This window comes from Herpailurus yagouaroundi, unplaced genomic scaffold, assembly GCF_014898765.1.
Source record: "Herpailurus yagouaroundi ecotype Mexico unplaced genomic scaffold, PumYag 28, whole genome shotgun sequence".
Lineage (NCBI taxonomy): Eukaryota > Metazoa > Chordata > Mammalia > Carnivora > Felidae > Herpailurus > Herpailurus yagouaroundi.
Window position 1 is genome coordinate 47,322,036 of NW_024412376.1, and position 72,089 is coordinate 47,394,124.

Below are 72,089 nucleotides of genomic sequence, written 5' to 3' on the forward strand. Positions count from 1 at the left end.
AACCCTGGGCTATGTTATTCATTAAATTCATTCTCAACTTGATAGCCTCTGACCTGCACAGGTTGGAAATGACCGTGAAGATAGATGTGTGGGGCATGGTGTTGCTAAATGCATTCATATTTTAAAAGAAGACACAAATGAAGTGTAAAATTTTCAACCAATTGTCAGTTACCTAAAGTAATTTGGGGTAGAGGAAAGCAGTTTATCCCAATCCTTCTAACCCTATCCAGTAGGGATAACAAACTGAGTAGTCTTAGCACTTGGATCTTTAAAAAACAGTATTTTTGGCCAGAAACAGTGGCCATTCCACGAGCAATATTTTTTTTTAAAGATTAACTAATTGGTCATTTTCAAAGGATAACAGGAATCAACTATCTGTTCTGAAAACTAGAAAATGAAGGAAAAAAATCAAGCATTTATTATGCATTTCTTATATGAATGGTATCACTGGATAGCCCGTTGTAAAGGAGGGAAGTGTCTCTTTATGAAACTATTGCAGTAAATGAAAACAAACAAATAAATTAAAAAGAATTGCAATGTCTAATGAATTAATGGATATAGGCCCTGTGTATCAATGGCTGTTGACATGTCCAAAGGGAGGCAACCAAAAATAATATGTGTTTCCTGGTGACAGAACATAAAGCCACCTACAGTCTTGCCAAAGAGACCAAATAGGAGTCGGATCAAGCCTTTGGATCCAGCTTCCATTTTCAGGAAACATCAAAGACACAAAAATGCACAGAGCCTCACCGAGAATACCAAATCAGAAAAATCCAGAAAGTATGAAATTCTGCATGTCTCATGGCCTTAATTCTTCAACAGATAAGTGACCAGCAAATAAAAGGGATATTAGAGGAGCCTAGAGATGAAAAAAAATGGACAAAGCTAAAATACAGTCTCTAGGTATGCATATTGGGATAATAAAATTACTTATTTTAAAAAAGTGTATTTATTTTTGAGAGAGACAGAGCGTGAGTGGGGTAGGAGCAGAGAGAGAGGGAGACACAGAATCCAAAGCAGGCTACAGGTTCTGAGCTGTCAGCACAGAGCCCGACACGGGGCTCAAACTCACAAACCACGAGATCAGGACCTGAGCTGAAGTTGGACGCTTAACGACTGAGCCACCCAGGCTCCCGTTTCCCCAAATTTTCTATCATGAACATACTGTTTGTTTTTTAATTTTATTAAAAAAAATTTTTTTAATATTTATTTTTGAGAAAGAGAGAGAGAGCACACAAGTGGTGGAGGGGCAGAGAGAGAGGGAAATAGAGGATCCAAGGCAGGCTCCAGGCTCCGAGCTGTCAGCACACAGCCTGACGTGGGGCTCGAACTCACAAACTGTGAGATCATGACCTGAGCCAAAGTCTGACACTTAACGAACTAAGCCACCCAGCCACCCCTCAAATTCCTTTTAAAAGCATACCGTTGCTTTTAAAAGCATTACCTAAATGATTACCTTCTTTTGGGGATATGAATGTGTATGAATGATAAAGAAGGAAGAAGTCTCCCACCTTAGGTCCTTATGTTAAATGCTTTCAAGAAATACAACTTTTCCATCAGGATTTTGCAGACTACGTATTGCTTGTTCGAATGAGCGATTTAGACCCAACCTGACACCATGGCTGAAGATGAGCGTCTTGAACTGTCAAGTAGCAGAGATAATCCCTAGGAGTGGCTTGGGGACCAAACACAATCAATCTGAAAGATGGGCATCTTTTATTCACTTATTTATTTATTTATTTAATTCACCTATATTAAAAGTTTTTACAATGCTTCATTTTTTCTATGCATTTGAGACATAGAGATAAAAACTCCATGAATGTGAAGACATGCACAACAAAATCATGAGTTACAACACTGTAATTAATGCTAAAATATGTCCATGAAGCAGAGAAAAGTTGTAACTCATCCCAAATGAAGAATCAAGTCACGGAAGACACTGTACAGAAAGCGTTACTTGAGTTGAACTTTGAGAAAGGAGTATAACATTGTCCAGTGACTAAGGAAGAAGGGGAATTCTGGAAAGAAGGAACTTCTGGAGGAAAACCAAGATAGGAGACATCATAGCAGATTTGAGGAAGTGGACATAGGTCTATCTTTCTGAAGGCAGAGTGGTAGGGAGACTAGGGGAATAGAACTTAAGGATAAATAAGGTTTTGTAGATAGAAATAAGATAGAGATAATAGGTTTTATAGATAAGAGAGAGATAATATCCAGCAGTGAATAGGAGCTATCTCTTTGATGGATAGCAAATGGATGGAAAATAAATGGATGGATGAAAATGCCATGCTAAGAACTTTAAACTTAATACTGAAGGTTACCTACAACTATGAAAAAAAAAACTTAAGCAGAATATGAGCAGATTTGCATTTAAGAAAAATTTCTCTGACAAATGTGTGGCATACTAAGTGGGTCTGAATAGTTGTGGAGAAGAACAAGAGTCCAAGTGAGAAAAAAAAAAAAATCATGACCTGCGCTAAGGCAATGGCAGTGATAATGAGAAGGATAGAATGAATTTGAGATCAATGATAAAATCATGATGGGAGTTATGGGAAAGGTGGATGAAAAGTGATCTTGAGATTGCAGAAAGAGAGTGAGAAAAATATTTAAAATATATGCAGGATCCAATCAGATGACAAATATCTAAGAAGGCAAGGAAACAATCCAAGTTATTCAGAGAAGAAAATTAGCTACAAATCTTGTGAGGGTATTGCAAATTCATCGCATGTGAAGACCAGATAATGTGTAAGTAGAATCCAAGGAATTGACGTCAAGCCTGCCCCGTCTGGAGGGCACTAACATCACAGCTTGAAAGCTTGGACTGACATACGGTGGCATAAAAAAGAAAAGTTCACCTTGCACATCTGCAGTGTAAGACCTCACCTCCAGCCCAGACTGCTTATTGGCATGCAACCTCAGCCAACTGAGAAGTGAACCCTAAAAATTGCTTGGGGTGGTAACCTCAAAACCGTATGGCATTACATAATTCTATTCTCAACCCCAGGAAGACTTGGATTATGTATCAAAATTATGAATTAAATAAATCTGTAAATTGGTATTTTTGTGTGAAGGAAAAATATCTGTGCCTATTAGATTTTTGAGGTTTCAGGGAAGTTTTCTTCTTTAATTTTGTAATCCTTAACATAAAATGTGTAAATGATAGTTGACTTAGATTTTGGGTTTTATTTATTTTTAAATTTTTATCTGTTTATTTAGAGAGCACACACGCGTCCAAGCAGGGAAGGGGCAGAGGGAGAGGGGGAGGGAGAGAGAATCTTAAACAGGCTTGATGCCCAGCAAAGAGCCCAACACAGGGCTCAATCTCACAGCCATGAGATCATGACCTGAGTCTGAGATCATGACCTGAGCCAAAATCAAGAGTTGGATACTTAACCTACTGAGCCACCTAGGTGCCCAGATTTTGGGTTTTAAATGATAATTTTACTAGTTTCATAAACAATTCTGGAACACTTACAAGAATGTAAGATTTAGCATATATGTAAGTTTTATTTACTAGATTTACAAGAATTGATTAAGTACCTGGGAAGATTTTGTTAGTGAGTAAGATGAAGTACTTTTAAAAGAAATTTAATGTAGATATTTAAATATAGTGTAAGTAGTTAAAATAAACATAAGCAGTTAAAATTGCCATATTAATACATGTAATAATTGAATGTGTAGACTCGAGCAAACATAAAATACTAAAGCAAATGTAGCCTCTGAGTAACCTTTTCTGGGCCCCATAACCTATGAGGGTGCAAAAAAAATTGCATTGACAGATGATTGATGGTCTTTGTCACAAGGGCCACAGAAGAAAGCAATTAAGTAGTTAAATAATGAGGTGCTTATAGGATACATAACAGAGACTGTCAATAGACATCTTGAGACCTGGATTACATTCTGAATGATTATGCTTTTAAAAATGTGCACTGAGTGCCCAGCATATCCCATATGCCCTGGCAATGTGGTAGTGAACAAAATAAACATCATTTGCATGTATTATTAGAGAATAAACATGGTGACCATACAAAAGGTAAATATTGATAACCGCAATGGACAGAATTAAAATAGTGTGAAATGATAAAGAGTGACTAGGGTCTACTTTAGATGAGCAGGAGATATTTATCTAAGGAGGTAAACTTACATTGAAATTCTAATCCCAAAAGAATCAATTTTCCTACAATAAGAGGAAATGGTGCTCTGTTCAGAGAGATGAGCTAGGGCAAAGGTCCTGTGGCAGAAATCAGCTAAGTTTTAGGAAAATAAACGCTCTCCAGCTGGGTAAGGAAAGGGCTAGAAGATGAGGTCAGATAATCTGCAAAGGTCCTATTTTAGAAGATGAGGTAAGGACTTTGGATTTTATTTTATGTGTGGTAAAAATTTTTAGAGGATTTTGGGCAGAGGAGAAACATCTAATTTCAATTTTAACCAAACATTGCATGAAGAATGGATGATAAAGGGGCAAGGGGGAAGCAGCAAAGCCAGGATGTTGAAATCGTACTGCTCAGAGGTCATGGTGACTTGGATGGGTGATTTAGGATCTGTTCTACAGGCAGAGGCAACAGAACTTGGTGATGGGTAGGACGGGAGGGATGAAAAAGAGAAAGAGAGGAAGCAGAATAACTCATAAATATTTGGCCTGAGGATATGGATGAATGCGGTGCTTTTGTGCTGTCACGAAAATCCACAGGAAGGAGAGATTGAAGAGGTGGGTGCAAAATTCAATGGTTGGTTGGTATATAGTATGAATCCAAAAAACAAGGTTATGTATCTACTTTGATTTATAGAGTCATCGAGATAGCAACTACAAAGTTCAGTATAGCCCATTTTAGTGACTGAAAAGAATCCAGTCAGCTTCATGGCTAGAATGTATATAAACTCAATCAACTAGGATGGTAATTGTCTTCCTTAATGAGTATGCCTCTTTCACCACTGTATGTACATTTATAATTTATTTTAAATTGTTGAATATAACCAGTGTAATGCAAATTTATGTTAGTTTCAGTCTACATCTAGGAGAGGCCAGTTGTCTAAAGGAGAAATTTACATTTCAGGGATGCCTGGGTGGCTCGGTGGGTTAAGTGTCCAATTCTTGGTTGCAGCTCAGGTCATGGTCTCCCATCTTCATGGGTTCAAGCACCACACCAGGCTCTGTGCTGACAGTGCAGAGCCTGCTTAGGATTCTCTCTCTCTCCCTCTCTCTCTCTGGCCCTCCCCTACTCGTGCTGTCTTTGTCTCTCTCAAAATAATAAATAAACTTAAAACTGCATATTTAAAAAAAATAAAAAAAAATTTACATTTCAAATATGGTTATTCAGCATTTAATTGGAAAGTTCACGTTCTTTGGGTGGCTACTAAATGCACTTCAACTGTGTTTAGCCCTTAGCAATAGCAGAGGGTTTTGAGAATTCACGTAATGCATGTAAGAAATAGACCTCTCATTGGCAAAAATTAGTGATACTCAGGATATGTATAGAGCTGTTTAGAGTATTGTTTAGATTGTTTAGAATCTTATAGAGACATTCCCCCACATTTGGCTCACTGAAAATCCAGAGCCCTGTAACCTATACATTTAGATATAGCACCCTGGGCTGGATCTTGAAATTATCTTCTGTCCACATGCTGGTTCTGAATATTCTTGGTTGCCTGTCCCCAATAGATGATTAGCCAAATCTTGATACAAGAATATTAGTGAATTTGCTTAGGTAAGCCTTGCTATAAGAGGCTGTTGAAAAAGAACAGGAAGAATATGACTTCAAGAGACTTACAGAGCAGATACCATTACTGTGATGTGATTGCTCACTAAAAGACATTGGTGTGGCAGGTAGAATCTAGTCTGACGCTTATTTGCATTATATCCTGGTGACAAAAAGTGACAACAGACATTTACAAAAAATAACAAACTGGTTTCAGCCAGTTCATATGACCCAGATGAGAATGTATTTTAAATAACCTCAGGGGCGCCTGGGTGGCGCAGTCGGTTAAGCGTCCGACTTCAGCCAGGTCACGATCTCGCGGTCCGTGAGTTCGAGCCCCGCGTCAGGCTCTGGGCTGATGGCTCAGAGCCTGGAGCCTGTTTCCGATTCTGTGTCTCCCTCTCTCTCTGCCCCTCCCCTGTTCATGCTCTGTCTCTCTCTGTCCCAAAAATAAATAAACGTTGAAAAAAAAATTTTAAATAACCTCAGTAACCGTCTTCTTAAATAAACACTTATTTTTCAATCCCAGTAAGATATAAAATTAAGATTAAAAGGAGTAGAGAATCAAGACCAGAGTATTATTATTTTTGTTTTAAAAGGGAATCTGCATATATGGTGACATAATGTGGTTGTAATGATTAAGAAAATTTGACCTATTTGAGTGACAACTTAAAATCCATGACTGAGTAGTTTATATTTTAGGATTTGGAGTTTGCACTTTACTACATTATAATGTTAGAACATATTCGTTATATGTGTAAGTTTATTTTGTTAGATTTACACAATTTTTTTAGTACTTGGGAATGTTTATCTTTTAAAGCCAGGTAATTAAAGCAGTACAAAATGAAATTAAATATATTAAATTTATAAATGCTGTTTAAAACATCTGAAATGTTTTATTAACTAAGCTTATAAACAGAAACAAATATTTTTCAAAACATTTGCTATGTTTATAAATAGAACGTAGAGATTTAAAAGCTGAACTTTAGGGGAGCCTGGATGGCTCAGTCTGTTGAGTGCCTGACTCTTGATTTTGGCTCAGGTCATCCCAGGGTTGTGGTATCAAGCCCCACAACAGGCTCCACACTGAGTGCGGAGCCTCCTTGGGATTCTCTCTCTCTCTCTCTCCCCCTCTCCCTCTCCCTCCGCCTCTCCCTCCCTCTGCCTCCTCCCCCACTGAGACTCAATAAAATAAAATTAAATTAAATTAAAATAAAATAAAACAACAAAAAAAATAAAATGGCTGAACTTTAAAGAACAAAAGGCATTATGATAACTCAAAATATTAAATATTGCATTTTTAAACCAGAAATCAACACAGGGGCACCTGGGTGGCTCAGTCGTTTAAGCATCCGACTTCAGCTCAGTCATAATCTCGTAGTTTGTGGGTTTGAGCCCCTCATCAGGTTCTGTGCTGACAGCTCAGAACCTGGAGCCTGCTTTGGATTCTGTGTCTCCCTCTCTCTCTGCCCCTCCCCTGCTCATGCTCTATCTCAAAAATAAATAAACAGAAAAAAAAAAATCAACACAATTTCTGTATAAAAAGACAACAAACAAATCTCAAGGATACCAAAAAACTCAAATTAACAGATAACTCTATTCAAAAATCAAAGTAATATTTAGGGAAATTGATTTTATGTCCAGGCACAAAGGACTTCAGTTAATTCTAGTTTTAGATGCCAATGGAAGCCACTTTCCATAAAATGGAGGCCTAGAAATGAAATATCGATTTAAGTATTATAGAAGGTAGGATCTCACAATTCTAAGTGTTAATATCCTTATAAGCAAACCTATTGAAATTATTTAAAGAAATATAGTGATTACATTGTGGGGATCATGAATATGTATCTAAAAGACAAATGAAAAAATAGATGTCTTAACACTGTGCAGATAATGTTGTACAAATGTCCCTAATGGGATAACACTTCCAGTGATAATATCATGCAAAATTCCAAAAGGGCTAAATCTTAAATGGATGTATTCAGGAAAACTGTATTCAATGACTTGAAAGTGATTCTAACAGTAAGAGACTGATCTTAAGTCCACAAGTGAAGATTTTGCAGAGAATTATTTCATGAAATATGACATTGGAAAAATTAATCTCTCTACACTAATATGTTATTCTATTAATGTGTGATTGTTAATACGTGCAATCAGATTAACAAGCAAGCATATATTCGGCTAGTCTATCAATATTCCTGAAAGTATATATTTTTCACTTGCTAAAATACATTTTAAATACTTTTTCTTCTGATCTTCTCACTGGGGAGGAATGGCCAGGAATGGGGAATGGGGAACAGATGGTGAGTGAGGCAAGAGGAAAACTGGAAGAGTGTGATATGGCAGAAACCAAAGGAAAGATGTTTGAGGAAAATAATAGTAGCCACCAGTTGTAAAATACTGAAACTAGGCTAAGGAAGCAAGTAGGGAGCTGATCCTTGGATGTAGCACTGGTGATCACTGGTACAGCCATTGAAAGCAGTCTCCGAGAAGTGGGCAAAGCCAGATGGGCATTAAGAAGAATAGCTAAGAAAAAAAAAAAGAGGCGGGGCGGTTGGCGCCTGGTGGTTAAGCATCAGACTTCAGCTCAGGTCATAATCTCATGGTTTGTGAGTTCAAGCCCCTCGTCGGGTTCCACGCTGACAGTGGGGAGCCTGCTTGGGATTCTCTCTCTCTCTCTCTCTCTCTCTCTCTCTCTCTCTCTCTCTCTCTCCCCCTCTTTCTCTGCCCCTCCCCAACTCACTCACAAGTGCTCCCTCTCTCTCTCCCTCAAAAAAAAAAAAAAAAAAAAAAGAAAGAAAGAGAAAGAATGGATGGAGGGGTGACATCACAGACTCTAAAATTCTCTTTGAGGATTTGCTCCTCTACTACCAATAGCTGCATGTGTGGCTGCCACTCCACCAGCCATTTTTGCCACAGGCTTCAAGGTTCACCCAGCAACCCCCAAACTGGACCAGCGGAGCCCTGGGGGAATCCAGTTTTTCCTCCTCTTGTGGGTAGCAGGCCTTTCTGTCTGCCACAGTCATGTTGGTTTTCCTTATTTTGCCATAGCTGTTAAGAACAAAACTCTTTAGTTATCCTTAAAAATAGTGTCTCTGTGATGTGGTTTGCCAACATAGCAGTATGCTCTGATGTCTATTTCTAGACTCGGCTCATGGTTGAAACATAAATGGAGGTCACCAGCAGTGTTGCACTCTGCTATTAAAAGACATCAACGGGCTGAGGAGTCAGTAAGTGCTTTCTTAAAATGAAAAGTGAGTAAATGACAAATGCCAGGGAGAAGAAAAAAAAAAAAAAGAGTCTCTCATCTTATCAGCGAATGCCTTATTATTCAAGATGCAGTCTAAAATGTTATGCAAATGCATTTATTTGAACCAGACATGATTATATTCTTACTTATTAATGGCTATCTTAGCTACTAACACATTCTTTCTAATGGTGAGTTTGCAGCCTGAATAGGTTTTTTGCCAAGACAGAAAGAAAGCCGATGGACTAAGCTGTTTAATCTAAAATCAGAATAGTCACCCTTCTACTTTATTTCAACAGAAATTAAGGCAACATCAGATACCTCCTACTAAAAAGTTTATCTTACGTTGCAGAAGATCATTTAGAACAACAGCTGGGCTCTCCTTGTTATTCTAGGTAGACTCATGTGACAAATTTTAATAAATTATATTTCTTTCCTGTGTTGTTTTCTATCATGATCACTTGGTTCCCATTTTGCTTTTTCTTTACTCCTTATCCACACACCCTACTTTCATGAAAGAGAGACATTGGGCATTTCAGGACACTAGTGGTTAGGAAAGAATTTTCCATGGGGTTCAGCTTATAGGTCACTAGGGTTCTGCATAAAATTAAAGCAAAATCCCCACCTGATTAATAAAGTATAACTTTGCGTTTTTCTCTGTATATTTCCTTTCCTTTCATTCAAGGAGGGGTAGCTATTATAGGGCTATGTCTGGTAGGGTTTAGTCATTTGACCAAGTTACATCATTTGGCAACAAGTTAGATTTTCTGGTCCTAGTAAAAGAATAAATTTTTTGAATCCATGAGTTACTTTTAAGTTTCTTATGTTTCAACCATACAACTTGATCATACTGGCTGTGTCAGTTCATCTTTCAATGAACATTAATTATTGCCATGCAGAAGGACCTTAAGAATATTTGTTGAATGGAATGAAATGTTACCTTTGAGTGTTTTTATTTTTAAAAGACTCTAAGTGAAGAAGCTAAATCCAACAACTACTACTATCATTTCCAAACCACTATAGGAAGAATGAGAATTTTAATGAGCAATATTTTTGGAATGCCAACTGGTAGAGCAGGCGCTTAGGAGGACGTTCAAAGGTTAAACAAAAAAGACTCGTACCTTACCCCCAAGAGCTTTTCATTTCTAAAACACACTGACAAGCACACATAAAATGGGGATTTCAAAGAAGAAGGACATTTTGTCAAGTTGAAAGACAAAGAAGATCAAACGTTTTTTTAGACTCCAAGTTCAAAGCTGTGTTGAGAGGCCTGGGCGGCACACTAGACTGAAATTCTGAGACAAAAAAAATCTTTTCTTTAAACTCTTCTTTTATCCAACAGAAAGAGTTTCCAGGACAATAAAGCTTCAATAACACGATTTTTTAGTAATTGTCTAGTGGCATTAAGTACAACATTTCTTTAAAAACAGATCCCGTCAGCAAAGTAGGATAATTTGATGAGCTCATACAGTACATTATACACTCCTAGGTGTAGATAGCAGTTGGTACCACACACCTAAAGGTCAAAACCATACAGACTATCTGAACTCTGCTTTCAGTGTGTTTTTACAACATTTTTCTTCTCTTGGAGGTTAAGAAAAACTTATGATATCAAAGATTAGAATCAAGTTATGCTAACTTTGTAGAATAAGCAATATATAAATATGTAAAGATATTACACGGGTAACATGTAAATCTCAAATTTTAAAACAGCAATACACGTGTGTGTACCCTGTAGGTTTATAATTATGAGTCTACTATATGGTAGTCATTTCTGGCATCAACCATGTAAAACTTATTTTTTGTTGTATAGTTGCATGAGTTATTTAGAGAATATGTTGGTATTTTTACTGTCTTTTATACCTGTGTTTAGTTCATACGTTTTGCACAAAAAGAGCTCTGCCCTCCAGCTGGTAGATCCCATGGACCCGGGGGAGCCCACAATTGCATTCTCAGTCACGGCTGTGCAAGGTCTCAACTATGAAAACCAGTCACAGAGCATTTCTTCTCTCTCTGTACATTTTCTTACATTAACTCGAGTGTGATGCTCAACACTGTAGGCCAGGGAAATTCTTAAGTAATGAAATTGTACTTCTCCAATGTTTAGAATGAGTTTGAGATTTCATTAATGACTTCATCCTTAGTCTACAAAGCTCCCGGCCAGTATTGAATGAAGAACTCCAAAAACCAAATACAAGAGTCCTGATGACTGCCAGTATCAACAATTTAACATTTTTTCTTTTAATTATGGCTTGGTAACAGTATTCCAAAAAGAATAGAGTTTCATGAGTCAGTTTTAAGTTTCGTGAATATAAACACTTTCAGACAATGTGTTGATGTTGTAGAGGACTTCTCGTTTTCCACCCTCTACTTTTTCTTTCTGAAAAAAAGCTAGCTTATAGTTTAGCTTATTGTTACTTCACAGTAAACTCTCAGAGCATTTAAATTTTGTTTGGAAAAAGTAACTATTCTGTGTGAAAACATTTGATCCTGTCATCGCACGAAACAGGCCAAAGTGAGGTTTTGAGGATAACTCAGTCTGTTAGTTTCCGGTTGCTGTTGTAACAAATCACCACAAATTTAGTGGCTTAAAGCAATGCGAATTTATTATCTTGAAGTTCTGTAGGTTAGGAATCTGATGCAGGCCTTCCTGCAATGAAATCAATGTGTGGGGCCATGTTTCTTTCTGGAAGCTCCAGGGGAGAATCCATTTCCCTGACTTTCCTGTCTTCTAGAAGATGCCTGCATTCTTCAGCTCATGGTCTCGTTCCTCCTACTCAGAGCCAGCAAGGAAGACTTGAGTCCTTTTCACATCACAGCACTATGATCTTTTCTTCTGCTTCCTTCTTCCAACGTTAAGAACCTTTCTGATTGCATTAGGTCCATCCAGAGAATCCCAAATTCTCTCCCTATTTTAAAGTCAGCTGGTTAGCAAACTTAATTCCGTCTGCTACTTTAATGCCTCCTTGCAATGTAGCATAACATATGCAGTCTCCCGGGATAAAGACATTGACATCTTTGGGAAGCCGTTATTCTGCCTACCACACTAACACTTTTAATGCTGCCAAAAATCTAAGCTCTATCCATGAGTCAGGCACATATAAGTTAACAAACTTTATTCTATGTAGTATTCATTTCCTGTTAAGATACAGGCACAAAAAATAAATAGTAAAAACAAATGATAATAACAAGATAAAGTGGCAGGGGAAGCATGATCATGAAACCCTCAAGAACTCACAAGGGTTGGCTGTTGCTTTCCTTTGACAGAGAAGTCACATTTAGGAGGCACAGACCCAAGCCATGGGCAATTGTTTACCGGAGACCTGTGCTATCCGGGGTGGTGATTATTTATCATGAGAGGCAATAAAGCTTTTTTTCTAAAGAAAAAACAAAAAGATACAGGCAGAGCTATATGCAGTTCTAAAAAAGGAGGAGGTGGAGGAGAGAGCACAGTATTTAAATAGTTTAAATAAACTTGGCCATTATCTACAGAAGTCTCCTGAACAGGGTGAATAAATAAACTAGAGGGACTTAGGGCTCCTTCTAACATTGTAAACCTACTGAGGATCTACTAAGTCCTGTTCCTCAATTTATCCCTTCCTCTCACACACCACAGAGCCACAGAGCTTAAGGTTTTCAGGGTATAGAAATAAAAAAATGCTCCCCAAAAGATCCATCAAAACTACAGCATTCTCACCAAATTAGCCTTAGGACTTTTCTCCTGTAAATATGGAAATGTAACTTAAAAAAATTTTTTTTTTTGGCGGAGGGGTACCTGGGTAGCTCAGTCGGTTAAGCATCCCACTCGTGGTTTCGGCTCAGGTCATGATCTCATGGTTTCGTGGGCTCCAGCCCCACATCGGGTTCTGCACTGACAAGGCGGAACCTGCTTGGGATTGTCTCCCTCTCTCTCTGCCCCTTTCCCACTCATGCTGTCTCTGTCTCTCTCAAAAATAAATAAACTTTTAAAAAAAGTTGTTTTTTTTTTAAATAAAAAATCAGAACTGGAGGTCAAGGCCGCCTCCAGACACCCAACTGCTGTTTTCTCTAGCTCTGTGGATTTGGAAGAGTGGCAGCGACCTCAGCCTCCAGCTTCTCCAGCAAACTGTAGTGACTGCCGCAGGGCCGTGATAATGTTGCTGGGTTTACTGCAGGTGGGTGAGTCGGTGCTGGGGCAGGCTACGGAGAGGGTGACCAACTGGTGACAACTTCCTATCCACGCTAATTGCCTGCACTTCACCCTTGGCCTAGTCTACCTGTCCTGCCTTGCAGTAGGCCACCTGGCCCCCCTGCCTGCCAGGGCGAAAAGTCCCCCATATGTTTTCTCTACAATTCCATTCCTTGGACATGCCATAGCATTTGGGAGAATTCCAACTGAATTCCTAGAAAATGCATGAGAAGTATGGACCTGTATTTAGTTTTAACACAGTGGGCAAGACATTTACTTACCTTCTGGGGAATGGTGCTGCCGTACCGGTTTTTCATAGTAAAAATGAAACCCTGAATGCAAAGAGTATCTACAGATGTCTGACAAACCTGTGTTGGGGACGGGAGTTGCATGTGATGTGCCTAATCCTAACTCTTTTTTGGAGAAGAAAATGTTAAAAACTCGCCTTAACATAGCCGACTTTAGAAAGCACATTTCTATAACTGAAAGAGCGTGCGGGAAAGAGAGAATCCCAAGCAGGTTCCAGGATGTCAGCACAGAGCCAGATGCGAGACTTGAACCCATGGACTGTGAGATCATGCCCTGAGCCAAAATCAAGTGTTGGACACTCAATCAACTGAGCCACCGAAATGTCCCAGAATACTTTCAAAGTTGAGGAGAAAGTGAAGAGAAAAACTTGTTTGAAGCGCTTTCTGAGCTCATAATTTCAATAGCCAGCCATTGCTTACATGGAAAGAAAATCAGAAGTCAACTCAATGACACAGTGGCACAACTGTATGCAGATTTGGATGGAAGTTTTAGCCATGTAGCTTGGCTGCGGCCAGGTTGGCTCCCTTTGCCTAGTTTCAGACACAGGGACAGAGTTCATCAAGCGGTCAAGATTTTCTATAAAGCAATCCAAGAACACAGATAGTCAAAAGAATTCTCCAAACTTTAGTAGATTCTACTTACAAGGATGGACATCATCTGACAGATGAGGAAACGGCAGCCATGTTTCTTGGACTGCTCTTGGCAGGGCAGCATACATCCTCAATCACTATGCCTGGACGGGCTTCTTTGTGGCCACACGAAACCGTGTAAATTGGAACAGAAAACGGTCTGCGAAGATCTGACTCCTTTAATTTGTGACCAGCTGAAGGATCTAAATTTCCTTGATAACTGTGTAACAGAACCATCAAGACTTTGACCTCCTATAATGAACATGATGAGAATGGCCCAAACCCTCCAGCTACAGCAGGGTGTATCACTCCTCCAGGACATCAGGTGTGTGCTCCTCCCACTGCCAATCAAAGATTTACACACTTATGGGTAGAACATCTGGACTTTAATCCTGATTGCTACCTTTGGGGCAGTCCAGCATCAGGAAAGAAGTTTGCCTACGTGCCACTGGAGCAAAGCATCATCGCCACATAAAGGAGAATGTTGTTTATGTTCGTATCAAGACAATTTGGTCCACTAATACTTCATTTATGTGAACTTGATCTCAATGACAGGTATTTTTCCCACTACAGATTACACAACCACGATTCACATGCCTGAAAACCCAGTTATCTGATACAAAAGAAGATCAAAATGAAAAAGGCTGCAAGGAACCAATATGTGACACATCACTGTAAACCGCATAAATATTTGAAGAGAATGAAGTTTACAAAACAACTCCTGGTGTATTTCTCTTTTTTTGAGTGTAATTTTAAGTGACAGTTAGCTTGGGGCACCTGGGCGGCTCAGTCGATTAGGCATCTTGACTTTGGCTCAGGTCATGACCTCACAGTTCGTGAGTTCAAGCCCATTGGGCTCTCTGCTGTCAGCACAGAGCCTACATCAGATCCTCTGTCCCCCTCTCTGTATGCCCCTCCCCCACTTTAATGTTTGAATAAACATTAAAAAAATTTTTTTAAACAAAAAATAAATAAAATACAGCTACCTTATGTTTTTTATATTTTCTTAATTGAATGGTTCCATAAAATCTAATGGCATTTCAGATTATTTCCTAATAGTTTTATGATGGATATTTACTATATATGCTTTATTTAAGGAAATCAATCTCATTAGTAAGAAATTACTTAGGGTTTCTTAGTAATTGATAGATTCTTACCAACATACATAGCTCTTGGCAAGTAAGTTCAGGGTATTGAGGTATTGGACTAGATCTGCAAGTGTAAATGCCCACTGAGATACTTGGAAATCTTAGGTTATTTATTTACTGGGTAGTGTTTGTGTATGTAAGGAGGGATGGGTAGGAAATAAACTCACATTTAAAGCCTTGGATAAAAGAAAATCCCATCAATTGTTTTGGTATGAAGATACTCGGCAATGACGGAGCTATGTTGTAGAAAAATGCCCTTTGAAATTTTAACTGGAAGCATGGTTTCCAAGAAATCGAGAGAGCTCTGACAACGACTTAATAATGATGCTTCCTAAAAAATATATAATTATTAACACTAAAGACTGCCATGTAAATTGATCTAATTACTAAATATTATATGTTTATCTACCTCATAAATTTATATGTGGTTCCACATGGTCACATGTGTGTAAAAGCCCAAGATAAAGTCCTTAAGGGATAATTTTTGTTCTCTTTGGCTCTAGGTGGTTTCCTGCTTCCTCTCCAGAATCTAATTAGGGATGTTTCTGGTTTCAGTTGTCGGTCAAAACTTAATTTAGGTTAACAACCTTTTTTTCTTTCTTTCTTTTTTTTTTAAATACAGAATCAGAGATCGGGAACTCCAGCTTTAAGAGTAATATGAAGCAGGGTCCTTGGGAGTAGTATCATTGGTCACATTGTGTGAAGCCTGTGTTCAAGAATCAACTCAAATTATACCTGGGTATCTGACTATGTACCTGTAATTTAACTACATAATCTGTTTTTACCAGATGAAGCCAAAATATTTTCCCTTGGATATAAGGGAAAGATGCTGGAGGACCATAAACTATTTGTGAAGGCAAAATCTCTGTTGTCTGAGGAAAAAAAAAAAAAAAATCAAGGATCACTGGTGGCCACAATTTCTCCTGACAAGTAAAAACATGTACTTACATTATACCTGCAGTAAATATAATTTTTAAAACTTATTTATATCAACTAAATGTAAATTTGGTAGTAAGAATTATTCTTATTTTACAGATGGAAGACCACTGACTATATATATACATATACACACATTTAAAGCAAGATTACTAATATAACTAAGTTAACAGAGTTAGGAATAGATACACCTGCAACTAGATTTTTGTCATCCCTTTTTCCTTTGGTAGATTAAAAATACTAAAAGAATCCTTATGAGCATGGATGGAAAATAATAGGTCAAAGGAGGGTCAGCCCTACAGAAGGAGTTAACTGCACTTCAGCCTGGATGGAGTAGCAGAAACCAGATTTACTCTCTCACCTGAAAAACAAGGGGACAGGGAGGACGAAATACATGAAATAAGTTTTCAAGACACGGGACATCAAGTAATGAAGGGGATGGTGATCTCTAAAAGGGAAACAAACAGTTGCCCCTTAGTTCCTTAAGAGATTTTACACAACTCACAGCATAGTGAAGGGGATCCAGACGGAGCCCCACAGATGCCTTGCGCAGAGGTCAAAGAATTGAGTCTGGATAGACTTGTAGCTAGGTTTCTCAATGTAGTACAGGAATATTAGCATATTACAGTTAGCATATTGTTTTGCCTTACCACAAAAATTCTCTATCAGAAACACTCTGGCCCTTATACACATGGTTTTAAGTCTGATTCCTTATTAAAAACGCTTCAGTATGTCTAATTTATCATTGTACTATGTCTGATTCCACAAAATATGATTAAGGATTTAATATATTAAGTTTCATCCTTTGAATTGCTCCCATTAGGAAAATAAGTAATCAGGACCATCCTGAAAAGTACACGTATGCATGCTATATGGTCTATTCACGTTCCAAAATGGAGTAAAACATTCTACATGAGCAGAAGCTTGTCGGTGACTCATAAAGGTCGCCCTCACACACATCATTACAATATCCCAGCCAAGAGTTTGCCAAACCATGACCAAAATGAAAAGGAGAAAAATATATTTGCCCCACATTAAATGTCAGCTACTAGATTCTGTACAGAGGTATCAGCTTAATAGCTATTTGTCATAGTTGGGCCACACTGAGCCAAAATAGCCAACCAGTGACTCAGTCATCAGATGCATGCTTTGCCCTGGAGAGAGCTTGATGCAGCCAAGGCAGCTGTGCAGCTGAAGCAGACCCTAGGGCTGCCTAAATACCTCTACCTCTGTTGGTTTTAGTGGCTCAGCTGGTGGCCCAGCACAGACCCCCATCCCCCAGAGATGGTCACCATGCCCTTCATAGGCTGGGGTGGTTTACCATGTCCCTTTATGGCCACAGGTGGGCAAAGGAGCACCTAGAAAACGCAAGTGAATTATCTGGATTCCACTCATATTCCTGTCACCATCATGTAAAAACAGCCCTACCCGCCTCCTGATGAAGAGAGTCACTTATCTCTGCCCAGACTGATCTCTTCTCTCCTATTGGTCTCTGGACATAAAAAGCCAGAAATGGTACACTACCCAACCCACCACAAATGGATTATCTATGGGGAACACTAATGAAATAGAAATACCTTTGATTTAGGGGTGCCTGGAAGGCTCAGTCAGTTAAGTGTCCAACTTCCGCTCAGGTCATGATTTCATGGCTCGTGGGTTCGAGCCCCATGTCAGGTTTTGTGTTGACAGCTCAGAGCCTGGAACCTGCTTCGGATTCTGTGACTCCCCCTCTCTCTATCCCTTTCCCGCTCATGTTCTGTCTCTCTTTCAAAAATAAATAAATGTACTAAAAAAAAAATACCTTTGATTTAATGAGTATCAGCGACTTAAAGGATATCAAATCCTTGCAGAGTGTTGCCTCTGAGCTGCTGCCATCAGTGTGTCTTCAGCACACCATTACACGCTTCTAGAAGCCATCCTGGTAGTGAGTTCACACCACCTTCCAGGATCCCAACCAGGATGTTAAGTCCTATTAAGACAGCTCTTATCCTGCAACCCAAGGACCTAATGCGGGTGCTATTTAACTCTCCCCTAATTTATGTTCTGACTTGACCTTCATCCTGATGCCTGCCTCACGTACTCTTCCAGCTGGCCAATTCTTACAGCTCCTTTGGGGTAGGGTTTATTTTTCTCTGCAAGCCCAGTACCTCTCCAGCTGAGTGTTGCTTAGCCCTAATTCAAGGCCTAGTAACCTGGAGATAGGACAAGTCCTGAAGGGGGCACCTGTTATCGAGGGAGAGCTCGGCTTTGCCAGCCATCTTGGGGGTGGAGTGGGAGTGTCTGCCCTTACCAGAGAAGGGTGGGGCATGACTGTAGGCTCAGAAAGTTCAGTAGTCAGCGGAGTAAACATCTTTAGCAGCATCCATTCAGGTGCCTCCAACTCACTTGTCGGGGTCCTGGCTCTTCCCAAAAAGTGCCTTGACCTTGGCATAACGGACCTGCCTTGATTGGCGACTGTCTTTGAATTTTATCCAGACAGACTATTAAATCCTGGGCTTGGTCCTCAGTTTTCTCAGCCATCAGGCTGAGATGAAAAACTAGTTCCAGGGGCCTCTGGCTTTCACACCTGGCTTCCCACTGCCTGTTATTGCCCTCAGCTATTCATTACGTTTCTATAGAATAAGAATGGCCTAGCAATAGCCGTACAACGCTTTTATCCTCACAGTTACAATTTTCTCCATACTTCTCAAACGCCAGCCAGTGCACTAACGCATTCCTCCCTCCCACACCAGCCCAGTTCACTGCCAGTGCAAGGTGTACAACTTGAACTTGCGCCAGCCAAATGCCTGTTCTCCACTCACCACAGATACTGGGGGTCTGGCTGCGTAACTCTGCATCTACCACACCATTAATCTCTGGTACCTATTTCAGAGTACACAAAAAAATGAAGCAGTTTCTATATAAACATCGGAATGCTTTCCAAAATGATTAAAAAATGGAGAATGAGAAATATCAAAAGTATGTAAGTGAAATACTATATTTATTCAAAGAGAAATACATAAAACGTCTGTGTAGTAATACTATTTCTGTCCCTGTGTCTCTGAAAAGTGGCTATGTACTCACCTTGGTCTATACATTTAGGCATTAATAACAGGTACTGTTCAGGGCATACATTGTTTAGAAAAAAATGAAATGAGTCAACTGCTAAAACATACATATCACGACTACTTAAGATAACATGAATATTTAATGAAAATTTAGAACTTAACATCTGACTTTCATCCTGCAGACCTACAGGGAAAAACACAGTAATTCATTTAACCCATCACATTTTACAAAATCAGACAAAACGAATATAAGCAGTGTTTTTTAATAAAAACAACAATTTAATTTCCAACGAATATATTACCATCCTGTTCGTTTATCCTGTATATGTATCTAATTGGCATAACCTACTGATTACTAAAATCAGCAAAAATCCAATCCATGATACTTCAATTGCTTGGATCGATACACATCTTAACATTTGGAACTCATTTTTCTTATGCTATGAGACTGATTATCAGTTCCTATAAAAATGCTATGCCCTACTCCTTGCTCCTGTAAGTGTGACCAGTCTTTTGCACAGCACTTCTGAACACCCACACTCAATTCATCAAGCACACACATCCTGGTTCCTCTCAGACACAGTCACCCATGGGCAAGCAGCTCTCCTAGTTCTCTTGTTCCTCGTAGTGAGCATAGCCACTGGCATAGGTCCTCCCTAAATTCAAATTGGTAAACAAATCTGACGGCTCCGCATCTGAATCCTTTCCTACTTCGTCTTCTTCCTCTTCGTCATCCTCTGCTTCATCATCATCTTCCTCTTCATCATGGTAGCTGCTATCACCATACTTATCAGAAGAAAGGTTCTTCCAATAGGCATCATACCCAGAAGCTCCATCTCCTTCTTCACCTCCAGTCTGCCTGCCAAATTTCAGGGAGCGTGCTACAAAAGACAGATACGTACGTGGCACTTTGTTCCGATTCTTTACATCTTTTGTATATTGTAAAGGAGAGTGAAGATGTAAAGAATCAGAACACTCTCCTTTACAATATACAAAGTTACATGCATTTGATTGGCTGCTTCTTACTCCCATTTTCCTAATTTCCTCCGTTAACTGGAAAGAATGGAGACCTTAGTAACAACAATCAATTCTATCCTACTCAGAGTTGATGCACATACCATATATAACAAATAATAAAGAGAACAGTGTCATTTCATTAAATCTAGAAAAAGTTGGAAAACAAAGCAAGACTAAGAGCACTCTCCAAATATAATTCAAATAAGGCATGTTAAAAACTAAAATGCCCTTCATTTGATGGGTTAAAATTCTATTTTCAAATCACAGAACAGTTGATTTCATGTCATTACATTTTTCTTAAAAGAGCTATTTTAGAATTCTGGTGACCTTCAAGACAAAGCCCTTCATTTCTTCTGCCTAAGTAGCAATATAGTTTAGTGCAAAAAACCAGCAAATCATCAATCCTACCTCACTATACAACTACACCTTTGATTAAACAAAAGTACTGTCAGAGTCATTTAGAATTATGGTTCCATTCTGCTGTATTTGGTAAAGAGTCAAATTCTCTTTAATAAAACTGTGAGCTGCATTACTATAAGCATGTTTGCAGTAGTCTTATTCTTTCATAGAAAAGTTATATAAAAACCACAAAACAATTTCCTATAAGAATGATATATTACATTGTAAGTATAGCTGCTCAAATACCACACACCTACAAAAAAACTTCAGAATGAATTCCAACTTCCAAGTACCGAAGACTACCAGCACTCAAATATTAAAGATTTATAGCTACTCAATTATTTAACAAGGAAAGCTTCAGCAGAAACGGAAAAATCACTCTTTTTGGTCTTAAATTTCAGTATTCACTGTGTCATTAACTGAGTCGAATGCCAAATATCAAAGTGAATGATGGTATATTTCTTAAGTTAAATTGAGAAACTTCACCTAAAAATTTTCAAAGGCTATAAAATTCCATTTGCTTAAGAGAACACATTCATCTTTTCAAATAGGAAGAAGTGGCAAAAACAAAAATAGAGAAAAAAAGAGATAAATCTTGCCTATGCAAGAAAACAAAATCCCTCCATTGGTATTTTAAGAAGAACCTTACTTGACATGCTGAGATCCTTAGTTTCCTGAGTTTCATGTCCACATTTGGGGCAGGGAGGCTGTTTTCCTTTTTCTTGCTTAAACACCTTGCTCCTTGTATGATCATCACAGAAACAAGCCTATACAGGAGAAGCAAAAATAAGCACGTAAATAAATAATTCAAAAAATACACAAAATTATCATTCAATATCTCAAGGAACTTTAAAGACACAGTTTTGTTAAGGGTAAAGATTAAGAGTTTTGTTGGGATTGGTCCTGATTTAAATTTCTCAAGGGAAATGGTCTTTGCCAGGACCCTCTGAACTACACCCTAACATAAGACAGAAACTATACACAGGGTATGACAGTATAAACACATTTATTCATTCATAAACACATGAGCATTCACAAAGCCCCTGGTGACATAATGGTGACTAGCCTATCCAACCTCAAATATACAACTAACTGGGGACACAGACAAGTAGAAAGGCAACTGCGAGACACTGTGCATTGAAATGGAAGTGCACAGGAGGGGCACTAAACTGGATATGGGATTCAGGAAAGGCTTCCTGGAAAACATGGAGTGTTGGCTGAGATCTGAAGGAAAATAAAGGTACAGTAGGGTAAGCAAAATCGGAAAAGGGATCTAAAGCAGAGGGAACAGCATAGACAACACTTGAAAGCCATTTGGTAAAATGGGAGCAAAGTTGGGAGAGAACGAAGACATAGGGTTAGGAATAGAAGGAAGAACTAGGGAAATGTTTCTGACAGGAAGAGAATCAGTGCACCTGATCTTTGACAAACAGAAATGCTGGACACGAGATCTAAGGACATGGAACATTATGGCAATCTTCACTTTACTTAAACTTTCCTAAGCAAGTGAATTTTGATATTAATTAAAGATATACTCTCAACATTTTGGTCAGAATACTCTCCATAAAACATAATGTGTATAATGTGTAGAAACAAGGAGCCAAGATTCAGCAGACATGTGCATTAGTGTCAACCCTAAGACAAGCCAACTAGATGACCTTTGGAAAGTCACTCAGCTTTCTTAATTCAATTTCACAATCTCCAAAATAAAAGAAGTAAACTACATAATGTTTAAAGACCCTTGTAGATTAATTATAGCTATAAATAATCCAAGATGGAAAAGTCCTGGGATTAAAAACAAAATCAAAAAATAAAAAATAGACCAGTATACCTTACAACGGAGACAGGAATGCTGACCAAGTCGATTGCATGAAACACCTATGGGTGAAAATACATAATGTCCAGATTCAAATTTGAAGTTAAAACACTATTTTCCACAGATTTATACTTGATGCACTTAGATTATTAACATTTTTTTCCTGTCTCAGTATAACCTAGAGGATATATAAAAATGAGATGGAATCCCCAGCCAGAAGAAAAGAACAAACTGCACATACCCAGCATTCTTTAGTTAGTACGGTGCTAATTATTCTACAATCTCCTTCCACTTTTCCAGATCTAGGAGATGGCAAACTTAATTATACTTAGAAAACTTGCAATGAGACATCCTTTTTCCCACAACACTTGGCTGAAGCTCTTTCCTTAATCATATAATGCTTACATTTTATAAAGAATCATTTTCTCCATTAATATAGGACTTCTCCTAATGGTGCAGACTATTGCTATGTTTTGCATAATGTCTGATAAGAGAATAGAATACTTCTGGTGGAAAAGGTGACTATGAAGAGAGAGTAATGTTCAAGTGGGCAGTAAAAGATAGGAAAAAAATCCCAAAATATTTTATCCTTACTTTCATTAAACTATGTTAACTTGGGTTATTCTCTGTAATTACTGACGAAAAACCTAAACGTAAGTACAAATACATTAGAAAAGCAGAATACCTGGCACATACTGACTGTGCTAGAAATGGAAGAAAAAAAATTAGTGCCAGAGGTATAGAGAGAAAATAAATTAAGCTGTATCCTAATAAAGCCTGAATGTAAACTATTAACTTTTATTCAGAGTTCTTGAAAAAATAAAAAGGAAAACAAATAAAAGAAAGCCTATCTTTGTACTTCAAATATTTGACCAGATGTTGCTAATTTGGGAATTCTTTTATTTAATTTTGCCTGGTTCATGGGGAACCCTTTTAATCTGAAAAGGCAAGTATTTTTTTTTTTTTATCAGAAATGATTCTCAAATAGGTGTATTATTATTGCTTCTATCCCACTATCCTGCTTTTTTCTACAGCAATACCAATAATTCAGTTGGATATGTATTATTTGTCCTATGTGCTAATAATAAAAGTTAAAAATCAACTGAGTACTTACTATGTACAGCTGACCCTTGAACAACACGGTTTGAACAGCACAGGTCTGCTTATAGGCAAATGTTTTCAGTAAATACAGTGCAGTACTTTAAATGTAATTTTTCTTCCTAATGATTTCCTTAATAACATTTTACTTCCTCTAGTTCACTCTATTGTACGAATATATGACATAATACATACAACACACAAAATATGTTAATCAACCATTATTTAGGTTATCGTTAAGCCTTGTGGTCAACAGTTTGCTACTGGCAGGAGTCAAAAGTTATATGCAGATTCTCAACTACACAGAGGGTTGGTGCCCCTAATCCTCATATTGTTCAAGGGTTAAGTATATTAGGTATAAACAGGTATACCTAATTACTCCAATAATAACCATACTGTTTCATTCAGTCTGTGGGGGGAAAAAAATCTGAACTCTCAATCATTTCCACTTGAAGATATGCCCAGGCGGGGTTTTCTGTTTCCCTTTTCATTCAGTCAAAAGAAAAGGATATATTTAACTAAAATGTTATAAATCTCTTTCAAATACATAGCCAGAACACATACTGAAAGTACAAAGCTCCCTACCCAATTTCCCAGCATACACCAGGCATTTCCGATACAGAATCTTTTCCTATCCACACTACCCGAGTCTTTGACATGCCACATAAAACAAGCTGTTGCCTATCTTACCCTTATCTTTTCTTCTGGGAACTCAGACTAGGATGGAACATGGCCCTGCCACTATCCTTTCCCTAATTACCTCAACCCCATACACATGCACTCCAGTTAACTGCCCAGTTATTTCTCTCCCCAAGAGTTACAATCTTGGGCTTTTATATAAAGAATGCATTTCTCCCAGATTCCAAAAATAGCCTGACTTTCTTAGACTAGGAATGGTTTTCATTTTCAGTCTATTTCCATGTCTTCAGAGTATTTTATTTATTTTTTAAGTGCTTATTTATTTTTGAGAAAGAGACAGAACACACACTTGGGGGAAGGGCAAAAAGAGAAGGGGACAGAGGATCCTAAGGAGGTTCTGCGCGGACAGCAGAGAGCCCAACGTGGGGCTCAAATTCACGAACCATGAGATCATGACCTGAGTAGAAGATGAACACTTAACCAACTGAGCCACCCAGGTGCTCCCAGAGTATTTTAAAGGACAGGAGGTTGGGATGCTTCAAAGCCTGCTGATAACAAGCCATTTTAAATTAGAAGTCCTCAAGCCATTTTAGTTATTTATAAAAATAGTCAACATATTTGTTTTGTTTTTTCTTAACAAAACACCCTTACCACCAATTATGCAGGTAAGCATTTAAAAAAATTTCTTTATCTCCCAATTCATAAGGATAGGGTAAAACCTATAAATTATGAGGTATGACTAATAAGGGGGTGGAAACAAGGTATACCTTCGTGTATGATTAAGAAAATACTTAAAAACAAACATTAAATGGCAACTTGCAAAGAAAGAATGGCAAAAAAAATAAATAAATAAAGCAACAGGAAAAAAAAAAAGTAAAGATAAATTACAGTAAGCCAAAGACACCCGTAAGCCTGCAATGAGAATGACCTTAATTATCAGGTATCAAAGACATGATTGACAGATTTATCTTAAAATCCTGTCAATAGTCTATTTTGTATTTTTCCTTTGTCTTTTACTGAATCACTAAAACTTCCTGATGAAATCATAGTCTTATCACTCAGAACTGCCGATCTTTGGGGTTCAAATGCTACAAAATACACAAAGCTCTCAAGCCCCAAATAAAGTAAGTCAATTTTATATTACACATTTTGCAGAAACCTAAGAATGGCTCAAAAATGCTATATACTTTGAGATGTTCTTTAACCTCTGAGAGTTTCTATAGGAACACTGCAAGAATTACATATGTATGTATTTATATATACATTAAAACTGACAACTGATCAACTTTAAATTTATAGAATACAGAGATGAGCATTTCATATCAAAACAAGAACCAAATTCAAGGAAGTGACCATCTGGGGAATTTCAGCCTTTCCTATAATGGTATCTACTATTTAATAAAGGCTTTCTAAGTAACAGGTACCATAATAACACTTTATACGGATTCTCATTTTAATTAACTCCTTGAAAAAGAAATTAGCGTCTTCTTTAATATATAAGGAAACTCAACTTTAGAAAGATTTGGTGATTTGTCCAAAATCACATAACCAGTAAGGAGAATTTAATGTTTGACTCTAAATCTTGAGCTTTTGAGAATCAATAAAGTAGAAATAAATTGTAATCTATCTGTAAAGGTAATACCATTGATAATACCCAGTTGGTAACACTGGGTTCTTAAATTGGAAGGTACATGACACTTATGTGTGCAGGTTAAATACACATGCCTGAACCTACCAAACTTCAAAGACAGACTCTCCAGATATGAGGCCTAGGCACCTATATTTTTTAAACCCCCCCCCAAGATGTTTCTGATGCATACTCCTGTCTAACAATCACTGATACCAACTACATGGAACAAACTAGGGGCAGTATCATGTATGACTTACTTGAAGGCATTTGGAAATGTGTGTGGGGTTTTTGTGGGGTTGGGAGTGGAGGTTGTTACAGTAACTTGGAAGTAAAGATGACATTTAATACTCTGTACCAGGAAAACTACAAGTCCTATAATGCCTGATCAACCCCACAAAACGAAGAACTGACACAATCAAGATGCCAGTAGCATCCTTATTGAAAAAAATAAAACAGACTATGTGGTTCTGAATTTTTTTAAAAAACAGAAAATAGATACTAAGTTGACTTACAGTCCACAAGAAGCTGCATGAAAAACTAGACTCTTTTTTCATTGAGTCTAACACTATATATTTTTTTAATGTGAGGGAAAGAGAGTGAAGGTGTGAGCTGGGGAGGGGCACAGGGAGAGAGAATCTCAAGCAGGCTCCACACCCAGCATGGAGCCCAATGTGGGGCTTGAACCCATGACCCTGGGATTACGACCTGAGCCGAAATCAAGAGTAGGACAGATGCTCAACAAACTGAGCCACCCAGGCGCTCCAGAGTCTAACACTAATACTACTCAGAATCTTGGGTACAAAGGACGTCTACTTTTTTTTAAGTGTATTTTTTTTCTTAAGTTTATTTATTTTGAGAGAGAGAGAGTGTGTGCGCAAGCAGGGGAGAGGTGGAGAGAGAGAAAGAGATAGAGAGAGAATCCCAATCAGGCTCTACACTGTCAGCATGGAGCCCACGTAGGACCAAAACTCAGGAACCCAGAGATCACGACCTGAGCCAAAACCCAGAGTTCGGATGCTTAACCAACTGAGCCACCCAGGCGCCCCAAAGGATATCTAATTTATAAAAACTTACATTTGAAGGTTTCCGCCTCTAAAACCTGGCAGCTGGCTTGATGTTCAAATTGATCATCTTCACAGAGAAAGTTATGACAAAAGGAACAACTAAATATTCTGCCTCCTATTGGATGAAAACATAAAACCCACAAATGTAAAAACGATAAACTTCAATTAAAAAACTCATATCCATAACACTGCTCAATAAGAAAGCAATTTGTTTCAGATTTATACAAAAATGACACAGCAGTTTTTGTTCTGGTAAAAGCTTCGATGAAAACTGCCAAAGTGAACCATAAAAAAGCAGGCTCCCACTATCTCCTGGCTACTTGCAATGCTTACAGACACTTGCGGTCCTATAACTCCCCTCCCTACTGGCTTACATAAGCAGTCCTAACAGTGACTATTACTGCTAGTATAAATCCCTTTTCCAACTAAATTGGTAACCACAACAGTAGTCAGGATTGACAGTATCCTGAAAAAAAATCACAAAAAGAACATCCAGAATGTGTCAAAGTCAGCCCTTCTTACAGTGAAGTTCATTGCTCATATGTAATCACTCACCATGGTCCCAGACACCTCTTTCGCATTCCACACACTCAGCATCAGTAAGAGGGCAGGCACAGGCATGTGTACTGAGACATTTCCTCCCATGGCAAACCCAAGCTTCACAGAAGTCACATATTGCACCCTGCAACCAAGGAACACACAAAAAATGAATCTTTGTCACTTGCCTGGCTGCAACCGTTGTTTAACCAATGGCAACCATCAAAATTGTACACGTTTAGGAATTTAACAACCCTCAGTGATAGTGGGGGCTTCACTAAAGAAAAAATTTTGTTTACACTAAGCCAAAATTAAAGAGGGTTCTCTGAAAATCAAACTACTTCACCAACAACTATTTATAATATACAAAATTTGTCTATAAATCAAAAGAAAAAGCAAGGTGGAAACTATATACTTAAGCCTAATCTTAATCATTAAAGTAAGTCACGGAGCTACAAGTGTTGCCTTCAAACTGAATTCTAATTCAAATGATGTCTGGAGTCCACATTTTAAGCGTTCTTATCTACAGCAATCACAGTAACGAAATTTTTTCAAGTAGAAATATTTTTGAATTAAGAAAACTCCTTCCTGAATCATTTATACATTAATTTACATAGCTTTTCTGGAGTAACTGAGAAAAAATATTAAACTTCTGCCAGCATCTTTTTTTTGTTAAGGCAACTCATGATTTAAATCATTACTACATTTCTTTGTGGAAAAAAAGAAAATAAAATATATAAAACTAAAAAACAGGGTAAGACTCTCCAATTCTACATCAAGATAGACCAACTATACCTTTCAATAACACAATGACATCTACAGAATATTAATTGCTAGAATGAATCTTAAGAAAATGGGATTAGATTTCTTTCCTTTACAGATAATAAACAGTGGCCCAAGTCTTAACTCCAAATCCCAGAGCAAAATTATAGTGGAGCTGAGATTTAAACCACGGTGTTCTGAACCTCAATTCAGTGTTTAGCATTCAAGACTCTGTAACAGAAGCCATAAAGAGCAAATACGAAGGATGTTTTTTGAGATGTAAATATGGACTACCACTGTGGATTGCAAATCCTCAAATACATTTCTTGGAACATTCAGTGTTCTAGCACCAAAAAGATGACATACAGAATAATCCAGGACAGTTTAAAAGCTTAAAAGAAATAATTTACAAAGGACAAGGAAGGGCTTAGAATAAACATAAGGTATGATGTAGTTACCACCCCTGAGCCTGAAATAAGGGAGCGGAAGGAGTTACCAGAATCTTAAGAAACAACCAGTATGGAGAGGATTACATAGCCATATAGAGAGAAACTGTGGCCAAATCATGCCCAAACTAGGATAACCTGGTAGGGAGTGAGTGAGGGAGAATAAACACCCAGATTTTATCATCCTCCCATCTACAGGTCTCCTGCCAACGTCTTCCATTGGGTGAACCCAAAGTGAAGCCATAAGGTAAGAAAGCCACTGATCCAATCCATACACACAGGTCAGGCTCCCAGGGCAAAGCAGGGTCAAGAAGAGACAAGGTAGAGGGAATTTCAACAGACAATTAGAAGATTCCCAGAAAATCATTTTTCTAGAATGTAAAGCTAACGATACAGGAGTCTATTGAAATGTTTTATACAAACAATCATTCACATTCACACAAGTTAGTGAATTTTTTTCAATTTTTCTTTTTTTAAAAGAGAGTGTGCAAGCAGGGAGAGGGGCAGAGGGGGAGAGACAGAATCCCAAGCAGGCTCCACACTCGATGTGGAGTCCAATGCGGGGCTCAATCACACGACCCTGGGATCATGACATGAGCTGAAATCAAAGAGTCATACACTCAATCGAGCCACCCAGATGCCCCTACAACTTAGCGAATTTTTTTAAAAGCGTTTAATAAATTTGGGCATAAGCAAGCTACCAAGGAAGATTACATTGATTTATGAATAAAGATAACATTGAAAATCCTATATTTAAAATGAGGAATTCACAAGATACTTATGAATAAGTCTAGTTTCTTGCTTCTTTAAGATATGCACATATGGAATATATTAAGGTCTGCTTCATGATGGAAAATTAAGTTCTTGGGAAGTTACTATAAATAAAATATCTGGGGTGCCTGGGTGGCTCAGTCTGCTGAGTGTCCAACTTCGGCTCAGGTCATGATTTCATGGTTTGTGAGTTTGAGCCCTGCATTGGGCTCTGTGCTGACAGCTCCGAGCCTGGAGCCTCTTTCAGATTCTGTCTCCCTCTCTCTCTGCTCCTCCCCCACTCATGATCTGTCTCTCTCTCTCTCTCTCTCTCTAATAAAGAATTAAACATTAAAAAAATAAATTAAATAAATAAAATATCTGTTTGACATAGAAATACTATTGCCTTCCTCATGGAATGAAATCTGCACCAGAGCATAAAATCACACAACAGAATACAGTAAAATTGGTTGAAAGGAAGAGAGAGTAAAATCCATCACACAACACTACTATTTTAATTACACCATACCTCATTTTATTGCATTTCATTTTTTTATATGCTTTACAAATAGTGTAATATTTTTTTCAAATTCAAGGTATGTGGCTTTTCTGCACCATCAGTGTCATTTTCCCAACAGCACTTGCACACTTCGTGTCTCTGCACCACACTGTGGTAATTCTCATGATATTTCACTTTATTATTTTATCTATCATGGTGACCTGTGATCACTGATCTTTGTTATTACTATTGTAATTGTTTTAGAGTACCACACACTGTGCCCATATAAAACAGCAAACTTAATCAGTAAATGTTGTATGTATTCTGACTGTTCTACCGACCAGCTGTCTGTCTATCTTTCTCCCTCTCCTTGGGCCTCTCTATTCCCTGAGCCACAACAATATGGAAATTAAACCAGTTAATGACCCTACAGTAGCCTCTACGTGTTCAAGTGAAAGAGTCGCACATTTCTTACTTTTAACTCAAAAGCTAGAAATGATTAAGCTTCATGAGGAAGGCAGGCTGAATGCCAAGACAGGCCAAAAGGAAGCTTCTTGTGCCAGATACTCAGCCATGTTGTGAATACACACACACAAAAAAAGCTCTTGAAGGAAACTAAAAGTGCTACTCCAATAAACACATGAATGATAAAAAAGCAAAACAGCCTTATGGCTGATATGGATTAAGTCTGAGTGGTCTGGATAGAAGATCCCATCAGCCACAATATCCCCTTAAGCCAAAGCCTAATCCAGGGGAAGGCCCTAACTCTCTTCGGCTCTACGAAGGCTGAGAGGTGAAGAAAAGTTTCAAGTGAAGAAGAGGCTGGTTCATGAGCTTTAAGGAAAGAAGCCATCTTCGTAACATCTAAATGCAAGCTGAAGCAGCAAGGGTTGATATAGAAGCTGCCACAAGTTATCCAGAAGATACAGCTAAGATAAATTAATGAAGGTGGCTACACCAGGCAACAGATTTTCAATGTTGACAAAATAGCCCCACATTGAAGATGCCATGTAGGACTTTTATAGCTAGAGAAGAGAAGTCAATTCCTGCCTTCTAAGTTTCAAAGGACAGGCTGACTCTCCTATTAGAGACTAATAATAAAGCTGGTGACTTCAGGTTAAAGCTAATGCTAATTTACCATTCTGAAAAGCCTACGGCCCTTAAGAATTATGCTAAATCTATTCCGCCCATACTCAATACATGGAAATAGAAAGCCTAGATGACAGCACATCTATTTACAACATAGTTTACTGAATACTTTAAACCCACTGTTGAGACCTACTGCTCAGAAAAAACGATTCTTTTCAAAATATTACTACTCACTGACAGTGCACCTGGTACTCAAGAGCTCTGATGGAGACATAATGAAATTAATGTTGTTTTCAAAAGGCCTGCTAACACAACATCTGTTCTGCAACCTAGGGGTCAAGGAGTCATTTGATTTTCAAGTCTTTTTATTTAAGAAATATATTTCATAAGGTTATAGCTGCCATAGAGAGTAATTCATCTAATAGATCTGGAAAAAGTAAATTGAAAAGCTGAAAAGGATTCACAATCCTAGATGCCTTCAAGAACATTAGTGATTCATGGGAACAGATCAAAATATCAACGGTAATGGGAATTTGGAAGAAGCTGACTCCAACCGTTACGGATAATTACTGGGGCTCGAGACTTCAGTGGAGAAAGTAACTGTAGATGTAGAAATAGCAAGTGGAGCCTGAAGATGGGACTGAATTGCTGCAATCTCACAGTAAAACTTGAACTGATGAGAAGCTCCTTGTTACGAATAAAGAAAGTGGTTTCTGGGATGGAATTTACTCCTGATGAAGACACTGGGAAGATTGTTGAAATGACAGCTAACGACTGAGAATATGACATAAAATTGGTTTAAAAGCAGGGCGCCTGGGTGGCTCAGTCGGTTAAGCGGCTGACTTCAGCTCATGATCTCGCGGTCCGTGAGTTCGAGCCCCGCGTGGGGCTCTGTGCTGACAGCTCAGAGCCTGTTTCAGATTCTGTGTCTCCCTCTCTCTGACCCTCCCCCGTTCATGCTCTGTCTCTGTCTCAAAAATAAATAAATGTTAAAAAAAAAAAAAAAATTTTTTTTAAAAATTGGTTTAAAAGCAGTGACAGGGTTGGAGAGGACTGACTGCAATTCTGAAAGAGGTTCTTCTGTAGGTAAAGTACTATCAAACAGTGTCACGTGCTATGGAGAAATCATTCGTGAAAGAAGAGTCAACTGATGCAGCACTTTATATTGCTGTCTTATTTTAAGAAATTGTAACAGCCACCCCCACCATGAGCAACCCCCAGCCTGATCAGCAGCCAACAACATCAAGGGAAGAACCTCCACCAGCAAAAGATTACAATTCCCTCCCTGAAAGATCAGGTGATGGTTAACATTTTATAGCAATATTTTTAAATTAAGGTACATAAAATGTTTCTTTAGACTAATGCTATTATACATTTAATAGACTACAGTATAGTGTAAACGTAACCTTTATTTTTAAGTTTATTTATTTTTGAGAGAGAGAGCAATTGCACACTTGCGCAAGTGGCAGAGGGGCAGAGAGGGGAAAAGAGAGGATCCCAAGCAGACTCCACACTGTTGGTGCAGAGCCCAAAGCAGGGCTCAACTCACAAACCGTGAGATCATGATCTGAGCCAAAATCAGGCACTTAACCAACTTAGCCATCCAGGTGCCCCTAAACATTAACCTTTATATGCAATGGGAAAGCATATAAATCATATAGAAATTCATGTGATTTGTTCTATTGTGATATTTGCTTTATTGCAATTGTCTGGAACCAACTCACAATATCTCTAAGGTATGCCTGTATTTTAAACAATGGATTTCCTTAGAAAACTCTACATCTAATGAGGAAATTATGTATAAGCCTATGTTAAATATGTATTTTTTGAAATGTAAAGCTATAAAAAATCTACTAATGTTACGTGCTTTTGAAACTAGGTTACCTTGTAACCAAAGCCTGAACCTTGCTTAAGAAGGATATTCAGTATAGTAAGTGCTGAGTTCTATGAAATCTGAATAAGACACTCTAGAAAGGTACCAAGGACAAATGAATTTTTAAGTCAACTTTAAATAAGTTTCCATTTCTTGTATGTTTTCCAAAAAGAAAAGAGGAAGCAATCAAAAACAAGTGGGTATTAAAGGAAAATCATACAAAGAACATTCCACAGATAATCCAGAAAAACTCCAGATTGACTTAATCAAGGACAAAGCAGTGCTATTTAGAAAAAATCACCATCGGTCACAAAGACTTCTTATCCTTGGAAACCTGCTAGTCTAAGAGATGAAGACAAAAAACTTACCACCATTGCAAGGCCAGTACTATAAACACCAGCATGCTTTATGACACAGTCTGAAGACTTCATCATGCACTTGGTTTTCCCTAGTAAAGAAACAAATGTGGATTATTAGCCTTGCAAAGGAGTACACATAAGTACTCACTGATTCCACTTTCTATCTAGCCTAAATTCCTATGGAAATAATTTGAAAATGGATAGAAAGCAGCAGTTCACTGCTTATGTTACTAAAAAAAGAAGCTAGATATAACTGAGATCTAACCTGAATCAGCTCTTTTAAGATTAGAAATTTATTAGGGGAGCCTGGGTGGGTCAGTTGGTTAAGCATCCGACTTCGGTTCAGGTCATGATCTCGCAGTTCATGGGTTCAAGCCCTATACATCGGGCTTTGTACAGACAGTGAGGAGCCTGCTTGGGATTCTCTCTCCTCCTCCTCCTTCTCCTCTTCCTCCTCCACCTCCTCCTCCTCTCTGCCCTTTCCCCATTCATGTTTTCTCTCTCTCAAAATAAATAAATAAACTTAAATTTATTAGTAAATCTATAGAAATGTATTGCATGATAAAATTATATGCTAATTACTGTTTGTACTAAAAATCAGAAACTGCAGGTTAGAGTTTGTAATCTAACAATCAGTAAAGTGGTTTAAAATCTTATGAATTTTCAGATGAATTAATACAGATTTTAAAAAGATATGCTTTGAAATAAATTTTACAGTCTGTAATTCACAATAAACAGTCTGGTTTGAAGTTATTGCTTACTTCTTTCCACAGAATATCTCAAACCAAACCAAACCATGATTATGCAACTTACCTGGTTCATTAACTTTATAGAAACCTAAAAACATGGCCTCTTTGAAAATTAAAACTACACTAGAAATATTCAGGGATATAGCCCTAAACACTGCTAATTTTCTGCAATGTTATCATACATGAACACATTTAAATGAGCATATCGCAAACTGTGTTCTACCTTAAACCATTATCCCATAACTGAAGGAGACATTTGTTGAAACGAAAGTTTGAGAAGTATGGCACGAATAAAATGAATCAGGTTTCTTTACGGGAGGTCTTCAGAACCTTTAACATAAAAGTATGTAATAGAAATCTCCCAGATGTAAACAAGGACATGAAACAAACAGCATTTCTCAAATGTATGCATTATTTTAAGAAACACCTATTAATATCTCAAGTACTCTGTGGAAGACTATTTTGGAAGCACCAACCTTGTTGTTCTATGAACTACCATTTAGTTTTACTTTGAATAATCATTTACTCTGAATAAAGGTTTTCACTTACACTTGGCAACTGAGTACATGGCTTAGGAACTCTATTGCAATCACCTGGGAAAACATATGAGGAAACTCAAGAATCCTATGCTAAGTGCCAAAAAGAAAAAATTGGCACCAAGAAAATGTGGAATAAAATGATTCTCAATGGTCTAAGATACTGTGGGCAATTTCAGCAGGAATCAAAACTTAAAAAAAGTATACAAATAGATATCAACAAGACTAAGTTAGTATAACTAAAAATTAAGATCACCAAATGTTATTAGTCTGAAATCTGATCTTATAATGTTACAACGTATCAGAGAGACAAAATCAAGATGTGATAGTGTTTGACAAGCCAAATAACAATTTGCTATTTCATTAATAAGTTTTTTTTTTTTTAATTTTTTTTTCAACCTTTTTTATTTATTTTTGGGACAGAGAGAGACAGAGCATGAACGGGGGAGGGGCAGAGAGAGAGGGAGACACAGAATCGGAAACAGGCTCCAGGCTCCGAGCCATCAGCCCAGAGCCTGACGCGGGGCTCGAACTCACAGACTGTGAGATCATGACCTGGCTGAAGTCGGACGCTTAACTGACTGCGCCACCCAGGCGCCCCTCATTAATAAGTTTTAACATTACTGTAAACAATGATAAACCCATAGAATCAAACTGATTAACCACAAAACAAATGTTTGATAAAAGAAAAGGCATATAGGGGTGCCTGGGTGGCTCAGTCAGTTAAGCGTCCAGTTAAGCTCAGTCAGTTAAGTTTCATCTTGGTCATGATCTCATGGGTTTGTGAGATTGAGCCCGGTGTTGGGCTCTGTGCTGACAGGGTGGAGCCTGCTTAGGATTCTCTCTCCCTCTCTCTGCCCCTTCCCTGCTTGCGCTCCCTCTCTCTCTCAAAATAAACAAACATTAAAAAAAAAAAAAAAAAGAAAAGGCATATGTCCTTAGGTATCATATACTTACCACACTGTGCACAAATTGGTAACTTCTGTACAGAATTGCAAAAATAGCAAAATGCTCTATTCTTCTGCCGCCTTGTCATGTAAAATAAAATTTTAAAATAGGGTCACTATCAGATAAAAGGTGAGAGATCTCTGTTATTACATATAAAAAGAAATAAACATTTACCTCTGACACTTGTCACATTCCTATAAAATATAAAAACAGAACATTAAGTTTCTACGGACTGAAAACTACAAATTTACTTGCATTATAAAAAATACCTTATTTTTCATGTTAAAACTTAAGTTAACACTTCCCAAAGTCTCCAACTTCACCCATGTAAACAAGCATCTATACATACTTTAATAATAAAGGTATGTCCTTGGGCATACCACACAGAGCAAGAAGTGGTATCTCCACAAGAGGTGAAATAAATAAAGCAGTGGTTTGTGTTTTGGTTGTGTTCTTTGTTTTTGTTATTGTTTTTTAGTCAGACAAGTATTACAGAACGGACATAAGAAATCCAGAACACAGTATGATGAAGCTCCCAGAAAACCTAGAATCCTAAACATGGTACTAAAAGCTCTCGACAATCTGGTCCCTAAACACTTTCAAACCTTGCTAGCCTATTCTCTCTAGATTCAAGTTGCTATTGTCAGTCATTCATGAAATATGTCTTCTACTCTCTCTTTTCCATGCCTTACTATTCTAATACTTTTCCTTGAAAAGCCTATCCTTACAATCTTCACCTGTTCAAAGTTCTGGTGATGATCCCACTTCCTCTATGAACTGTACCCCATCAACACACTCAAATTTATCACCTCTTAGCCCAGATGTACCCTAGTCTTAATTGTACATCTGTGACAAGACAACACTTACCAAACTCTAGCCTTCACTATGTATATTTATGTATGTGAGTCATTTCTTGTTTTGTCTGTTCCATATCCATCTTCTCTAAAAAATGACCCTGAAGGGAGTCTCTACCATCTGTCCTGTGTTATGTAATCCTGGTCCCTCCCACACGTGATGACAGCCATAAACGTTAGCCCTGGCTGGGCACCTGGCCAAGTCCAATCAGAGTTTTTTCCCTCTCTGAGGAAATTATGTGATGTGAGATACACAGGCTACCAGTATGTACGAACCCAAACAAATGGAGTAAGACAACACGAGAAAATGGAACTAATAAGCAAAAAGAAACACAAGCAAAAGATGGAACTACAAGTTTGTTCCAGTTGTCCCTGAGTTCCAGCTACATCCATGCCCTTCCCAAGTACATGTTAGTCAATAAACTCTAGTTCTCCCTAAAGTTACTTAAGTTGGATTTGTCACTTACAAACAACAAGACAACTGATTACTATAAACTTGTGGAAACAGGGGCTGCGTCACTCATCTATCTATACCCCATCTTTTTGCCTAAAATGTACCTGGCAAAAAGTAAATGCACAAGAAACATTTGTGGAACTGAGTCATATTAAGCATTTCATATGTTTGGATGAAACAAAAGAAGACTGAGGAGTAGCAGGAATAGAAAAAGTAGAGAAGACTGGAAATAGAGAAATAAGGGACAACTAAGAGAAACATAGTCAAAGAAAGGAAAGGGGTTATAATCACATGATAATTTCGCTTTTTAACACTTTGACCAAAGAAGCCCAGAAACAATCAAGACTAACCCACTGCGCACAGGAAAATAAGGTAATAGTTAGCCAAAAGAGAGGTCCAGAAAAGTGAAAAGTTTAGAAAAAAGAAATCACATGAGTTGAGAAGTGCTAAGAGAAATAATGAAAAGCTTCCAACTAATAGAACAAATTAAGTTAATGCATATAAGGTTAGAAAAGCTAGAAAATATCACAGTTCCTAGTATTTACTGTTTCCTATCTATCACCAACAGCAGCCAAGGAAATAAATAAATACATAAATAACTCACTCACTGCTACTCAGAGTTAATAAAAACAAGGGACAAAACACAGATTTGAAATTCAATAAAATGTATGCAGCAACAATGTATTCAGCAAAATTTTATTCAGGCATTTTTCAGAGATTATATAGTTTTTCAACCATCAACAGATATCAAAAAAAGCTGTTACCATTGACGCATTGCATGGGTGTTTAGCTAAATCTATGGTGCTTCTTGACGCCCTGAGCTGTTTTTCACGCTCCCGGCGGTTCTCTGCCTTCTTCCTTGCACCGGTCTTCTTTTTAGGCATTTTACTGCTCTTTCTACACAAGAGAACAGAGAAGATATAAATGCCTGGTTGTATTCGCTATCTTAAATAAAATAGAATGACGTGTTTTTTTTTACTCTCTTTAAAATTTAAACTCAACTCTGTCATTTTGACTGTTAAGGGCATTTTAAGCCTTTATGAAATATTACATATACATTATCTCAAATAAAATATATGACTTTTAAAATGAGGAACTTATTTGCATTTCCAAACAATTCTAAAAAAATATAAAAATCAGACCAATTTATCCCAAAAGCTAAAAGTTTTCCTTTCCCACTGAAGGACAAAAAGAAAGTTTCTCTGATGTTAAGTATTCTTTAAAAATTACTCAGTACCGGGGCGCCTGGGTGGTGCAGTCGGTTAAGCGTCCGACTTCAGCCAGGTCACGATCTCGCACTCCGTGAGTTCGAGCCCCACGTCAGGCTCTGGGCTGATGGCTCGGAGCCTGGAGCCTGTTTCCGATTCTGTGCCTCCCTCTCTCTCTGCCCCTCCCCCGTTCATGCTCTGTCTCTCTCTGCCCCAAAAATAAATTAAAAAAACGTTGAAAAAAAAAATTAAAAAAAAAAAATTACTCAGTACCAAATTAAAGTTATTGGGCATATCATTAGCAAGAAATAATTTAAAAGTTTACCATTTATCCAGTTTATATTCTTTTTTGAACTATAAATTCAGACAACTTGATGCTAAGATCTGAAGCATAACGAGTCTTACTCTCCTATATAATATCTAAACAAAACATCTGACAGTCACGTCAAATGACAGCATTAACCGCAAAGCCAAACTTCTCTCTCTGAAAAGATATTAAACGTATTATAGTTGCTTTGACTCTACAAGCTGCCCTTCAACTCTTATGTTAGAATGTCTATCGGGGTGCCTAGGTGGTTCAGTCAGTTAAGCATCAGACTTCAGCTCAGGCCATGATCTCATGGTTTGTGGGTTCAAGTCCTGTGACGGGCTCTGTGGTGACAGCCCAGAGGCTGGAGCCTACTTTGGATTCTTGTTTCCCCGTCTCTGCCCCTCCCATGCTCATGCTCTGTCTCTTGATAATACATAAACATTAAAAACAAAACAAAACAAAAAAAATCTTAAACAGAATGTCTCTCTAGAGTACATAATTTTAACAAAGTTCAAATTTATGTTTAAGAGTATTACATAGGAGTATGAACGTAAAGTCCTATATAAATAAGGACTTTAAAACAGGCTTTCATCTTTCATCACTTAGTTGAAAGAACTACCACATTAAAAAAAAAAAAGATTTTTACTGCATAACACATTTTTATTTGGCTTTTCATCCAATCTGAAGGCATGTTCTCTGAGGATTTGTCTTTCTTGACAATGTTTATATACCAGTCCTGCCTGGTATATATTAAGTAGTCAATAAATGAAGTGACACAGGCATGAATGGGTCTATGTACTTGCTTTGAAACATGAATCTCAAATTTAATATTCTTCAAAATATGTACTTTTTAAGTCTTCTCTAAGAGTGATTCTCAAAAATCAACTGTAAAAATTCCTAACAAATACAGATTTACATTTCTAGGCCCAACTAAAAATCTACAAATTCTAAACTTCCAAGGATAGGATTAAGTTTCATTGGTGACTGTGACAACCTCCCTGAAGGCATGAACATTCTTTTCAAAGAAACCAAAGCACGTCCATGATACATGGACAGAGTTCCAAGAAATCACACCTTTAAGAAATTCCTATTTCTTATTTAAAGGGCCAATTACAATTGGGCAAAATCATGCACCAACATGTACTAAGGTCACTCATGTTTTCCTACTTCGGGTTCCAACTCAAAATGTCCAACTTAAAATGTCCAATCAAAAGCCAAGTGGGGTGGGAAGCTGCGACTTAAAAATACAGACAAATCAGGCCAGGAGGTTTAATAGGTGGTTGGCTAATTAACATCGAAGCCCAGGAGATCACCCTTTCAGGATTTATAACGACAAAAATGTACAGGGTGAAAAAAATGTGTACTGCTCCTGCCAAAGGAACTCACAAAACAATCACGGCGTGTTCGCCCGGTGGATTTTTTGTTGAGCCTCCATTTTTTTTCTCCAATTTGTTCTGGAAACTTAATGAATTTTTTTTCTCAGCCTTAGATGGTTTTAAGCCCTTCTCCGCTACCGTTTCGACTTCTGTAAAACGTGGCCCGTGTCACCAAATGAGGAAAAAGGCACGAGGTCAGCGCGCCTTTGGAGGAAAAGCCCGCAATCATCGGACCCAGCGGAGTGATAGGGGCGTCCAGAGGCCACCGTGGAGGTGCCACGCGGTTCGGCACTAACAACCATCACCCGCCCGCGGGACACCCTCCCTCGCGCGCGCTCCAGGCCGACCTAGCTCACCCTCGCGGGGAGGCCGGGCTCACTCCGGGGGCAGAAGGGCAGGGAACAGCGTGAGACCGGCCCGCGGCTGCAGCAAATCCAACTTGCGGGACAAAACTCCGGGAGAAGAACCTACTAAAAGCGAAGAAGGGCGGAGAGAAGCAATTTCCAACACAGAAGCCGGACCGGATGTCCTCTTATGTCAGCAGCGCCCTTACGGCAGCACGTCGACAGGAAGGACCCGCCCACTTCTGTTTGCTCCGCCCTGAGCCCGCCCACTTCTGCAGAGGATTTGACTGAGCCGGGAAGAGAATGCCTGAGTGAAGAAGAAAAATGGACTGCAGGAGGAGAGGGAACGGGAAGGCCCGTCAATTTTATTTTTTCAGAAAAGGAGAAATCTAAAGGAAGAAGGAAATGAATTCACAAACTTGACACTGCATCAGTTGACTCGGACAGAAAATTCTTGCCTAATTCTTTTGGAAACTTTCTGCTACCTGCATCTTTTATGCCTAACATTCCACTGTGAACTCCATTCTTTTGTGAACAAATTCTCCCACATTCTGGACCTTTAGTGTGTGTTCCGCCTTGCCCTTAATTGAAACCTAACATCCTCTCCCTTATAAAAGCGGCTTGCTTTAAATTTCTATGAAGTGAAAGGTGCTCATGTTTGCACTTTCTGTATGTCTTGGTTAGGAAGTAGGATCAATGCTGTTGTTCCCCAGTACGTCATTTCCTCCTTTCTATTTGGCAATGCCACATTTTCCCCTCATTGCTGCTATATTTTTACCCACACTTTATTGATGGAAAACTTTGGAAACTGACTTTCAACTTCTGCCATCACCCAGAATGACATTAACATCCAAACCCATTCTCTTGAGCTCTAGATTTTTTTCATCTCCAGGAGCGATCATCTCGATGCCACTACAGGCATCTACTCTCATGACCACACTCCAGGTTGTGTGGTCAGGTGGATCAACTCCACCACTGAAATCCAAAATTCAGACAAACTATCCATCCTCCTACTTTACGAAGTCTCTCACTCAATTTTCCCTCCTAACGAAGACCACAAATCTCAACTCTTCAATTTTCTCCCTATCGATTATCTCTCTGCTTTCTTCCATTCCTTTTGCCCCAGGTTATGAAATGCAGTTCATCACATCAATCACAATTTGCCTTATTTTCTTTCTCATCAAACCAACTGGAACATTCCCAATACTGTTAATTCGACAGCTTGCCTTTTCTTTTCTACAGTGGACTTAGTATTGTTAAGGGGGGGGGGGGAGTACACAATCATGGTTTTATTCTGAATCCAAAGTTATTAACCTCCACAAGGCTCTCAAAATTGCCCTTCAATCCTTTTAGATATTCCTAATCAGATTTGTCATTCCCATGGTCTATATGGTGTTATTAAATCTTCTCCCCTTTCCTCAACCGTCCATTACTTTGTCCATCAATTTTAGCAGATATTATATTTCACAGAGAAAACAGAATAACATCAATAATGAATATCCTTCATTTTATGCTCCTGACATTCTACTTTACATATGTAGTATTAACTCCTGAGTTTACACATGAGGAACCTTGAGCAGAAAGACTATGAAACTTGCCCCAAGATTACACAGATGGTTTGGCTTGTGGGGTTGTCTGTTGCAGCAATTCTTAAACATTTTGGTCTCAAGACCCCTTAAAAATTCTTAAAAACTGAAGATTCTAACAACCTTTGTTTATGTGGACTATATCTATTGATATTTACCATACAAAAAAATTAAAAGATAACATTTATTAATTCATTAAAAATAATATATTTAGGGGCACCTGGGTGGCTCGGTCAAGTGTCTGGCTCTTGATTTCAGCTCAAGGCATGATCTCATGGTCGGTCATGATCTCACAGTTGTGAGATAGAGCCTCACCTCAGGCTCTGTGCTGACTGTGGAGCCTGCTCGGGATTCTCTCTCTCCCCACCCCCCTTCCTCTTTCCCTCCCACATTTCTGTGCACAGTAGCACACATGCTCTGTCTCTTTCTCTCTCAAAATAAATAAATAAACATTTAAAGAATAATACATCTGTTACATCTTAGTATAAATATTTATACAAAAATGTTATATTTTCCTTAATAGAAAACATACAAGAGTGTTGTATGTGTTACAGTTTTGCAAATGTCTTTAATGTAAAGCTTAACAGAAGGCAGGTGACTTCCTACATATGCCATCCACTGAGAAGCTTTTTATGTTCTTGTCTTCCTAACATACAGTTAGCCAGTAAAACAGTGAAGAGCCCTCTGGGAAATAACCCTCTGGGTGAATTATTACAGTATACACCATTATGATGTTTCAGGGTCTTCCTCCTGGGTGTCTGGCAGCCCTTTCAATGCCCATGGTTGCTAGATCCAAAAACTGGCTGAGACTTAAAAACTGGGCAAATAATTGTGACTCGTTATTGGAATATTGTTCTCAGTCTCCTGGTCATGTGCTCCCTTGGCTTATTTTGATTGTACACACTGAGCAAGATCCTTGTTTGCGGCCTGGGGATCCATTCTGCTCCTGGGGACACTATATACTTTCATCCATCTCCCTAATATTCTGAGTGTCAGAGCCCTCTTCCTTGCTGCCACTCTGCCCTTGCTGGTGATTACAATAATTATGCCAGATTACATTGTAAAGAATGACAAGTTATTGACCCAGTGGCTGGGAGGGGGTTAGGGACAGATCCTAAGGGAATACTAGTTGTGCTAGGAGGAAGAAGTCTCTACATTGTATTTAAGCAAGGTGTGTGTGATGGAGGCAGTACCCACTAGTCAGGAATGTTGGGCCATGTTCAGACACAGAGGGTTCAGGAGAATCTAGGCATTCAAGATTTTCAGGTATCACAACCCAGCTCTCTGCATCAGGGTTTCTTTCTTTACAATCCAGCATTCTGACCTTGGCATAACCAACCTAGCTGAGCTGCATGGCTGTTAATCTCCTTTGGAGCTCTGCCACACTTATGATTTAGTGCTGGGCCTGTTCCTCAGCTTTTTCTCCCCTCCCACTGCAGGAGATAAAAGCCTCTTTATTTGCTACCAAAGAAGCTTTGTGATTTGACTCTTAGATTGTTAATAGCCATTACCCATCTCAGTGTTTTGCTTTTTCCAAAGAATCGATTTTGCTTAGCAACAGCCAATTCCTCTGTCCTTAAGATTATTGTTTCCCTCATATTTCTTAAGTGCACCCACTAGTATATTATCTTTCTTTAGAATACATCCCAGTTAACTACTGATGAAAGCTTTACCTATTGTGCTGTTCCCTCATGCCAAGGTCTGTCTGTCCTACATTTATCACCAATGAGGAGGTCCTCACTGATAGTCAATGTGGCCAATGATTCAAGTTGAATGATTCAATTTTCTTGAATCATTCCTAACATCAACTATCTTAAATTGGTTTCTCTGGAGGTCCTCTGCGCCAGAGATGAATATAGAGAGTTCATCGGGGAGTGCTTTGGGAACAACTCCTGAGGAAGGGATGGTAGCAGGATTGGACAGAAGAAAGAGCTGGCCTATACTCTAGTTTTAATGGAGACCTCAACTTTGAATCTGGGATGTCCCTTCAGATTTGAGGCAAGTGGGCTCAACCTTTATATACCTGTGAGAGTCATTAAATGTGAGCTGACAAGGAAAACAAGTATAACACTGAGCTAGACTACTACTGAAGAGGGCTGACAGCTGAAATTTGTCAGCTTGCTGAACCTCCAGCAGCTCAGGGAATAAGTCCTTTGTTTATTTTTTTTAACTTTATTTATTTTTGAGAGAGAAAAAGAGAGTGAGAGAGAGAGAGCAGGGGAGGAGCAGAGAGAGAGAATCCCAAGCAGGCTTTGCACCAGCAGCACAGAGCCCAATGTGGGGCTCAAACTCACAAACCAAGAGATCATGAATTGAGCCAAAACCAAGAGTTGGATGCCCAACTGATTGAGCCACCCACACCCTTAAGTCTTTTGTTTCTGAAGAGAGATACAGGTAGTGTCTCCCAGTATTCACTACAAAAGTGATGACAAAGTAGAGAAATATTCAGACAAAGACAAAGAATCTTTTCCATTTACAGACCCTCATGGAAAGAATTCCAAAGAGTATACTTCAGAATGATAAAAAAGGAATTCAGAAAGGAGGGAGATGCAAAAATCAATAGTGGGTAATCAATTCATTTAACAGGGTAAATCTTAAACATTACCTGTATAAAACAACAGAACTGTGCAAAACAACAGAACTGTAATAATTTTGGATATAAAAACCACAAGGAAATTGTCTCTAAATTCAACTGCAAGTGCAGTTCAAATCAAATCCTGACAGAAACTTTTTAATAGAATATGATCAATTGATGCTGAAATTCATATGGATGACTAAAGACCCATGAATAACCCAGACCATTTTAAACACCAGCAAAAGAAGGATACCTTTATTTCTTATAAAGTTCTAGTAATTAAGGGGTGCCTGTGTGACTCAGTCAGTTAAGTGTTTGACTCTTATTTCAGCTCAGGTCATGATCTCATGGTTCGTGAGATCAAGCCCTGTGTTGGGCTCTGCACTTACAGCACAGAGGCTGCTTGGGATTCTCTACCTCCCTCTCTCTCTCTTTCTCTGTTTCTCTCCAGCTTACTCTGTCTCTCTTTCTCTCTCAATATAAATAAACTTAAAAAAAAAAAAAGGAGAAATCTAATTGAAATATTATTTGGTAAAATTGCAAAACAAAAAACAATTATATACATACATTATTTATGGATACATATATACCTAGTAAAAGTATCGAAACATCCACAGAAATGATATTAACTTCAGATTGTGATTATCTCTGGTGATAGAAAAAGAACAGATAGATGTGAGGCATTAGCTATACTTTTAGTTGTCAGAACAATACTAATCAAAAAACATATGTAATGCCATAAGCAGAAAGAGTTAAGGGTCCCTGGAAAAAGAAAGATGAGACATAGCTTTCTTGACACAAGAAAAGTCATTTTAGGCCCCTGACCATCTTATCAATTATGTCTGACCTGCACTACTTGCCCAAAGCACATTTCTTGCAGAACTTCCTGGTTTATGTTGAAATTACAGAAGAATTACAATTATTATTATTATTATTATTATTACCCAATAGGTAATAATTTTGAATGAACAACAAAATTTAAGAGCCAACAGCCACTATCAGGCCAGGAGATAGCCTAATCATATCAGGGACCATAAATCAGTGGTAATGGCAATGGTGAGTCCCATTACCTGGCCTCGGTTCTTGAGTTCGGCCAAGAAAGAATTCAGAGCCAAATTCTTAAGCAAAAATTTAATAGCAGTTTAAGCGAAAGGACACTCTAAAGATGGAAGAGCTGGCAGGCCCAGAGGTGGCCACGACACCAGGGTTCAGGGTTGTCTTCTTTTTGTGTTTGCATGGGTTATGGGTCATAGCAGGGCAGTGTCTGACTAAGGTTGCAACCAATCGTCTAAAGGACTTCTCCTATGAGTTGTGAGGGGGAGTTTTTGGTCTTATATGTCCCCTCTCAGAAACTGTTATGGCAGCCATTCTTGGGGGTGAAGGGGGAAGGATTAAAACTGCAATGTAAATGTATTATAATAAAGCTATAGTTTACTGTACGGCAGTAGTCATAGGGGAGAATGTGTGCATATCCCTTGGGGTCTGTCCAGACTGTTTGGAACTTGGCCTCACAACCCCCCTTTTTAAAAAAATATTTTATTTTTAAGTAATCTCTACACCCAACATGGGGCTCAAACCTACAACTCCAAGGTCAAGATCAAGAGTCACATGTTCCCACTGACTAAGCCAGTAAGGTGCCCTGTGTCTCACTGCTTTTATCAGCCAGAAAGTACCTGTTCCCTGCTCATATCCGTTAACTGCCTATGACTCTATCAACAAAACTCCCAATGCTGGTTCAAAAGTAAAGATTGACCTGATGCACATTCTTGTGTTATCTTTACAGGATCTAAACCCCTTTGAGCACTCAGATACCAGGCCAACGAAAGCTAGAGAATTGATGCTGATCCTTGCTGGCTATAGGCCTTCATCACTTCAACCTGGATTCTGCCAACTTAAGATGACTTTTGTCCCAATGTCATGCTGCATTCCCCATTGTACAAGCCCTTTATTTTGCTTTGTTTTGTTTTGTTTTTTGTCTTATTTTTTGTTTTTGAGAGACAGAGAGAGAGAGAGCGTGCGCACACCAGGTGAGAGGGGCAGAGGGAGAGAGATCTTAAGCAGGCTCCACACTCAGCACAGAGTCTGACACAAGGCTCAATTCTGTAGTGGTGACTCACACACAGAGAGTCAGGACACCACGTCTTTTCTTTCCAGGAAGCAGCTTTATTCATGCCAGCATAGGCTCAGCAGGCTAAGACCCAAAAGGCTGAGCCCCGAGTGCAGCTTGGGGTTGCTTTTTGTACAATTTTTGCTCCTTTGTCTCCTATATATGGTAACATACTGTCCGAATGGCCAGTCATATTACAGTCATGAAGGATGTCATGCATGCACACATAGACAGATTGCCTGCCCTTGTCTTGGGATTTTCACCACATTCCTTAGGGTGGGGCTCTACCACATTCTCCCCTTTGATGCTCAGACCTCCTATTTTGGGTCAAAGAGCATCATCTTGCATCTTGGTTTAGAGGTTTATATTCCCATAACATCATCACATGTGTGGCCATTTTCCTTTCAACCATTACCTTAATGAGGCTGGAGACAGACTGTATCACAAGGGGAGCTAGGCAAGGTAGGATTAAGCAGGCTCCCAAAATCAAGAGGATAATTCCCATGAGGGTTTTGAATCTCCCTTTCTGTCTCTGTCTCTGTCTCTGTCTCTGTCTCTCTATCTCTCCCTCCTCTCTCCACCCCCCACCAAGAGTTGAAAACCATCCTCCAAATAACTCCCGGGGGTCCCAAACTTTCCAGGTCTGGACTGGGACATGAGTGACCTTTGTCATCCCATCTGTGATTTCCTCTACGACTTTCCTTCATCACCTATCTGTAGGCAGCAGTTGCTCAGGTTGAACTTTCCACAAACTCCTCCCTCAGAAGCAAGCAAGTAATCTAAGGCCAAGCAATTTTGATAGCATGCACATTCTGGTTTGCTGTTTGGCTAGTAAGTTCAGAGCTCTGGCAGTTTCATTGGTTATAATTTCTACAATGGCTTGCAGTCTGATTATGTGGTTTAGAATGTAAATGGGACTGCGGTAGTCCGAGGACCCATCCTCTGCCCAGGGTCATAATATTGGATTATATGCTCGTGAGGCCATTCATCATCTTTCCAATTGCCAATTTGTAGGGCACGTCATTTCCTTCCAGTCTCCCTGTCCCCATACAACTGGACTCCCAAATGTTCCCCTCTGGCAAGTGAGAGCAGGAAGAAAGATGGATGAATAGTTCCCAGCACACATGACTCTGACCAAACTGAGGGAAATATTATATAGGCTGTCCTTCCATATAACCTGTATAGTCCACCTCTACCTGGGGCCTGCCATTCAATGGCTGCGTCGACATTGTCCCAGGCCTCTTGGAGATGAGAGAAGTTAGCCACAGGGTAGGGATCTGGCTCAAGGTGATCTGGGGACCCCCACCCTCAGGTTTCCTGGGCTGTTAAGTTATAAAATCTTTGGCCTACGCACATTAAGCTTCCAAGAGAGATGGTGAACTTTCTTCCTCACTGGGCAAGGAAGGTTTTTACAATAATTGAGGTTTTGAGAAGCCAAACCCTGGTAGTAGGACTGGGGTGTTCTGTTCCATTATAAGGTTTGCAGGGATCTAATTCTCTAGCCTCCAATGGCCATTGATTCCCCCATACATACATAGCAAGAAGAGACCTTCAGAGTCTCTGCTAGGGTTAGAAACAACTTCGTTGCTGTGACTGAGATGGGAGGGGGGCTACTTCTTATTTCTTCACTGAGGGAGTGGAAGACTTGATGGGACATGGTTGGATGGGCAGTAGTGACTTTCTTGGCACAGTCCCTGGGTCTCTGCCTCACCCATGGATCCAGATGCCAATTCAGGTGCCCCATTGCCATTTGGAATCTCCTGGGTTAATGATGGTAAAGTTAACAGAATTACAGGCCTTTGATTGACAACTTGATGTAGCAGGCCCCTTCTGAAGGAGCACTGTTGTGCCTTCTTTTTTCCAAGTAGCCCATGAAACACAGCTCTAGCTGGGGCATAAAAACTCAGGTGTACAGGCACATAAACCATTTTCCTCACACATATATTTGTCATTGAGTCGGGATTCCCACTCCCAATCTAAGCCTCCACATGGCATATCAAGAGTCCTTGGGCCCTTTATGACAAATGCCTGCTTTTTTCATATGACAGATGCCTCTGGGCCAATACCTATAACCTCACATACGTCAAACAGCATTGACACCAGTCGTTTGGGTTAGTTATTTGTGTCCAGCTGACCAAGCCCCCTCCCTCACCCCCTGGTAGGATGGGACTTCTAACCAATCTTCACTGGGGGAGTACTGTGAATCAAAGCAAGTGTGTTGACTCTCCCGTTGGCAGATAGAATAGGTGGTCTTATTGTGTCTGCAGGTCCCCAGGCCTTTTCCTTGGCATGAGAAGTGGGTATGATATAGTAAGGTCCAAGTGACTCCTTGGCCTGACCTGGTTATGTGAATATATGGGTCACAAGAAGAGGAATCTAGGTCTACAGAAGGGGTCCAGATTAGAAGCAACCAATACCAACAAAGCATCCCAGCCAGAAGGGGAAGGTGAGTGCTAACAGAAACCTCTCACCACACTCCCAGCTGGCCATGGCGGCCTCTGCCAATCCTATGGTAAAAAGTAGAGCAAGAATCAAAATAACAGGGAGAAACATGGGGTGACAGTGCATCACAGTAAGGGAACAGATATAGAAAATAAGGACAGTCTATTTGTTTCACCAGATGATGGATTCCTCAAGCTTCTGCTGTGCGTAGATTAGTCAGTTTCCAGAGTACCTAAAGCAGGGCTGCAGTCTCCCAGAACCTCTGGAGTTGCAGATTGCTTCTTCCATGTGGTCAGCTTGCACAGCGTTGATGGATCAGGAATGCATTCCGAGCTTTGAGATGCTGGCTTCACTCTGGTGTGGTGAATCCAGGGACCCACTCCTGCTACGTTTATTACACTAGGGGTGGACAAAATGACAGTGAACAGGCCCCTCCAGAGCGGTTTTAGGGGTTGGACATTCTACTCCTTCACCCATACAACATCTCCTGGTTTAAAGGGGTGAGAATCTGTGGTCAGACTCACAGTTAATCGCTCCCTAACCCAGTGGTGTAAGGTGGTTAGTGTAGAGCCAAGGGCCCTCATCTGTTGCCTTAGGGTTAGATTGTCTATCTTATTTAGATCTCCCCTTATGCCCTTGATAATGGGGGAAGGGTGCCCATTAAGGACTTCATTAGTGAAGAACCCCATCTGCTTAGTGGGGCTCTACCTGATTCTTCACAAGGCAATTGGCAACACCTGGTCCCGGTATAGGTGGTCTCCTGACATAGTTTCCTTAATTGCAGCTTCAGGGTTCGGTTCATTCATTCCACCTTCCTGGAGCTCTGGGGTCAGTATGCCCGTGTGTAACTTCCAGGTGATCTTTAACCCCTTTGCCACCAGCTGCACCACCTCAGCTACGAACGCTGGCCTGTTATCTGATCCCATAGTGTTAAGGATCCCAAATCAAGGAATGATTTCTTTTAGAAGAAGTCAGTTCACTTCACATGCCTTTCTGTGCGAGTAGGGAAGGCTCCCACCCAGTCTGAGAAAGTGCACACAAAGACCAACAGATACTTACAGCCTCAGACCCTGGGAGCTCAGTGAAGTCCACCATCATACTTTCAAATGGAGCTCCCTGGACACTCTGCACCTCAGGGGCAACCTTGGGTCCCTGACGTGGGTTATTCTGGGCCCACGTTTCACATTGCTCACACACTGCTTGGGTTATGCTGGAGAGTCAAGGGATGTAGAAATGTCTGCTCAACGTAGTGTCAAGAGCTGTCAGGCCAGTATGGGTTTCCTAATGGAACTGCTTGACAAAAGCTGGAACCAGGGCGTTAGGAACTGCTACTCATCCTTCTTCAAATTTCCACCATCCACCTGGGAGGTAGCTTCCATTTTCAGTCTTAAAGCAGGTACTCTCATGTTGTGAGTAATTAGGGTCCCATTCTGCCAGTGGGCTAGGGAACTATGTGGTGGTTAAAGCTGCTGATTCTGCTGTTCCTTTGGAGGCCGCAAGCTTTGCCTCTCGATCTGCCTTACGGTTTCCCCATGTGGCCGTGGTGTCTCCCCTTTGATGTCCCAACAATGCATGACTGCCACTCTTTTAGGAGCCCATGTAGCATCTAAGAGTTCAAGGATTTCCTTATCAAACTTTATGTCTTTTCCTCTTGAGTTTATTAGATCCTTCTCTTTATATAAAGCCCCATGTACGTGGAGGGTGGTGAAGGCATAGAGTCTGTGTATATATTAACATGTATCCCTGCCACCAGTTGGAGAGCTCAGATTAGTGTGATGAGCTCTGCCTTCTATGCTGAAGTCCCCTTTGGCAGGGGTTTGGCCTCAATGATAGAATTCAGGGTCACCACAGAGTACCCTGCAAGACATTCTTCCTCTTTCACAAAACTGCTACCATTAGTGAAATACTCAGCGACAGGGTCGTTGAGGGACTGGTCCCTCAAGTCTGGTGAGCTGGAGAATACCTCATCCATGACTTCAATGCAGTCGTGGTCTGGTTGACCTGGTCTGACAGGCAGCAGGGTTGCTGAGTTTAGGGTCCACACTACTTCTAGGTGAATGTGCAGGTTCTCACATAGCATTCCCTGATATCTGACCATCCTGGTGTTGGTTAGACAGTACTGTCCCTTGTACTCCATTAATGTCAATACTGAACATGGCAGTTGGACTGTCAATTCTTGTCCCATAGTTAACTTGTCAGCTTCAGACACTAGAGGGCTGTAGATGCCAGTGCCCATAGGCAGGGTGGCCAGCCTTGGGTAACAGAGTCAAGCTGCTTGGAGAGATATGCCACCGGGTGATGCCATGACCCCAACATCTGAGTTAAGACTCCCACTACGATGCTAGTATGTTCATGAACGTACAAGAAAGGCTTGGACATGTCTGGGAGCCCCAGACCAGGCGCATTTACGAGTACCCGTTTGATCTCTCTAAAGGCCCTTTGCTGTACTTGTTCCCATAACAGAGGTTCCCGCTTACCCCCTTTGTGGCCTCATAAAGGGGTTTTGCCAAGACAGTCAAGTTAGGTACCCAGATTCTACAGAAACTTGCAGCCCCAAGAAACTCCCAAACCTGACTTCGGGTTGGCAGGACCGGGATCAAACAGCCTCTTTTCTCTCTGGGCTGAGTTGGCACTGCCCCTTCCAGGGGGTGAAAGCCAAGAGGTGAAAGCCAAGGTAATTGACTTTCTTTTGACAGAGTTGGGCCTTTTTCCTTGAGGCCTTATAGTCGGTCTCCCATAGGAGGGTAAGGAGCTATCAGGTTCTCCTGATGACCATGCAGTTCTCCTGAGACCTTCCAGCCAGCTGTAAGTTGTCTACTTACTGAAGCAAGATGCAGCCATGTTGATCCACTGGGAAGGTTCTTAGGTCTGAGGCTAATGCAGTGCCAGAAATAGGGAATTTTTGAACCCCTCAGGCAACCTGGTCCAAGTCAACTGGCCCTTGTCACCATTTTCAACATTCCCCCACTGGAAGGTGAAGAGTGGTTGACTCTAGGGAGCCAGGTGGATGCAGAAGAAAGTATCCTTGAGGTCTAGGCATATGAAGAAGGCACCTTCAGCATGGATAAGACCCAAGACTATGGATTTGGGACAACTGGGTTCAGGGTGACAGTGGTCTAGTTTACTGCATGCATGTCTTGGACCAGCCAGTAGTCATCAGTGCCCAGCTTCTGGACTGTAGGAGAGGAGTGTTCTAAGATGACTGACAGGGTTGGAGGATCCCATGTTTTAGAAGTCTCTCCAGGTGCTTCTGTATCCCCACCTGTGCCTTACAGGAATGAAATATTGTTTTTGGCAGATGGGCCCTGCCCCTGGCTTTAGTTCTACAATTACTGGAGGTATGTTCTGGGCCAGTCCTGGTGGGTTGTCCTCAGCCCACACCCCTGGTACTCTGAAGGGCAGCTCAGGTCCCTGTTGTGGCTCCTCCATGAGAATGTAGAGGCAACATTCTTCTCCTTGGGGAATCGTGAGAGTCATAATCCTTGCTTCCGGCTTTCATAGGGTCAGAGCAGCTTGTCCCTGAGTTTTTAAAGTTTATCTGAGAGTTTAAAGTTATCTGGGCATGGAGCTTTCCCAAAAGGTCACAGCCCATTAAAGCCATGGAGGAGTTGGGGAGGTACAAGAATTCATGGATGACTTCATGGCCACCTAAATTGCATCACCGAGGCAGCAGGAAAGGATCTGTCCGATTGCCTGTGGCCCCCACAATGGTAGCTTGTCTCTGTGAGGGGGGCCCTCAGGTTGGGTCACCACCAAATGTTCTGCCCCAGTATCCACCATGAAGTTGATGGGTCGGCCTCCACATTCATTCTGACCATAGGCTCTTGGGGGTCTAACAAAATAGGGCCTGGTTTGTTCTAGTCCTCCTTAGAGTCCTCCACGGCAGCTAGCCCCACAAAATCATCTTCAGGGGCCCTGTGAGGTCATGATGCTGGTTGGTACCAGCCCAAGACCACATGGCCTCTTTCTTTCTGCTTGGGGCACTGCTGAGAATTACCCAGCTGTCCCAGTGGCCCTCATGGCAATAGTGAGCACCCTAGTTCTGTCCTAACTTTTGTCCCGGGTGAGATGATCCTCTCACCCGTTCCCCTTTTTGGCCCCAACCCCATTCCCGCAGGGCACTTTTCCAGGAATATTCTGATAGCTCCACCAAGGCAGCATCTAACAAGTCTGCCTTTTTCTGCATCTTCTGGCATTCTTCCCTCCGTGCCACCTGGTCATGGTTAACAAACACCTTAGATGCTACCTCTAGGAACTGACTGGCATTCATGCTGGTGAAACCCTCTAGCATTTGCAGCTTGCGCTGGATGTCCCCTAGGGCTTGACCTATGAAAGCCTCATCTGCTCATAATGGGTGCCTCTGGATCAAAAGGGGTATAGAGATGAAATGTCTCACATAGTCTCTCATAGAACTGGCTTGGTCTCCCTGGAGCACTTCTGATGTTTTACTCATATTTATGGCCTTTTCACCTCCTTCCTTTGTGCCATTTATAAGGGCTTCTTGATACCATTCAGTCCTTGCGAGCCCTCCATCTACACTTGAGTCATTTGGGTCCATTTGGGATCCATCCCAGAGATGTGAGCCTGAGCTTAAGCCTGGGTGTCTAGTGTTCCAGCCAGGTCATTCTCTAATCATTTTAAGGCCACCTGGGTAATCCTCTGTATCAAAGAGGGTCAAGAGGAATTGGTGGCAGTCCATCCAGGTAGGCTTTCAGGTTTGAATTATGGACTGCATTAGTTCAATAACAGCCTGGGGCTTCTCCATATAGGAGGGAGTATGGTGCTTCCAATTTAGGAGGCCCGTAGTGGTAAAGGGTTGGTACACAAAAACATGCTGGCCTCCTCGGATCTGGCCTTCCTGATCACAATAGATGGGTTTCCTAGTTTCCCTCAGCGGCATCTGTAGGGCTTCCCAGTGTTGGTGCAGGGAGGGACTGTCTCCACTGGCCTGATCTTCTAGTCTCCTTCTGGGAGGGGTGTATGGGGTTAGGACCAGTGGTCCGGGCAAGTTGGTCACATCCAGAGAGGCTGGTGGTGCTAGAGGTGGCAAGACCGTGGACTAGGGGCAGGATCCAGTAGGGTTTCTGCAGCCGGTGTGGCTGGAGGCACAGTGAGGGGTACAGTGGGCATATGTTGATGGGGTCCCCTCAGGCTCTCCTGACAGTATGGGTTTTTCAGTTTTTGGCCAGCATTCGGAGGAAGCTGCAACATGAGACATCATAACTTAACAGTTCTCTTCAATACAGCCCTTGAGCCAAGGCGGCCAAGATAGGACCAGGTCTTGCCAACAGTCAATGTACGGAAATTGGTCAGGGTGGCCTGGATCCTCCACAACAACCCTGAACACTCAGCCAACTAGTTCCTTATCAAGTGAGCCCTCGGAGGGCCAGCCCACCCTGAATGATGGCCAATCTGGAGCTTTCTAGAAGTTAATTTCACACCATAATCTCCTGAATATCCCTTTTTGAAATTCCTCAACATACACTCTAGGGGAATTGGTTTACTCTACTTTCCACCTATTTCCTCCCCGTAATGGACAACTTTCATGAACAAGAGAGAAAAATAGGGGAAGGGCGGGACTAATTTGGAAAGGACACAAACTAGCTTCATTGTTTTCAGCCTCTCTTAGAGATATTTTAGGTGCCTCTTAGCATTGTCGGGTTCAGTATCAAGCCTTGACCCTGATAAGACTCCCGAGGAAGTCTGATTCCACCCTAAGCTGTATGAGGTTGCCATAGAACCCCGGATTGGGACTAAACACTTGCTTGGGCCCATTGGTCAGGTTGAAACCTTTCCACTGTCTGTCTCATTCATACACAGTCACACAGTGACTCCAACCCACTTCCCAGCGCCCAGCACCTTAGAGTTGTGGTTTTGTTCCTTATGGAACTACTCAGGCAACTCTGGGAGGTGATCACACTCCCCCTCTGCCTCTTAGATGCAGGTCTCCCAAAACGAACCCAGGTTACCAGTCTGACAGGAGATGCTCCCTGAGCTCATTCTTGGGCCTTGCCTGGTTCCTTTGTGCATCTGGGTCTCTTGCCCTGGTGCACCAGGAGGGGCTAGTCTCCTTTGGATCAGGTGGTCCACTGACGCCGGGCGAGGTCACCTCTCCCAGTGTCCCAAGGTTTGTACCCCAGAGACAAGGGAGGTGAAACACCACCTCCACCTCCTGGAAGAGCCCCCATGAAATGTAGGGTGAGTCACACACAGAGAGTCACGACACCAAGGTTTTTCTTTCCAGGAAGCAACTTTATTCATGCCAGCACAGGCTCAGTGGGCTAAGACCCAAAAGGCTGAGCCCCGAGCATGGTGGGAGTTTGTCTTTTGTATAATTTTTGCTCCTCTGTGTCCCATATGTGGTAACATACAGTCTGAATGGGTGGTCTATGTTCAGAGTCATGAGGAATGTCGTGCATACGCACATAACCAGGTTTCCTTCTTGAGGTTTTCACCACATTCCTTAGGGAGGGGCTCTACCACAATTCCACAACACTAGGATCATGACCTGAGCTGAAATCAAGAAGCAGACACTCAACTGAGACATCCAGGCGCCCCTGTGCAAGTCCTTTTGTGAATACATCTGTATCCTTAGGTTAAAATTTCCCCCAGTTTTTTTGTTCGAGGAGACACAACTTTAGGAAACATTCCCATTGTTCTCCTTTATTTGTTCCAAGTAAAATCCTTTCTTTTTCCTTTTCTTTGGCTGGGTTGTGTCTCTTGTCTTAAAACACACCAAAAAGCAAACCCAGTTTAGGGTAACAATACCACATTTACTGTAGCGGCTACTTTTAGCCAAACAGACTTGAACAATGGAATGTAGAAAGGGCCCACAGAGACCACTCAGCTGAATATAAACAGGCCCCTCAGGCAACTCATTTGAAGATATCCATAGGCCCTGACCAATGGCCTACTTGCAACCAGGCACAGTTACCAAAAAAGAGAGAATTTAATAAGTTGCCATACCACCTTTAAAAATAGCCCCTCCCACTACCTCAGTTGCAGACAGCCTCTCCTCTGCCTTCCTGCCCAGCATTCCCTTGCAGTGTATTCAGTAAACTTCTATCTCTTCTGCTTCAGGTGAATTCTTTTGCCTCCTTAGCCACTGGCTCCTACCCAATCATTGCCCCACATTTGGAAGCCCCCATCCAATGGAGAGACACCCCACTTAGATACCACATTTATCAGAATGGCTAAAATTAAGAAGACTGACAATATCAAGTGTTGATAAAAATGTGAAGCAACTGGAACTCTCATTGAGTCTGGGAGAGTATAAATTTGGACTATCTCTTTGAAAATTATTTAACATCATATATTAAATGCATACCTGAATTTGCAAAATACTAAATTAAGGATGTTTATAGCAGCACTATTTATAATTAACCCTAAAACTTGGGGGGGGGGAGCCATTGTCCCTCAACCGCATAGTGGATAAATGAATTGGAACTTTGGACAAACTAAACTTCAAATAACAATATGAATAAATCTCACAAAAATAAGATTAAACAAAAGAAGCTAGCAATGAAAAAGTCAGCAATGAAACAAAAGCTACAGTATAATTCTTTTCTATAAAGTTCACGAATAGTCTAAACTCACAGGGTTAGAATTCTGTATAGTGGTTATCTTTGTTAAAGAAAAATTCAATTGAGTAAATTTAGAGATCCAATTGGCTTCATTCAATGATTCATGAGTAGGGCAGCTTCCATCCAACAAATAGAAGAGCAAAACAAAATGTCCAGCTTTTTATGGGCAGCAATGGGTAGGACAAGGAAGTTATTAGCAAAAGAAAAGAAAGGATTGTTTCAGACAAGGTCACCTTGGGAGGAGGGGCAGGGCTCTTACTATGCAGATTACTGCACTAGTGCTGACAGGAAATGCCAGGCTGACCCATTTAAAATTCCACTTTTAGGAGTGGCCAAAACTACAATTCAGTTAGATATTAAGTCTTTGTGGGACTTAACATATGTGACTACATTTGGGGCCTATTGTTTCTTTTGGACACCTTCAGGACAAGGTAGTGACTGGAAGGGGTCATGAATGGGAGTACTGGAAATATATTATTTACAACTATGTTCAAACTGTGAACATTTCACCAATCTATAAATTTATGATTTATGTCATATACATGCAATGTTTTGTTACAGGTTTTGTAAAAGAAATACCAATTAAAAATAGAGGTGGTAAACCTAGATGAAAGTGTTAAAAGAAGCTATCTACAGCAGTTCCTTGCTGTGGCATAAATAGAAAATAATACTTATAAGGCATACATGGGTAAATAAGACAGGACTATTTGTTGCCAGAGGTAACTCTTGTGGGGACCAAGGGCAGACAACCCTAAGATGTGCCACTTTGGCACGTTGGTTATTTTAAATAAAAGTCACTTAAGAGATAGCTTGTGTAAGAAGGACACTCAGATGGGGCGCCTGGCTGGCTCAGTTGGTTAAGTGTCGGCCTTTGACTCAGGTTGTGATCTCACGTTTCTTGAGTTTGAGCCCCACATGGGCTTGGTGCTATCAGCCTGTTAGCATGGAACCCGCTTTGGATCCTCTGTCCTCCTCTCTCTCTCAAAAAATAAATAAAACATTTTGTAAAAAATTAAAATACAAAAAGGACACTCAAATGCTCCTCTGTCTCCCTGAAATCAAGAAAAAAAATTCTGTCGTAAATGGTAACCTCCCTACACCAGAGGGTAAAAAGACGACATCCTTATGACCAGAGATAGGAAATTTGGAGCAGAGAAGTATTTTTTATTTTAGTTGTATTTATTTTGAGAGAAAGAGCATGCATGTGAGGGTGAACAGGGGAGGGGCAGAGAGAGAGAGGGAGAGAGAATCCCAATCAGACTCTGTCGGCTCTGTCACTGCTGAACCTGACTTGGGGCTCAATCCCAGGAACTGCAAGATCATTGCTGAAATTTGAAGTGGGGTTCACGGAGCAAATAGCTAAGAAAGAATGCTTAAGTCGTCTTTGATACAAAAGGTGATTTTATTAAAGCATGGGGATTGGACCTATGGTCAGAAAGAGCTGCCCTGGGATTTTGAGAAGCGACTCATTATATACTTTTAAGTTTGTGGAAGGAGGGGGGATAGAGAGAAAATTAGTTTCCAGGAAATAGCTTTATGCTGAAAGCAGGGTCTCATAGTGATGAGGAAAACAAAGACAAGAAAAAAGTGTAGTTTTAAATTCCCTTTCAGCCTGCAACCCATTGATAGATGTCAGAAACCTGCAGCGTGTAACACTCCCTAAGACATTTAGGGCTGTCTTAATGTTTACACTTCCTTAAAAACTAAAAGCAACCTTATCCTGTCAATAGATAAATCTTCAGGGTCCTGTGAGACCCTGCTTTCAGCCTACAGAAATTATTTAAAAACTAACTTTATCTCTACTCCCACCCAACCTAAACATATATAATCCGTGGTTCCTCGCCACCCCAGTACAGCTCTTTCTGCCCATGGGTCCTGTCCCCATGTTTTAATAAAATCTCCTTTTTGCACCAAACACGTCTCAAGAATTCTTTCTTAGCCATTTGCTCATGAACCCCACTCCAAATTTCATCAATAGGACCCTGAAGATTTAGCTGTTGTCAAGATAAGGTTGCTTTTAGTTTTTAAGGGAATGTAAACATTAAGGCATTAAGGCGGCCATAAACATCTTGGGAAGCATTACGCATTGCAGGTCTCTGACATCGATCAATGGGCTACAGGCTGTAAAGGAATTAATTTAAACTGCATCTTTTTTTTTTTTTTTTTTTTGCCTTGGTTTCCCTCATCATCATGAAATGAGTCAAAAGCAAGAGTCAGAAGCTTAATTGACTGAGCCACCCAGGTGGCCCGTAGAGCAGGGAAGTCTTCATAAATATCCCTTGTTACTTTTACTACCCCAGCCCAAATTCTGTTTAGAATTCCTTACTAATTGAAGCTCCCAAAGTTGTTTTCTCTGCTATCAATTCCTCAAGATCTATTGTCTCTTGTCTAAAAAGTATAAAAACTGCCTGCCTTGTTCATTTCCTTGGGTGTCGATTTCATGATTGGGCTTCCATGGGCATGTAATAAACTTTTAGCTTTTTCTCCAATTAATCTGTCTCATTTAAATTTAATTCTTAGTCTAGCTGGAGGAAGAATGTTTCCTTCCCTTCACTTTTCTTTGTGACTTTTCTCCACCTCTGACCCTCACTCCCCCTTTCTTTAGTGCAAAGGTAAAATCTCTATTCGTTTCTCTTCCTGGAAAGAAGAATTCTTTGTGTTTTCATAACAGGTATATCTCATACTCATTGTTTCTAGAAGTAGTCTGACTTTTTTATTTCTGGCCTCAACTCAAGGACCCAGGTCAAGGCACCCTTACAACTTATTTGCAGCATACGAGTATGTTGGGATAGATAGTCTGGGGACCTCTACACCACAGGAGTTCTTACCCTACCCATTGAAGGACTTTTCAGTTTGGCTTCCTTTAATTTTAATTCTGCACACAAAAATACATTCTCTAGCTCAGAAAATCACTTTCCAAATCCAGACAACTAATGTTGTCCATCTTTTCTGTATCATTAAGAATCAGAAGGGAAATAACTGTGGTTCAGAAAATAACTGCATGATCGATTCCACCTTCGCTCTTTTAAAGTGTCACATTTTTTAGTTAGGCTAATAAATGAGCCTTAAATGGTTTGTGTGTTTTGGAAAAGACTTATAGTGTTCAGAAGGAGCTAGCCACTTATTTCTCCCATTTTCACTGGTTATCACACCCGATTAGACACTGGCCCAATTTTTAATAAAGAAGGCTCTAGGCCTCCTTTAAAAAAAATTTTTTTTTTAATGGTTATTTACTTTTGAGAGAGACAGCACAAACAGGAAAGGGGCAGAGAGAAAGAGAGACAAGGAGTCTGGAGCAGGCTCCAGGTTCTGAGCTGTTAGCACAGATCCCGACACAGGGCTCAAACTCACAAACTGCAGGATCATGACCTGAAGTTGGATGCTCAATCAACTGAGCCACCCAGGCACCCCTCTAAGGACCTCTTTTGTCTGACCAATTAGCTTTGTGGAAAGAAGCAAGGTTTCTTAGTGTCTAATGCCCTTCATAGTTCATTAAGATTTCACACTCATTATTATATTTAATACCCATAAAAACTCTGTTGTGAAGTAGATATTATCTCTACTTTACAAATAAGAAAGATGCAAATTAGTTGTGTCAGTCATGACAAATGATACCTGTTCAAAATTGAATTCAGCATCTTTCCACAAAAACTGATGCCTCCTCTTTGGAGTCTTAATTCAGTGAACACAAGGCACTGATCCATCTGGTTAAGCCAGAAATCTGAGAATCAACTCAAACACTCTCATCTCTCCTATCCATCACTCTTATAATTAAGCCTTTGTAATATGATCTCCAAATTACCTATCAAGCTCATTCTCTCAATAAAGTCCAGATATCTATTTCTGGCCAGATGTCTGGAGAAACTGTGTAAGAACAGAGCACACAAAATTCTGAATAAAACAAAACTAAAGCAAACAAACAAGAAACACTTTTTCCGTTATGTGGCTAAACGGACAGTAAAGTAGTAGAAGTTCAAGGAAACCGAGAAGAAGATGAAAGTAGGAATCCAAACAGTATCAAGTTCTGAGCTGACATTTGGCTGAGACCATCTACAAACTCAGTGACCTAGAACTTGGATTCTAGTAAGTATCATGTGCACTGAGACAGGGGCCCTGTGGCCTAAAAGAGTAAGATGTATATGAAGACTCTGGCATAAAGCTGGAATTCAATAATAAACAAACAAACAAACAAACAAAGGTGGGGGAAAGAAAACAAAATCAAACAAGGTAGTTGTTATACCATAAAGACAACTCAAAATGGGCAAAGCATTCATTTCGTTTCTAGTTTCCTCTCCCATTAATTTCTTCCCTTCACTTGAGAAATGATCATTATTACAACTCTGCCTTAGTGAGGAGTTTTAGATGGAATAAGCTTTTAAAAATTGATTAAAATATTGACAATAAAGATTATACAGCAAAGTGAAACTGCCTTATCTTCTAAACCGAAAAAATCAATTACTGTTAGTTTTGAACATAGAACGTTATTTTTATCCAATACAGCCATCTGGATGACAATAGTTCTACATGTCCAAAAAAACATCGATACATTAAAATAAATGAAAATAGTTAAAGGGATAGTTGATTCCATTACTTTTCTACCTGGGCACTAGTGCAAGAACAATGTATAGATAACCTTCAAGGACTCTAAAACAGACTCAATACGATGAAAGTTGAAATACATTAAATCTCTGGAGGAAATAGCAAGGCATGAAAATAACAGAATCATATTAATTTTCTAATATGTGAATCATGATGGATATATAATATCAGATAGGAACTATTGACTTAAAGTTTCATTTTTCTTTGGAGAAGATCAAATTATAACTTCAGTAAAAATTTCTTGAAATAACAAGCATAGATACATCTGATCTCCAGCTGCTTCCATAATTATGACAAAACAAAAAATTTCAAATTATCAAACATATAAAAAATGTGATTTGTTACTGTGATTTTTTAAGCCTGCTACTTAAAGATGTTAGCACTTAAAAAAAAAAAAATCACATCACAATTAGGGGCACCTGGGTGGCTCAGTTACGTGTCTGACTCTTCAGCTCAGATCATGATCTCATGGTCCGTCCATGAGTGTCTTGAGTTCAAGGCAGACCTCTGGCTCTGCGCTGACAGCACTGAGCCTGCTTGTGATTCTGTCTTCTCTCTCTGCCCCTCCCCTCCTTACTCTCTCTGTCTCTCAAAATAAATAAAAATAAGCTTTAAAAATTACATCAAACTTAGATATGAAATGTATCAGTTGGGAACTGCATTCAGCTGCATGTAACTGAAAACCCAGTAATAGTGGATTCAACAAGATAGTTTATTTTTCTCTCATGTTACGAGAAGTCCAGAACAGATACAGTAGCTCAAAGACTTTACTGCCAAAGTCTTTGGGATTCTTTTGGCCAAGGTTTCAAGGGTAATCACCATCGAGGAAGCGGTTAGGCAGAAAAATTGAGGAAGGGGAAAAAGGCAAAAGGACCCACAACAGCTGAGCCAGCCCCGTTCAGTGGCTTTCAGTAAAGCCCAGGTGACTCTAGGTTTGGATAATCGACAAGAACTGAATCACATGAGCATGCGTAGCTGCCAGAAAGTTTTCATCTGAACACATTGCCACCTTAAGTAAAATTGAGGTTATGTTATTAAGGGAAAAATGGATAATAGATATTAAGTAGGAAAGTAGCAGTTTCAGCCACAACTTGGTATTTGATATTCCATAAGCTAGGAAATTTAAAAACTATAAGGATGGATTGGAAAAAAAAAAAAAAGTGGGATGGAATGGTTTCAAAATGGAAAACAGTGTTCTTTAAAAATCCTTTCCAGGGGTGCCTGGGTGGCTCAGTTGGTTAAGCGTCCGACTTCAGCTCAGGTCATGATCTCTTGGTCAGCGAGTTCAAGCCCCGAGTCAGACTCTGTACTGACAGCTCAGAGCCTGAAGCCTACTTCGGATACTGTCTCCTTCTCTCTCTGCACCTCCCCCACTCATGTTCTGTCTCTTGCATGCACGCCCTCTCAAAAATAAATAAACATTTAAAAAATGTTTTAAAAATTAAAAAAAAAGAGGGGCACCTGGGTGGCTCAGTCGGTAAAGCGGCCCACTTCAGCTCAGGTCATGATCTCGCGGTCTGTGAGTTCGAGCCCCGCGTCGGGCTCTGTGCTGACAGCTCAGAGCCTGGAGCCTGCTTCAGATTCTGTGTCTCCCTCTGTCTCTGACCCTCCCCTGCTCACACTCTCTGTCTCTCAAAAATAAATAAACATTAAAAAAAATCCCTTTCAGTACAAAACAACTAGATCCACAAGCAGCATAATTCTGAATGCATTGCTGAGCTCACAGGAAGTAAGGGAAATCTCTAACATTAACACCACCCTTTCCCTACCAAAAACAGAGCTGCAACCAGGGTGTTAAAAAGTAAGTTAACATGGGATGCCTGGGTGACTCAATTGGTTGAGCTTCTGACACTTGATTTCAGCTCACTTCATGATCCCAGGGTCATGAGACTGAGCCCTGAGTTGGGCTCTGCACTGAGCGTGGAACATGCTTAAGACCTCTTTAGTTCTCCCCATGTCCCTCTCCACAGCTCATGCACTCTCTCTCTCTCTAAAATAAGTAAATAAATATGGGGCACCTGGGGACTCAGACAGTTAAGCATCCAATTTTGGCTCTGGTCATGATCTCATGGTTTGTGAGTTCAAACAGCTTGGAGCTGACAGCTTGGAGCCTGGAGCCTGCTTCAGATTCTGTCTCCCTCTCTCTCTGTCCCTCCCCCACTTGCACTCTGACTCTCTCTCTCTCAAGAATAAATAAAAATTTAAAACTTAAAATAATAAATAAATAAATACATACATACCTACATAAATAAATTAATTAAATTAAACGAACATATAAGGGGTGTTTGTCTGAGGGCCAAAACCAACATCAACACGGCACATGTGAAACTTAGCCTCTTGCCAGCAATCAGTTCAAGGAGCTCAATCACAGCTTCGGATTATAACCTGGGTCCTTTAAGGCAGCTGAAATGGCCCCAGCTCATTGGTGTTCTTGACTTCAACAAGAAGCAAACGTAAATATAGCCAGAGGAAAGAATTGCCAAATTAGGCCTCCAGGTTGGCCACAGATTAAAATCAACCAAGCATGAGATCAAGATAAAAGACAAACAAATACACACAGAAATGGCCTAATAGTCACACACACACACACACACACACACACACACACACACACACACACACAATCTACAAATGATTCATAACAGTAACAGATTAAAGACAAAAAAACACATTGTCAACTCCTTATTTGCAGAAAAACAACATTTGACTTATCATTTATGATTCTAAACATACCCATGCAGTTTATAAATTCTCTTACCATTTCTACTAACTTTTCTGTGAGTAATTTTGGCTTTTATAAGACAATTATATAATTTGTGATTGCTTGCTACCACTCCGGCACCTTATATCTTTTATTTCCTTTTCTTGCTTTAACAGGCTGGGGAGAACTTCCAACATAATGTTAAATAGAAGCCATGACAGAAACAATTCTTATCTGATTTCTGATTTTAAAAAGAATGCGTTTATCATATTGCCATAAAAATGATGTTTGAAATTATAGGTTTTAATAGATAACCTTTAAAAAAATCGGCAGCAGTGGGCAGAGTAAGAATGTTCCTTTGTATTACTAAAATATTTTGTTGTAATCATGAATTAGGGATAAAACCATGAACTCTTAAAAATAAACTTAAAAAGACAAGCAACCCAATAGAAAAGTGGGTAAAAGATATGAACAGGCAATTCACAGGAAAACAAATTGTGAATGAATGTATGCAGTTATTTTTAGCCTCATTGATAACCAGGTAATCTCACAAGTAGTCAAATACTCTAAAGAAACTTCTGTACATATGTACCAGAAAATGTATGCAAAAATATTAATAGCATAACAGCAAATTACAGACCAGCTCAAATGTTTATCAACAGGTGAACAGATCTGTAAATGGTTACATATTCACCCAATGCAATGTTTTATGGTAGTGAAAATGAACAAACTATAAACAATATTCAGAATCATGGATAATTTCATAAACAGAGTATTTACATATATTGTATATACATTTTTTTCCATGTTGCAAATACACATTTTAAATTATAAGTGTGAACAACTGCCTGTGTACCCTCTCAGAACTTACTGCTGGGTGGGTATTGGGAGAGGCAGTGGACCCTCAGCTGTGCATTTTTGCTGGTGTGCCAAGAATGCAAGGACATTTAGCAGGGCCATTTCTCAGGGTTATGTTTGCAATGAGCAACCTTGAGGATTGAAGTTACATGTCTCACTGGAAAAGGAGCAGGCTTGCTTCCACATGATAAAAAAAAAAAGCTGTAAATTCCTCAGGCCTGGTGTTCTTTGCCTACAATGCAAACCTGCTATGTACATAGCATCCAAATGACCCCTAAGCATCACTACTATGAGATTTGATTCAAGAGGAATCAATATGATATCCATATGGACCCTCTAGCTCCTGCTGTACCTTGAATACTAAAGTCTTTCATCTCTGACCCACGAGTCTTGTGTCTTCTGCCAGCATCCACTTAACCTGTAAGTCGGGTAAAATTGCAGACACTTCATGGACCTTGACGTAAGTTGAGACACAAGAAAGACTTCAAAAGACCCTGACCTTGTTGAGTCACTAACTAGCTCTCTTGACTTGGACTATTCAGCAACTTCTTCAGTCTTCTTGTTCCTTTTATGTAAAAGGAGAAAATTGAAGTAAATAGTCTCTAATAGCCCATGATTCTATGTTGTGTGAGTACAGCAAAAATACACTGAGATCTAGAGGGAAGGCGTTCGTGCAGACAAAACGGAGCTTGCGAGGAAGAATAGAGGCTCTTTTACTATTTCACTTTGTAAGTATCTGAATACTTTGAATATATACTGAATACTGAATACTGTATACTGAATACTTTCACTTTGTAAGTATCATGAAGGGCTTTGGTGGATGGTGCTGCTCTCCTCTTCCTGCCTTCCTTTATTTTTCTACATGTGGTATTGATGCAATGGAAACAATACAATATGGCAATGTGCCAGTCATTCAGGGCCATTTTGCTTTTGTGTTCTTCTCTGTATTGCAGGAGGTAGAAGCCTGGCTTCTGCGTTAGATTCCACCAGTGAGAGGCAATCACATAAGGTTGGAAAGCAGGGAGAGGCAGAAGCCGTCACTATTCCTGCAGCGGAGCAAGGCAGACATAAAGCCATAGCAGACAGTAGAAATGAAGTTTTGCCAGCCACTTTATTCTTGCCAGGATTATTCTTGCGAGGATTACTCATTCAGTGCCACAGATGACAGATCATCAGTGGTGGTTTCTTGTGGTTCCTTCAGGTTCCAGATTTCACAAGAGATGATTTTCTTCACTTTTGCTCCCTCAACCATGTTTTCATTTTGTTTTGTTTTGTTTGCTTTTAAAATGCTTAATACCCTGCCTGCTTGAAACACCTGCAGTGATTTCCTCTGTCCTGACCAAACCTTGCCTGATAACAGAACATAAACTTTGAGGAAAAGCTACTCAAAATTGGTTTTAGTTTTCCCCCTTTCGTTGTGAAAACTTTAACAGTAAAAATAGAACTAAAGATTCTATTAAAATCTATATCCATATATGTTGGTTTTTTGCTGCCATAACAAATTACCACAAACTTAGTGACTTGAAACAACACTTTTTTAACATACTTTAAAAAATTTGTATCTGTATTTTTCATTTATGATTGATTGTTTTTTTTTTTTTTTTTTTTTTTTTAGTTTTTAACTTTTATTCATTTTTGAGAGAGAGAGACAGAGACAGAGACAGAGACAGAGTACGAGCAGGGGAGAGGCAGAGAGAGGGAGACACAGAATCTGAAGCAGGCTCCAGGCTCTGAGCTGTCAGCACAGAGCCCAACCTGGGACTCAAACCCATGAACCACGAATCATGACCTGAACTGAAGTCTGATGCTTAACCAAATAACAACCCAGGTGTCCCTTTTTAACACATTAAAAATATATACATATATTATAACTTCTGTTGCTCCAAAGTCTGGGTGGGATTAAATGGGTGCTCAGGTTAGGGTTTCACAGGCCAAAATCAGAGTGTCAGCAGGGCTGTTTCTTTCTCCTGAAAGTTTATTCATTTATTTTGAGAGAGAGAGAGAGAGAGAGAGAGAGAGAGAGAGAGAATGCGCACACATGCGAGTGCACAAGCAGGGGACGGGCAAAGAGAGAGGGACAGAGAGAATCTCAAGCAGGCTCCCCACCGTCAGCACAGAGCCCGATGCAGGGCTCTCACGACCAGCATCGGGCTGCATCTCATCGACCTGCAGCTTACAGCCTCACGACCTCACAGCTCAGGTCACAACCATGAGAGCATGACCTGAGCAGAAATCAAGAGTTCGATGCTTAACTGACTGAGCCTCCCAGTGCCCCAGGACTGTATTTCTTGGTAGAGGCTGTGGGAAAGAAGTTTTTCACGTTCATTCAGCTTGTTGGTTTACTTCAGTCCTTGCCGCTGTGGGACAACCATACTCAGATCCGTGCTGGCCATCATGGGGGGGCTGGTCTCTGCTCTTCGAGGCTGCCCACATTCACTCTCATGCCTTCCATGTGGCCCCTCCAGTGACAGGCTCAAGGGGTTGTCTTTCCTCCATTTCTCATCTTCCTAACTTCTGCATCTCTCTGACTCCAGCCAGAGAAGTTTCTCTGCTACACCCACCCAGATAATCCAGGATAAACTCCTTAGCTCAATTTATCTTTTTTTTTTTTTAATTTTTTTTTTCAAAGTTTATTCATTTTTAGGACAGAGAGAGACAGAGCATGAACGGGGGAGGGGCAGAGAGAGAGGGAGACACAGAATCGGAAATAGGCTCCAGGCTCTGAGCCATCAGCCCAGAGCCCGACGCGGGGCTCGAACTCACGGACCGCGAGATCGTGACCTGGCTGAAGTCGGACGCTCAACCGACTGCGCCACCCAGGCGCCCCAATTTATCTTTAATAGGACCTGCAAAGTCCCTTTCATCAGGTCACGTAACATATTCACAGGTTCTCAGGATTCGGTATAATCACCTCTTGGGGTAGGGTGAGGTGGTCTGCCTACCACACCATCTAAAGATTTGAATGTTGTTTGTTATATCTTCTTCATTTGACATTCTCACGTGAAACCTTATGATCGGCCTTGATTGTGGCAATCTTCTTTAACTTGGTATTTTGGTGTTTAGACACTCCCTTAGGGAGGAATGACAGAGGGAAAGATGGAAAGGAACTACCAAGGTAAGGAGAGCAACAATAGCAAGCCAGATCCCAGGTGACTTTAGAGAGGAACAACTCCAAGAGTGATTATGAACAGACCTGGAAAAAGAGTGCATCGGCCTGTAAAGGTATCACTTTAATGATTTCATTTTTAAAAACTAAGATACAAGACCCACTTCTTCCCTTCGCCAGCAACTACACATTCTTTTAAATGAATTCTTTTAAATTTAAATTCTTCCAACACACACATACACACACAATGAAAGTGGACAAAATTGGGAAACGTAGTAATTTCTTAAAATCCATTTTTTGCCAAAAACCTGATCTGAGGTGAATGGGGAATTCGGGGTTGCTCCTTGGGGCCTGGAAATTAAGAGATCATTCTGTGGGATGTGAGGATATCACCAATTTACTTGTCACATAAACAAAATATGTGTCTAGCTTTATAGTGATAGGAAATATATTCCCTGCTATTTCGCTCCCACGAAGAAGTATTTCTCATCATAATGGATGCCCCTTCACACATAAACCCTGAAACATATTTGTGCTTTGATGTGGAACAAAAATATTCATTAGAAGGATGACTGAACATTTTGTCCTACCTTTATAAAGTCATCATCTTTCTCAATAATAGAACAGTTTTTTCTCTCTAATTTTGTCCTCCCAGACCCAAGTCTCATTCTTTTTGTTTCCTTTATTACCTATAAAGCATAGTCCAGAAAGGGAAAAATGAAATATGCAGAGATAAATAATAGCTTGAAAGAAACTTCTGTTTTACCATCTCAGATCTTTTGGTTCCTGAGCATTATTAAGAAAATGGTATATGAAAAATATTTTATAAGCATCATAAGTGAATAACCTATATACATTTATTATATACTTTTACTAGTCACTTAGGGTATGACAGGGGCTACAGAAACTCAAAATTACTTGTTAATACTTGAGATTTATATTATACAATAAATGCAGTGAATTTAAATTTCACTTATTGGTAAAAAAAAAAATAATCAAATCTAGCCTCTGGTTAATATTCTAGTCTTGTGTCAAATGACCTTAAAAAACATGTCAATATTTATTTGATGTAAGATCATTTTAAGAATGTTTATCCCAAATGGGTCAACTATATTTGGAAAAGACCTCAAGGCATGCATTTATAGGAATATATCAGATGGCCTTGCCAAAATTCTGCACTTAAAAATACCCCTGGGTTTTGCTTATATGAAAAAGGTCCTTTAAAATAATAAATGGTCTTAGCTTGTGGTCACACTGAGATTAGAACACTCATATCTTTGACCCTAAAAACATGTCTTCATATTCTACCAAAGACGGAGGACCTCAGCAAGTATAAAATATGCAAAAGAACATAATCATAACCTTTATATTTGTTTTTCTAAGTTTATTTATTTATTTATTTTGAGAGAAACAGAGACAGCACAAGTGGGGGAGGAGAAGGGGTAGAGAGGGAGAGAGAGAAAATCCCAACCAGGCTCTGTTAGCCCAGAGCCGACATGAGGCTCAAACCCACAAACCATGACATCATGACGTTAGCCGAAACCAAGAGTCGGAAGCTTAACCGACTGAGCTACCCAGGTGTCCCCATAACCTTTATATTTGTGTTACAATTTGTAGTTTATTGAGAATTCCACCTTAGTTATCTTATTTGGACAAGATGTATGTCAAGTTTGTTACTAGGAGTCCCAAGAACTATTTCATCTGTCACCAACAGCCACTCAGTTGATCTCCTTTAAAATCTCTACCTTCAGGAGGCACCTGGGTGGCTCAGTTGGTTAAGCATCCAGCTTCAGTTCAGGTCATGATCTCTTGGTTCATGAGTTCGAGCCCTGCATCAGGCTCTGTGCTGACAGCTCAGAATCTGGAGCTTGCTTTGGATTCTGTGGTCTCCCTCTCTCTGCCCCTCCCACATTCATGCTCTATCTCTCTCTCTCTCTCTCTCTCTCTCTCAAAAATTTTTTTTGAGAGACATTAAAAAAATTTTTTTAATCTCCACCTTCAGGAGAGAATATAGATCAATTTAAATGGCACATATTCATAGAACAGGGAGGAAATGGGATGGAGAATATTTGTACTTATTAAGTGTCTACTATATATGAAGTGCTAAAGATGCAAAGATGAATAGATAAGGAATTTTGTCTTTTTGTCTAAAAACAACATGAGGCTAATGAAGACATTTTTAAACAAGGTGAGTAGATTATCATAATTACTTTTTGCACAGATTTTTCTGGTACAGGAGAAAGATCACCTCCCTATCAATCTTCACATCCAATAAATCACAAGTTGTCAGGGATGGCCAGGTGTCTCGGTTAGTTGGGCACCTGACTCTTGATTTCACCTCAAGTCATGATCTCACAGTTTGTGGGTTTGCCCCTGCGTCAGTGTGGAGCCTGCTTGGGATTTTCTCTCGCCCTCTCTCTCTCTCTCTGCTCCTACCCCAGTTGCACTCTTTCTTTCTCTCTCAAAATAAATAAATGACTTAAAAAATATCATAAATTGTCAGTAATAGCTCCTACGTGTCACCTCCCATTTCCCTTCTCACTGCTTCTGCATAAACTCAGGTCTTTCACCTATTCTCACCCGGGAGATTCCTGGTGAATCGTGTCCCTGTTTCCAGTCCCATCTGTTTGCAGCCTGCCTCCGGCTGCAGCAAGACTGATGCTTCTGAACTACAGTCTCCTCATATTGCTTCTCTAATTTCAAATGAACCTCATAGGTTAGAGTGAAGTCCAAATTCCTTCACAAACGGTCCAGTTCCTGAAGGTTTGCATTTTACAGAGTATCACCTTGGCTTGGAGTTCTCTCCCCACTCTCCCTGGCCTTCCTACCAAGCCCCACTCATCCTTACAAAATTCTTAACAGAAATGTTACCCCTCTGAGAAGGGCTAGAGAAGAGCTGTTTTTTTCTTCACTGTGTTCGGAATTGCATATTGTTACTCTAATGATTAGATGCCAGGAAGACGTGAGCTGACCTGTGGCCGTGTGGCCGTGTAGCGACTGACCGGACCAAAGCCACAGCTTTCCTTTTCAATCAGCCTTTCCTCTGTCTACCTCAGAACCCAGAAGCACTATTGGCAAAAGCAAAAATAAAACGGAACAAAACAAAATCTCCCCTGAAGGTACTCCCAACCTAACTTGCAAAGGTAAAAAGAAAAGACCTTGAAAGTTTTAGGAGGGCTGAGAACAACCTTTCCAGACCTGGTGCCTTGGGGTCTGAAGTAAATTAGACAGAAGTGATCCTTGTCTATCCAAAGTCTGGTATCTGGGGAAATGGTGACTAGGACATAATTAGTTCTCAGTCAATCACACAGAATGATTGGAATCCACACTTTTCATTATAATCACATATTTTTGTCTGCATAAATGTATCATGATCCTTTTTAATAAAACAAAACAAAACAAATAAACAAACCAACAAAAAACTGCTGAAACAGATTCAACTAAGTGGTCATATAGTCAAAATGTATATTATGAAACAAAATTGGGAATAAATCCTTTGGCATTTCCAAAGGAAACATGAATTCTCTTTTTAAATGCATGCCAAACAGCATACTCTTGTCGTAAGGATTTATTGCCACTATATTCTCTACAGCCATTCCATTTTATGGAATAATTTACAATTGCAGAGTAAAATATTATTGTTTGATAATTTGGAAGTGGTCTGACCCCTAAGGACTTATGAAAATATTTTTCTGTCACTATATACTTAATAACTTTCAGAGTTTTCTCCTAAGACAAACACTAATGACAAAACATTTGACTGCAGACAATAAAATTTATCAATGTTGTTATAAAGTAATGAGAATAATTTTCTATATAACTCACAAAATGATTTTGAAAATATTTTCATAAAAATTGCATAAATCTTTTACATATTTGCAGGATATCTTGTATTTTTTAGTTTTTTAAAAATTTATTTTAAGAGAAAGAGAGAGAGTGCACAAGCATGAGCAGGGAAAGGACAGAGAGAGAGGGAGATAGAGAATCCCAAGCAAGTTCCTCGCTGGCTGTCAGGGCAGAGCCCGATGGTGGGGGGGGGGGGGGGTGTGGGAAGGCTTTGGATCTCAAGAACTTCAAGGTCATGACCTGAGTCTGAGTCAAAATCAAGAGTTGAATGCTTAATGGACTGAAGCACCCAGGTACCCCTCCCCCAAATTAATTTGAAAAACAATCATTTTATATGAATTTCTATAATATTTTTAAGCAAAAGTTTTACTTTAAAATCACATATAACAAACATGAATAAAGGCATCTTTAAGAATATATTCATTAACAAAATACTATGATTTTGACTAAACTCTGGTTGTGTTTAAGACAAGAATGATTCAGGGGCGCCTGGGTGGCTCAGTCGGTTGAGTGATGGACTTTGGCTCAGGTCATGATCTCACAGTTTGTGAGTTTGAGCCCCGTGTTGGGCTCTGTGCTGAGCGCTCAGAGCCTGGAGCCTGCTTTGGATTCTGTGTCTCCCTCTCTCTCTACCCCTCCCCCACTCGTGCTCTGTCTCAGAAATAAATAAACATTTAAAAAAATTAAAAAAAAAAAAAGACAAGAATGATTCAGACAGTTTAGTGGACTCTCAGCTATTAGTTTTATCT

At 39.9% G+C, this 72,089-nt stretch overlaps 1 protein-coding gene, 1 long non-coding RNA gene and 1 pseudogene across 6 annotated transcripts; 2 read left to right on the top strand and 1 right to left on the bottom strand.

Moving 5' to 3' along the window:
* Window positions 1-13,076: 13,076 nt before the first annotated feature.
* On the top strand, window positions 13,077-13,756 carry LOC121029319 (lanosterol 14-alpha demethylase-like; annotated as a pseudogene).
* Window positions 13,757-19,094: 5,338 nt separating this feature from the next.
* On the bottom strand, window positions 19,095-40,152 carry ZNF330 (zinc finger protein 330). Of its 3 annotated transcripts, XM_040473282.1 has the most exons (11): window positions 39,950-40,152; window positions 39,605-39,742; window positions 37,464-37,596; window positions 35,566-35,585; window positions 35,401-35,471; window positions 33,168-33,247; window positions 27,399-27,525; window positions 26,854-26,958; window positions 22,428-22,474; window positions 21,246-21,363; window positions 19,095-20,061 (listed from the first exon to the last, which is right to left on the bottom strand). In XM_040473282.1, exons 3-11 carry the CDS (start codon window positions 37,581-37,583, stop codon window positions 19,787-19,789), a joined length of 963 nt encoding a protein of 320 aa, XP_040329216.1. In that variant the 5' UTR covers window positions 37,584-37,596; window positions 39,605-39,742; window positions 39,950-40,152; the 3' UTR covers window positions 19,095-19,786. The 3 variants fall into 3 exon arrangements, with proteins under 3 accessions (XP_040329216.1, XP_040329206.1, XP_040329196.1); XM_040473272.1 differs by lacking the exon at window positions 39,605-39,742 and having other exon boundaries at window positions 39,941-40,152; XM_040473262.1 differs by lacking the exon at window positions 39,605-39,742 and having other exon boundaries at window positions 39,950-40,150.
* Window positions 21,728-46,056, top strand: LOC121029335 (uncharacterized). Of its 3 annotated transcripts, XR_005789686.1 has the most exons (4): window positions 21,728-21,836; window positions 28,787-28,835; window positions 32,110-32,262; window positions 45,882-46,056. It is a non-coding gene; the product is annotated as an uncharacterized LOC121029335 (long non-coding RNA). The 3 variants fall into 3 exon arrangements; XR_005789682.1 differs by lacking the exon at window positions 32,110-32,262; XR_005789683.1 differs by lacking the exon at window positions 45,882-46,056 and having other exon boundaries at window positions 32,013-32,123.
* Window positions 46,057-72,089: the final 26,033 nt, after the last annotated feature.

Bases quoted from the DNA above. Each gene is read 5' to 3' on its own strand.
- ZNF330 (XM_040473282.1), bottom strand. From the start codon at position 37,583: ATGCCTAAAAAGAAGACCGGTGCAAGGAAGAAGGCAGAGAACCGCCGG. The intron at 35,586-37,463 runs GTAACAGCTTTT...TATATTTTATAG, and splicing joins ACCCATGCAATGCGTCAATG to GAATGTGACAAGTGTCAGAG. The intron at 21,364-22,427 runs GTATACTGGTCT...TCTCCTGTATAG, and splicing joins ATTCCTGTCTCCGTTGTAAG to GCTTGTTTCTGTGATGATCA.